A 72,089-nucleotide genomic window follows, 5' to 3' on the forward strand; every position below is an offset into this window, starting at 1 on the left:
CCAGATGGCTCAGATGGTAAAGAATCTGTAAAGGAGATTTTAAAAGGAGACCTGGGTTTGATCCCTGGGTCGGGAAGATCCCCTGGAAGAGGAAATGGTAACTCAATCCAGTATTGTTGCCTGAAGAATGGACAGAGGAGCCTGGTGGGCTACAGTCCATGGGGTCCCATAGAGACAGACTGAGCAACTAACACTTTCACTTTTCACTGCAATAAAAAAAAAAATTAAAAAGAGAGAAGGTAAGGTTGTGGATGAGTTCTAACCAATTTAGTGTGGACGCTGCTGCCCTCTTCTGGAAAGACTGGAGAATTGACCATTACTCTTGATGGTGTAAGTTGGTCAAAAAGACTAGAAACCTGAAACCTGTTGCACCGTGGAAATCAAGACAGAATTTGGTAGGTGTTTCAGAGGAAGGAGAAGCAGGGTGGGAGCAAAAATGGTAATGTAGCATATTTCTCAAAATATACAGAAAAGATTCTACAGTCCTCCAAACTTTAGTAATAATTCACTGTTGTGAAAAAGAGCCCTGCACTAAATTTTGTTCATGAGTAGAAGGTGTTTGTTGAGATGCTAGTTTGTAAAGGAAAGAGCTCAACTTTGGAGGCAGGCCACCATGAATTTAAATCTGGACTCTGCTGCTTGTTCTGTGAGAAGGTGAGCTCAAGCCGATTATTTAACCTCTCAGCCTCAGTTTTTCCTCTGTAAAATGGGGACAGTAACACCTAACCCAGGAAGATGAAGTGAGATGCCATGTTTAAAAGGTCCAATATGTCATAGATTTTCCTTTAAGAAATTTAAGGGGCAAGATGGTGGTGTAAAGGATTAGAAGATACAAACTACTATGTATAAAATAGATAAGCAATAAGGATATATTGTACAGCACAGGCTTCCCTCATGGCTCAGATGGTAAAGAATCCTCCTGTAATGCAGGAGATCCAGGTTCAATCTCTGGGTCAGGAAGATCCCCTGGAGAAGGGAATGGCTACCTACTCCAGTATTCTTGCCTGGAGAATCCCATGGACAGAGGAGGTGGGCTACAGTCCATGGAGTCAGAAAGAGTCAGACACGACTGAGCGAATACCACTTTCACAGGGAAATATAGTTATTATTTTGTAATAACCTTAAATGGAGTATAATCTATAAAAATATTGAATCATCATGTTGTATACTTAAAGATAATTTAATATTGTAAATCAATTATACATTCATCAAAAAAAGGAACAAAAGGAAATTTACTTGAAGAAAATTATAAAATCATCTTGAGAAAAATAAAGAAGTTGAGAAATATATACGAAGTTCAAAAACAGACAAAAACAACTGAAGGGGATAGAAGTCAGAACAGTGTTTATACTTGGGTGCGAGGGTGGGTCGGAGAAGACGATGACACCCCACTCCAGTACTCTTGCCTGGAAAATCCCATGGATGGAGGAGCCTGGTAGGCTGCAGTCCATGGGGTCTCAAAGAGTCGGACACGACTGAGTGACTTCACTTTCACTTTTCACTTTCATGCATTGGAGAAAGAAATGGCAACCCATGCCAGTGTTCTTGCCTGGAGAATCCCAGGGACAGGGGAGCCTGGTGGGCTGCCGTCTATGGGGTCACACAGAGTCGGACACAACTGAAGTGACTTAGCAGCAGCAGCGAGGGTGGGTAATGCTTGAAGAAGGAGAGCCTTCTGGGGTGATGGAAGTGTTCTGTATTTTTATCTGAGTGGTAGTTACACAGTCATACATACATTTATCCAGCATAGGAGAGGGTGTGGACAAAAGGGGACCCTCCTACACTGTTGGTGGGAATGTAAATTGGTACAGCCACTATGGAGAATAGCATGGAAGTTCCTCAAAAAATTGAAAACAGAGTAACAACATAATCCTGCAATCACAATCCTGGGCATATATCTGGACTATAATTCAAAAAGATGCATGCACTCCAGTGTTAGTAGCAGCACCATTTACAATAGCCAAGACATGGAAGCAACCTCAACAGATGAAAGGATAAAAAAGATGGATTACTTAGCTATAAGAAAAAAATGAAAAATCCACAGCAACATGGGTGAACCTAGAGATTATCACACTAAGTCAGTCAGAAAAAGACAAATATTATATGGTAACACTTATATGTGAAATTGAAAATATGACACAAATGGACTTACATACAAAACAGAAACAGATTCTATTCAGACACAGAGAACAGATTTGTGGTTGCCAAGAGGGAGGAGGGGTGAGGAAGGGATGGGTTGTGAGTTTAGGATTAGCAGATGCAAACTATTATGTATAGAATGAATGGACAACAAGGTAGTACTGTATAGCACAGGGAACTATACTCATTATCCTGTAATGAACCATAATGGAAAAGAATATGTGTATGTGTATGTATAAGTGAATCATTTCGCTGTGCACCAGAAACTAATAGAACATTGTAAATCAACTATTATATTTCAAGAACAAATAAATTTAAAAAACAAAGAACAGGAAAAGTTCTCAGGGCTTCCTTAGTGGTCCAGTGGTTAAGAACTCACCTTGCAATGCAGGGGACACCAGTTCAATCCCTGGTCTGGGAAGATCCCACATGCCATGGGGCAATGGAGCCCATGGACCACGACTACCAGATGAAGCCTGTACACCCTAGAGCCCGCGCTCCACAACAAGAGAGGCCACTGCAACAAGATAAGCCTATGCACTGCAACTAGAGAGTAGCCCCCTGCTCGCCACAACTAGAGAAAGCCCATGCACAGCAACAAAGACCCAGAATGACCAAGAATAAATAAATACTTTTTTAAAAATATATACTTCTTCCAGGGCTTCCCAGGTGGCTCAGTGATAAAGAACCCGCATACCATTGCAGGAGATGCAGGTTCAACCCTTGAGTTGGGAAGATATTCTGGAGAAAGAAATGGCAACGCACCCCAGTATACTTGCCTGGGATAAACCATGGACAGAGGAGTCTGGAAGGCTACAGTCTATGGGGCTGCAAAAGAGTCAGACACGACTTAACAACTAAACAACAATAACAAATATTTCTTCCAAGCCCCCAAATACTGATATAAGAAAAAGGAAAAGCTCTCAGAAATAAATAAATAAATTTATCCAGTATACCCTTATTAGTACCTGTAGGGTCAGACCACTCAAGACAGCTGTTCCCTTGCTTTCTGTACATTTCCTTCTGGACCTGTGCCTGCTCCACCTATATCCAACTCCTATGACTGAACTTCTACATACTTATTCCAGACCCCAGCTAGTGATTAAATACACGATGGAATACCACTCAGCCATAAAAAATGAAATTTTACCATTTGTAATGACATGGATAGACCTGGAGGGTATTACACTTAATGAAATAAGTTATATAGGCTAGATAAATACTGTATGGTATCACTTATATGGGAAATCTAAAAAATAAAACAAAGTAGTGAATATAACAAAAAAAAGACAGACTCAGAGATATAGACAACAAACTAGTGGTAACCAGTGGGGAGAGGAAAGGAGGGAGGGGCAATATAGGGGTAAGTGGTTAAGCAGTACAAACTACTATATATAAAATAAACAAGCAACAAGAATATATCATATAGCACAGGGAATTTAGCCAATATTTTATAATAACTATAACTGAAGTATAATCTATAAAACTATTGAATCAGTATGTTGCACATTTGAAACTAATGTAATATTGTATATCAACTATATCTCATTTTTAAAAAACTCGATTAATATTGACAGAGACCACCTTACCCAAGTGATCAAGGTTAAAATTGCCAATAATAAGAGATATTATGTATTCCTTGATGTGATGCATTGGGAAGAGTTGATCATCTCTGTAGTGCATGTCTCAAAAATGCAAAACTTCAATCTAATCATAAGAAGACATCAGAAAAACACAGATTAAAGGATATGATACTAGTGATAAAGGACCCACCTGCCAATGAAGGAGACATCATAACAGACATAGGTTCAATCTCTGGGTTGGGAAGATCCCCCAGAGGAGGGCATGGCAACCCACTCCAGTATTCCTGCCTGGATAATCCCATTGACAGAGGAGCCTGGCAGGCTACAGTTCAAAGACTTCATGATTGATAAAGTGTATTCCTATTTCATTTATTATTATCTCATTTAATCTTCACCACACACAATAATAGTATTGCTATTATTTTCACTTTACAAATAAGGACGTTTCCGTTGTCACATTGCTTCTATGCAGTGGAGTTCTGCCACCAGCTTCGCTGCCCTGTCCCCGGATCCCCAACACTCCACTCTTCCAAGGTTGATCTCAGGTGAGCGCCAGCCCACCTGCACGTTGTCACATCACCCTATTGCACTGCACCTGTACACACAGAGCTTCTTGCTTTCCTGCGAGGATTTGCTCAGCAATCAGTTGTGACATCCACCCTGTCTGGCTCGCCCTTCAACACCCAGAACCATGCAATTCTCTCTTTAAGAATAGTTGTCAGGGGACTTCCCTGGAGGTCTGGTGGTTAAGACTCCACTTCCAGTGCAGGGGGCACACATTCAATCCCTGGCTGAGGAGCTAAAGATCCAGTATTTCACTTGGCACAGCCCAAAATAAATAAAATAAAACTTAAAAAAAAAAAAGAATAGTTGTCAGTTACTGACCTGGACCAAGAGTCTGAGTAGCCAAAACAAGCAAGATTTGACCCAACAACCTCAATCTTCTCCCTTGTGACTTCGGGAGACTGTATATCGACCCAGTTTGGAGGATGAATGCAAACAGACCTTGATCAGACCTCTTGCCTCGGCTTACGCTATGCTCTCCACCCTTCAGAAGAACAAAGAAGAAAGGGGGAAAGGGAAAGAAGAACAGATGGGTGAGGAGGATGGGGAGGAAGAAAAAGAGAAGGAGGAGGAGGAGGAAGGAACATATTCTATTTCCAATAAGCTCCTGAATACAGGAACTCAAGCCTCAAGTCACATTTGTATTTCTGAGGTGCTGCCGGAGCACTGGATGGACTTCTCATCTCTGGCTCAGGCCCTTCACACTGGCCCCGCTCCTGGCACTCACTGAAGATGGCCCCCCAAATAAGCCAGTAGCGAGATGGAACCACAGAAAGCCAGATTTGCAGGATGAGGGCATGCTAGAGCCCAGAGGTGTGAAATGACCCGTCCCAGGACACATAGCTGGCTAGTGGCCAAGCAGGACTAGGATCAGGTCTTGTTTACTCTTGATCTTGTCTTCCTTCTATCACCTTATGACCTCAGCATTCCTCTCTCAAGACCCTCACAGCAAGGGAGGGGGGTGCTGTGCACCAAAGCCACTTGTTTCAGTCCTCCCTTGTTCCAGAGAAAGTTGTGCTCCTCTCAACAACATTGTACACGTGAACTCAGCATGACTAATTGGTGTGACACAATGACCCTGGTGCATCACCCACAAAGCTCAGTCTACAGGTGAAGGACAAACAGGTATTGGAGACGACAGAGACAGATTCAGGCCACCCAGGAATGCTGTGTGGAAGGACTATGTTGCCTTTTCTTCAGGTCAGCCTCAGAGAATTGACTTACATGAGCATTATAGGGTTGCCTCTAGAAACACTTAAATTTTCCTAGAAAAATTATTTTTTTCAGCTGGGGCTATATCTTGGAGTTATGATACTCCATAAAGTAAGACAACCCAGTGGGGGATAATATTCCCCAATATTAACTCTTGCCTTAGCTCTGTAGTGCTTTTATTTTTTTTACTTATTTATTTTTGGCTGCTCTGGGTCTTTGTTGATGTGAAGGGGCTACTCTCCAGTTGTGGTGCACAGGCTTCTCATTGCAGAGTCTTCTCTTGTTTCCGAGCACGGGCTCTAGGCTTGGAGGCTCAGTCACTGGGACTCGGGCCTAGTTGCTTCTCAGCATGTGGGATCTTCCTGGACCGGGAACTGAACAGGTGTCCTCTGCATTGCAAGGCAAACTCTTAACCACTGGACCACCAGAGAAGCCCTCTATAGCGTATTTGAAACAGCCCTTTGTAGAAGTGTTCTGAGACTCAGTGGCCACCCAGACGGGGTCTGTCTTAAGTTTTAGCTATTTTACTTACTGCCCCTTGGGTTTGCCCCCCCAAGAAGAATTTTCCCGTCTCTCTTCACACCGCTCTCCCTGCCACTCATTTATCCTCTTGTGTGCCTCTTTCATATTTTCTCCCACGCCACAGTTACTGCCTTAATTTGTGGAGCTCTGGCTTCCACCCAGTTTTTGTACTTTGGGAATAAAACATCTCCTGATTTGCTTCCAACACTCTGAGAAACCCAGTATTTTTCTGGCCTGTTGGTGATTGAATAGCATCACCGATTCAATGGACATGAATTTAAGCAAACTCTGGGAGATAGTGAAGGACAGGGAAGCCTGGTGTGCTACAGTCCATGGGATTGCAAAGAGTCAGACATGACTTAGTGACTAAACAACAACAAATTGAGCACAATAGTTCGAGTTCCACTGTCTTCTTTGCTGCATCTAATTGGTAGTTTGAACTTCTCACCCTATAAATATGTTTATAGTCTTGGCCTCTGCAGCTCCTCCCTTTCATAAGACTCTCCAACCTTTCCATGGTAGAAGCCATCTAACACTTTATGCTACTTTCACACACACAAAAAAAACACCACCCCAAACCAAAAACCAAACAAAAAGAAACTTCTTATTGCTCATTTTTGCTGGGTTGGTATTTTCATTTTTAGAAGAATTTAGTGTCACCTGTGAATGTGAGCATTTACCATGAATTCTTTTCCTAATATTGTTTGTTAAAGCATTAATTAAGACTAGTTCATTTTCTATTTGTATGCGTTCTCTTTCTTTAAATAATCTTCCATATATAGGCTATGTTTTTTACCTATTTCTGACCTATAATTAAAAACAAAAAGTATCCTGACTTACTTTGCAGTGTTTGGTGCTGACTCTTATCAACATTGTTTTGAAAGGCTGACTAAATTATATCTATCGTTTTTACTTAAGAATGCTTTAAATTGCTAAACGTTAACTGGCAAGTTAAAGATGGATTACTCCTTTAAAAACTCTTCCTATTTCTTTTTATTTCTTCCTATTTCTTTTTTTTTCTTCCTAGCTCTTTAATGTGTGAACAATTTCTGTAACAAGCCTGTCCTCTATTATAAATTGTTCTCCTTGTGGATGTGAGAATCAGCAGTGTATTGTTGTCATGCTTCCCTGGTGGCTCAGATGGAAGAATCTGCTTGAAATCCAGGAGACCTGGGTTCGACCCCTGGGTCCGGAAGATCCCCTGGAGGAGGGCATGGCAACCCACTGCAGTACTCTTGCCTAGAGAATCCCATGGACAGAGGAGTCTGGTGGGCTACAGGCCATGAGGTCACAGAGTTGGACAAGACTGAAGCGACTTAGCACACAGGCACGCACACACCATTGTCAGGGCCCCTGATGCCTCCACACCCTACCCTATCCCACTCCCACCTTGTATAAGAGTCACAGTGGCCACACACTCAGTCCAAATTTGCAGTCTCAGATTCCATGTTTTGACAAATTATTTCCTAATCTTATCTTTGAGCTCCTTCAAAATCTGAGATAATATCATCCTGACTAAATGGTGATATAAGTATGATAATGTAAGTTGGGCTTTGCAAATCAGGTAAGTCTAGTTAAGGCCAACCCCCTAAAAACACATCCATAAATCACATATCCACTGTCCAAGTGGTACGAATTCATTGAGGTTCAGCTGAAATGTGTTCTGATGATTCAGGGCTTGCACTAAACCCACCAAACTCTTGCAGAGGAGTTCCATCATCAGAGCCAGGCCCCATTCCAGAGTAAAGTCTGATCAATCCCAATCTAACATCCAGGAACCCCAAGTCTGTGCCTGTGGGTCTTTCCACTCCATCTCCACCATTATTCTCCACCCAGACCATGAGCATCCCTGCCTCTTTATTTTGGAACATAGAGTATATACAAACTTGCAGCACTGATCATTTTTATTTAGTGTATATCCACTTCGGGGCTTCCCAAGTGGCAGTAGTGGCAAAGAATCTGCCTGTCAATGCAGGAGACAAACACAAGAGATGTGGGCTCGATCCCTGGGTCAGGAGGATCCTGTGGTGGAGAAAAGGCAACCTGCTCCAGTATTCTTGCTTAGGAAATCCCATGGACCGGGGAGACTGGCAGGCTTCAGCCCATGGGGTTGCAAAGATTTGAGCACAACTGAGCGACTGAGCACGCACGCATATATCCAGTTTGCCTAAAGGGATGGGAAGCTACTTCAAGATAACTGCTGTGTCTCCCATCTCTTTGAAATCTTATGTCTTAGCAATTATTTCAAAAAATTTTGCTAAATGTCAAAATATTTATAAGACCTACTGTGTTGCCCCCCACACTCTCCTATCCTATAAAAGCTTACTGTGTCTGCATTAGGGAATAATTTAGTCACTAGCAAATGTGAACAATGCCTCATTATAGTCCTCAATATAGTCCTCATTATAATCCTCAGTATAACCCACGGTTGGAAGGGATTTCAGCACAGCTGCTTTACTTCTTCCCATGAAATCGCATTTTCTCTCTTCTTATATTTATTTCTCAGAATCTAAGAAATTTAAGGTAAGGCAGACAAAGCTCACAGGGGACATCACGAGAATGTCAGTAACTCAAGCATAAGAGAAGTAGACTGTTTCCCGTTCCGCTTGGTAATGCGGAATATAGAAGCCCTCCTGTCACTGAGGACAGACTCATTTCAGCAGCTGTAGGTCTGGCCACAGGGAAAACACTCAGCTTAGAAAAAAAACAGCCAAAGGATGTCCCAAGTTGGCCACATAGCTGTAGTACAAGGTTGAGGATGCTTTAACTCATCTAGGGAAACTCAGGGAGGACCACGTCAAGGAACAGAGAACAAAACTCTTATAGACTGCTGGGAAGTTGCCAGAGAAAATCAGATAACAGATGAAATGAGGTTTGTCAGCCACCCCGCTGGTTTCTGGGAACACAGTGCTCACTGCCGCCTCCGTGAAATGAGTCACTCCTTGCAGAACCCATCACAGCCTTACAGAAGCCGAGGAAGAAGCAGCACTCTGTCCTCCCACCAAAGGTGGGCCAGCCAAGGCATCAAAGCTTAGAGGGAGAGCTGTGAGCGACACAGGTGAGGAGAGAGCCTGGGGACAGTACCCATGGGAGTGGGGGAAAGGGGAAACCAGGGGACATAGAAAGAAGCTTATTGAACAGTCCGTGGTGACCCAGGTCCAGGAACAAAGTGGTCACTGAAGTCTGAGCCTCATGTGACAAGGTCCAGGGGTCGCTTTCCGCAGCTACTCCTCACAGCCAGGCTCCTCATCGCTGTCCTCTCCCAGAGGAAACTGCCGTGTGTGCTTCTCGGCTGCATACATCCGGGTCTCCATGGGGCAGTCCTGGCTCAGAACTGCCTGCAGCAAGAAGCAGGAAGAGAAATCACCGCCCATCTCTCATCAGCTTCCCCTTCCCCCTCTCAAACTAGCTCATCCAAGTCTAGGGCTACTCAGAAAAAACTCAAGGAACCAGCAAAGGACCCTTGTTCTGCTTCATATACGTGCACAGTCCACCCAAAGCACCAAGGTGGAGCCATGCTGGTCAAGACAATCATCTGATATGCTTTTCATTCAGTCCTAATAGCAGTAGTACAGGCTATAGCTGGGAGCCAGCTGAAATGGGCATTACCCCTCATCAGACTTTCCTGTCTTTTTCTGTTCCTTTATGCAGCCTCCACTTCCACACCCTTGGGCTTACCAAGTGGCACTAGTGATAAAGAACCCGCCTGCCAATGCAGGAGACATAAGTAAGAGACACGGGTTCAATCCCTGGGTCAGGAAGATCCCCTGGAGGAGGGGATGGCAACACACTCCAGTATTCTTGCCTGGAGAATCCCATGGTCAGAGGAGCCTGGCAGGCTATAGTCCAAGGGGTTGCAAAGAGTCAGACATGACTGCAGTGACTTAGCATGCAGGACATACATCTGCCCCCAACCTGCCCAGACCCTCAAGGTGCTCCTTCTGCAGTAAGAAGAAAGTATCTATTAACTAAAATAATCTGTTGTGGTTCTCTCCTCTGGGCTGTTGGTACTTTAGGAAAAGACCTGATAAAGGATAATGACCGATGTGAGTGAATGAATGAATGCATGAATGTGCCCAGTGGAATTCTGTCCATGTTGTGGGCATGATTTGGAAATTCACACTTTGCTAGTAAATACTGCAAGTACAGGATGCCTTTGATGGTCCTTGACCCCAGTGCATTACAAGCCTCCCATTTTCCTTCTGTACTTAGGACCCTTCCTAACTGACCAGTGTAAGAGAGAAAGTGGTTGTGTAGAGAAGGAAAAAGTAAGGAAGGGGACAAAGGAAAGATAGAGATGAAAGGGGAATCAGAAAACATGGCAGAGAAGAGAGCCTATCAAAGAGGGAGGAAATAGGAGCACAAGATAGGAATTTCCCAGGTGGTCCAGTGGTTAAGATTCAGTGCTCCCAAAGCAGGAGGCCTGGGTTTAATCCCTGGTCAGGGAACTAGATTCCATATGCCACAACTAAGGTCCCGCATGCCACAACTAATACCTAGCACAGCCACATAAACAAATAAAAACAAATATGTAAAAAAAGAAGCACAAGATAAAAAGGAACGAGAGAGACATGAAAGAAACAAATTATGTTTTCAGCTGTAGTTAGAGCCCCTTACGAGCTTCTCCTCCTTGGCAGGGGGGCTTCTCAAGTAGTAGCAGAGAGGAGCATAGATGATGTCGGTGACCCCAATGATGACCATGAGCCAGGGGAAGCCAATGGCCCGCACAATGGCACCCCCAGTGGATGGACCTGTGAGGAATAAAGCAAATCTGCAAGCATCTATTGATTCTTGATCGCTTGGAGGACACCATGCTAGGGGCTGAAGGTGACCCAGAGGATATCCCAGGGCCAAATATCTCAGAAGCCTAGGAAGATCAGCCTTTTGGCTCCCCTTCCGGCCGGTAAACAGTCCATAAAGGGAGATTTGGGTTACCAGGTCCTGGTATTCTCCTGTCTCTCTGCCAACATACCTATTGCAAAGCCCATGCAAAAAGCCACATCAGCGATGGCATAGACACTGCCATAGACCGGGGCATGGCGCAGGTCCACCAAGTGTCCCATGATGGGCATCATAGAGGAATCCACCATGCCTGTGGTCAGAGCAAGTAGGACACCGCCGTCAGTCCTACCCACAGCCCCCCTCCCTGTCTGTAACATCCCCTTCCTCCCCTCCCTGCTTTACTCCACTGTCTCTGCCTGCTGTCTGTCCTTCCTCATCACTGACACCCATTCCCACCAGGAGTCATGAGCCTGTCTCTCGACACCCCTGCCGGCTGCTCTCCTATTCCCCCTGCCTTTCCATATATCCCCTCTGATCTGACTCCAAGCCAACATTCAGGGGCTTCCAGTCTCCTTTAAGGGTGATTCTTACCTATGGAAATGCCAAGCCCTGCATTGGGGCCAATGAGACCAAAAATATCATGAGCCAGAGGAACCTGCAGGAGGAAAGGAGGAAGAATTATCAGGAATCCGGGGCGGGGGAGGCGGTCAGGTGGGATAGCACAAAAACAAAGGGTTTTCCTACCAAACACATTTATCAAACAGGTACTATGTGCCACATGTGTTACCTCTTTGGATTCTTACACCTCTGATGAAAAAGAATCTTTTCCTCCATTTACAGAGATGAAATCTAAACTGGTGCCATTTGGGTTCAATGTCCCATCAAGAGTTTCAGAACATAAGTAGCGAGATCAAGTGTGAACCTCAGATTTGACTCTGGAGTCACAGCAATGAATGGCCCATGGACTCTCCCTCCTCTTCCTCTACCCCCTCCACCCAGACACACACTTCTGTCCTCATTCTACCTAGAGTGGAGTTTCCTCTCTTTTCTATCTGCAATATCATCCACAGGTGGTGGTGGTGTTATTTTTTTATTTTTTATATCTTTTTTTTAATTGGTGTATAGATGCTTTACAATGTTATGTTAGTTTCTTCTGTACAATGAACTGAGTCAGCCATATGCATACATACATCCTCTCTCTCTTGCACCTCCCTCCCCCCTCCGCCCCATCCCACCCCTCTAGATCATCATAGAGCACCAAGCTGAGCTCCCTGTGCTATACAAGAGCTTCTCACTAGCTAGCTATTTTACACACAGTAGTGAACATATGTCAATTCCAATCTCCTAATTCATCCCACCTTCCCTTCCCCCCATCCCCACCCCTGTCTGTGTCTGCGTCTCTGGATCTAGAGTCTGTCATACAGAGTGAAGTAAGTCAGAAAGAGAAAAACAAATACTGTATATTAACACATATATGTAGAATCTAGAAAAATGGTACAGATGAATCTATTTGCAAGGCAGAAGTAGAGACGCATACAGAGGTTTTAGTAAAACCCTGACTTGAAGCCAGTGGAGCAAGAAGACAAACAGTCACCAACGACCAATTACGCACAAGCTAGAGGGGCAGGTGGCATGTTTGTGTTGCTGCTTCAGCAGCTTATGACATTCATTCTCTTACCCTCCCGATCCCCAACAGAAGTCTTGTTTTCCTTTTTTGCTGGGTCCTTACCTCCCTCCCTGGGCATTTGTTACCCACGCCTGCTACACTAGCATACTCACCCTTGAGAGGTTTTACATACCATTTAGATGTCATTAGCTGAAAACAGGGCCTTAGGAATGAATTAAATTTTTTTTAATTATTTCATTTTAAATTTTATTTATTTATTGATGTGCTAGGTCTTTGTTGCCACGTGGACTTTTTTTTCTCTAGTTACAGTGAGCTGTGGCTACTCTTCATTGCAGCATGTGGGCTTCTCACTGTGGTGGCTTCTGTTATTGTGAAGCACAGGCTCTAAGCATGCGGCTTCAATAGTTGTGGCACATGGGCTTAGTTTCTCTGTAGCATATAGGATCTTCCCAGACCAGGGATAGCACCCACGTCTCCTGCATTGGAGGGGGATTCCTTAACACTGAGCCACCAGGGAAGCCCATGGGGGATATTTCTATTTTATTACTAGTACTAGCTAAGATTCACAGTGGGCTCTCTATGAGCCAGACGCCACTGCAGTTTTGGTCTGGGTAATCCTTTGAGAAGGCATCAGAATCCTCTCTACACAGATTGGATGCTGAGCCAAGGGGGGTGATGTACTGAACTCAGAGTCACATGAGCAGCAAATGCCCAAGCTGAGACTGGACCCAGCCCCCAATCAGGACTTCCTGCCTTTCTTGAGCACTGTACTCAGGGCTTTACGGCCATCTCATTCCCCCTCAAGCCTAGGAGGCAAGGGTGCTTCTGATCTCCATGCTGGAGAGGAGAAAATGTAGGTTTAGAGAGCTTGGAGGGGACTCCTGAAAATGGAAAAGCCCTTCTTGCTTTCTTCCTCTACCAAACACTATGGTGCTAGAGATGGAAGTAAAGATAATGGTTCCTCTGGTGGCTTCTGGGATCCTGTCACTGTGAGGTATGTAAGTGAAGGCATAAAATGCACCATTCTACAGACCCAAGAAATAGATGCCAACATGTATTGCTTCATGTGCGTGCACGCTAAGTCACTTCAGTCATGTCTGACTCTGTGTGACTCTGTGGACTGTAGCCCACCAGGCTCCTCCATCCATGAGATTCTACAGGCAAGAATACTGGAATGGGTTGCCACTTCCTCCTCCAGGAGATCTTCCTGACCCAGGGATCGAACTCCCATCTCTCTCATCTCCTGCATTGGCAGGCAGGTTCTTTACCACTAGAGCCACCTGAGAAGCCCATTGCTTCATGTGGCCATCTGTAAAGCCTCAGATTTCTGTCTTCAGCTGCCCCCACTGCCCTCTCCCTCTCCTTCCCCACCTCCTTTCGTGGGATGGCGTAGCATCTCCCCCAGAGGTAAATTCCTACCTACACAGAAACAGTCTTTCTGACAGCCCTTGCCAAGTCAATCCTCTGCTCATTTCAAGGGAAAGTTGTCTTTAAGTGTCTGACACTCTCCCCACCCTTTGACTCTCCCCAAAAGACCTTATTATACTTACACAAAGCAAGCTGGTACCTACTACCAACATCCCAATCAGGGAGCATAGCCACCTAAAGAAAGAAAAAACAAACAAACAGCATTTTTCAAACAGTGCTAAGGGTTGAGATTCCTTCCACTTGCTACCGCATCACCAACTCACTGGCCAGTCCTACTATCCCTTATTCTAGGAACCCGTTGGGATGTGAGAAGATAAACACCTCTCTACAGGACCAGTTTGTACTCAGGTGAGCCCTTCCCCAGTCCTTTATTCACCCCTCATGTCTTCCCTGGCTCCACACCTCTTCCCATAGCAGAAGCAGACGAGGAACAATGGGACACAGTCTTCCTTCCCTTAGAAGAGGAATCAGTTGACTCAGAAGGTCCTTTCCCCTTGAGGATAATGTTCTAACTTAATGTTGCTGTTGCTCAACTCACCCTATACCTCTCACCGATACACATTCTATCTGGTCTTCAGGGTCTATCTCAAAAACCACAAAACATACCAAACTTCCTTCCTTCTCTGATTTCCTATGGAAATGGTTTTTAAAATTACTTTTCAAATCTTTACATCACCCTCCAAAGGTAAAATTAAAGCTGTTCTCACTGTATTTGGAGGAATGAAACTCAGGCTTATACCTCTTAGTCCCCAACCCGTTTTCCACTTGGTGGCCTCTATAGAGTTCCCCGGGGCTCCATGGAAAACAGTTTCACAACCAACTGCCTCTGGGTACTGTTTTCTCCATACCTGTTCTCTGTGGAGTTATTTTATCTCTTCAACTGGACAACAAACATCTGGAAAGTAAAGGTTGTCCCTCATATATTCACTGCATCTTCCACAGCAACAAGCTCAGAACCAATCCTTTCTCTATACTGCCCTCACCACCTATCCATTCCCACCCTTAGAACAAGCCTCTGCGGGTACTTGTTCTAAATTTTCAACCCCAGACAAGCTATCACCCATCATCCCAGGTGCAGGGAACACCTCAGAAGACTCTCCCACCTGACTTTTCCCAGATCCCCAGGCTACATACCGACCCATCTTGTTGGCCAGCACACCAAAGAGGCTGGTGCCAATGAGGTAGGACACGCTGGCAGGCAAGAAGGCTAGACCTGCAGAAAGACACAGGTCCTCACCTTAGGCTACTCTGAAACACCTTCGGTCTTACAAGACAGTGAAGTCTCCCCATTACCTTCAAGGATCCCAAACCATTGTTTTGTGGGTTAGAGATCCCTGTGCAAACCCAGAGCAGATGACATAGGGCTCCCATGCCTCTTCTGTCCTCAAGAGCAGGGCTTTGTTTAGATTTTCTTGGGCTCCAAAATCACTGCAGACAGTGACTTCAGCCAAGAAATTAAAAGACACTTCCTCCTTGGAAGAAAAGCTATGACAAACCTAGACAGCGTATTAAAAAGCAGAGACATCACTTTGCTGACTAAGGTCCATATAGCCAAAGCTACGGTTTTTTCAGTACTCATGTACAGAAGTGAGAGCTGGACCTCAGAGCTCAGAAGGCTGAGCACTGAAGAATTGATGCTATCAAAATATGGTACTGGAGAAGACTCTTGAGAGTCCCTTGAACTGTAGGGAGATCAAACCAATCAATCCTAGAGGAAATCAACCCCCTGAATATTCATTGGAAGTACTGATGTTGAAAGCTCCAATACTTTGGCCACCTGATGTGAAGAACTGACTCATTGGAAAAAACCCTGATGCTGGGAAAGAATGAGGGCAGGAGGAGAAGAGGATGACAGAGGATGAGATGGTTGGATGGCACCACCAACTCAATGGAGATGAGTTTGAGCAAACTCCGGGAAACAGTGAAGGACAGGGAAGCCTGGCACGCTGCAGTCCATAGGGTTGCAAAGAGTCAAACCAACTTAGCAACTGAATAAACACATTTAACGTCACTTCCCCTTCCAGCTCCTCTCTTAGACTTCCTGACGAATGACTTTTCTGAGCCATTCTCATGTATAAAATACCCATGATTATCAGCATAAGAGCATGAGCTTTAGAGAAAGACATACAGTACATACTTCCTGGGAAGTAAAATTTCTGCCTTATTATTTACCTGCTCTTCTATTGCTCTTATAGTGCCTTTTATTTTTGGCCACACCACACAGCTTGCAGAAACTTAGTTCCCCAACCAAGGATTGAACCCATGCCCTCTGCAGTGGAAGCATGGAGTCCTGGTCCACCAGTGGACTGCCAGGGAATTCCCTCTGATGGTGACTTTGAATAAGTTACTAAACCTTTCTGATCTTTGGTTTCCACATCCAGTAAACACAAAGCTGTGATTCTATCACACCAGATTACATGAAGAAGCAAATTAGATATTAATAAATGTATGTAAAAGAATACTGTAAACTGAAGCCCTTGTCCCATTGTTTTTTGTGAGAATAGAGTCAAGCACCCTGGAGCATGGGCTTTGCTGCTGGGTTCGAACTGTGGCTTAACCACTCTGTGACCATGGGAAATTTACCCTCTCTGAGTCTTATTTTTTCTTTCATTTTTTCAGTATTTTTAATGAGCTTTTACTATGTAGCAGGTATTCCAGGAACCAGGATTAGAAGAGTGAATAAAATAGACAAAATCCTAGCCTCCAGGGAGCTTACATTCCAAGGGAGGGAGATAGACAATAAACAAGTAAATAAATAAATGAAAAAAGATGACTTTGACAGTGATAAGTTCTGTGAAGAAAGTTTAATGTGGTGATATGGAAGAGTGACCAGGAATAAGGGCTAACTTAGATTCAGGGGATTAGGAAAGACTCCTTTGAGGAGGTAGTATTTAAACTGAGAACTGAATAACCAAAACAGAAGGTTTTTTTAGCAAGAAAAACAAACAAAAACACCTAATGCAAATAGGAAGGCTTATTGAATGGACAAGTCTAGAGTTCTGAAGAGAGATCCTAAAGAAAAATAAAAGGGTTCAACTAATTGGTTCATGAATTAGTTTTCTTTTTTTTAATTTTTTAATATTTATTTATTTATTTGTCTGTGTTGGGTCTCAGTTCTGTCGTGGGAAATCTTGGCTGCATTATGCGATATCTTTAGTTGCAGCTTGTGGGATCTAGTTCCCTGCGTTTGTGTATGTGTACTCAGTTGTGTCGGACTCTTTGCAACCCCATGGGCTGTAGCCCTTCAGGGGCCTCTATCGATGGAATTTTCCAGGCAAGAATACTGGAGTGGGTTGCTATTTCCTTCTACAGGGGATCTACCCAACCCAGGAATCTAACCCAAGTCTCTTACATCTCCTGCACTGGCAGGCAAATTCTTTATCACTAGCGCCACCTAAGGCAATGGCACCCCACTCCAGTACTCTTGCCTGGAGAATCCCAGGGACGGCAGAGCCTGGTGGGCTGTCGTCTATGGAGTCGCACGGAGTCATACACGACTGAAGCGACTTAGCAGCAGCAGCAGCAGCGCCACCTGGGAAGCCACCTGACCAGGGATCAAACCTGGGCCGCCTGCATTGGCAGGGTGGAGCCTCAGCCACTGGACCACCAAGGAAGTCCCTACCAATTCGATTCTTAAAGTCAGGGGAATGGCTGGGATGACCCATAAAGGGTCAGAGAGAGAACACCTATCTATGGTCTGAACCTTCAGGAACTCCTTCCTTTAAAAGTTAACAAAAGAAGAGGTGATAGCAAAGGTGATACGTAGCCAATTAAGTAGATGAGAGGAGATGGAATCCAGAAGGAAAAGGAAAAGAAAAGGAAGGAAACTAAAAAAGAAGTTTGGCCTCTGAAGGAGTTGGAACATTTCAACCATACAGAGAAGGCCCTAGATGTGCACATGGGTCCAGGAAAGTAAGTATATCTAGTGATGAGAACATGCAAGGTCCGTTTTTGTTGCTTTTATTTCCTCAATGAATGAACAGGAGTTGAGAATGATGAAGGTGAAGGGATGAGAATGTGGAGGAGGTTTGAATGGAATACGTAAGCCAGTCCTTTCAGAAAGTAGGAAGAATGAAACTTAAAAGAAAGATTATTTATTTTAAGTGTGATACTGTGAAAGTCCACTTTAGATTTATGGCCTTTTTTTTTTGTATCTTTTTTTTTTTTCTTTTTCTTGTCCTTTTAAAAAATTTTTCATTTTTTAAAATTTTTTAATTTATTTTATTTTATTTTTTTAATTTTAGATTTATGGCCATTGATACAAGGTGAGACCAATAGCCAAGTACGTGTTTTCCTATAGCCCAATTTCACTGCTCAGGTACAGGCAAGGAGTGGGCAACCAGACAGGCTTAACCAGACTTAAGGCTTCTTATGTGACAACCCCAAAGGGAGAGTGGGTGGGGCAAAGGCATTAACAATGCTTTCAAAGGAGTGACATTGATGAAGGACGTGGATTCATCATATGAACTCCAAACTGAGTAAAGAAAGAAGTGCAGGGACTTCTCTGGTGGTCTGGAGATTAAGACTCTGTGTTTCTGATGCCAAGGATATGAGTTCGATCCCTAGTTGGAGAACTAAGATCCCACATGCCTCACAGCCAATAAATAAATAAGAAAGAAGTGAACACACAAGTAGTGATGTAAACAGAGAAAGAACTGAATGGACTACTGATCTCAGTGTAGCCAAAATGTGTTAACATAAGGGTATTAGAAGACCTAATACCCTGGTGGTGTTGGAAAAGACTCTTGAGAGTCCCTTGGACTACAAGGAGATCCAACCAGTCCATCCTAAAGGAAATCAGTCCTCAATATTCACTGGAAGGACTGGTGTTGAAGCTGAAACTCCAATACTTTGGCCACCTGATGCAAAGATCTGACTCATTTGAAAAGACCCTGATGCTGGGAAAGATTGAAGGCAGGAAGAAAAGGAGATGACAGAGGATGAGATGGTTGGATGGCATCACCGACTCAATGGACATGAGTTTGAGTAAACTCCGGGAGTTGGTGATGGACAGGGAGGCCTGGCATGCTGCAGTCCATGGGGTCGCAAAGAGTTGGACACAACTGAGCGACTGAACTGATACTGATTAGAAGACCTGAGCAGGGAATATGGAAGGTGATAACCTGGAGTTGACATTTCAGAGGTGTTTCAATTAACGTTGATTGCAAGGTCCATATTACAGAAACGTTTGATTGGTTATGGTGGAGAGGAGAAGATCATTGCAAGGAAGTAGATTAAGGAATAGGCTGAGATGTTGGTAGAGTTATCCACCTGGATACTGAAGTCACCAAAAGTGGTGACAGGAGTAAAGGTGAAAAGAATATGAACCAGGTGTAGGTGGATTTAGTGAATAAGAAGGGATACCTCAGGGATCAGTAGATAATTACAATGAAGAGGGGTGGGGTGGTACAATCTGATGACATGATCTTCAATGGAATCAAGGTCTTTTTTTCTTCGAGGCTGTACCAGGTAACATGAACCAGTGGGATCTTGGTTCCCTGACCAGGGACCTATCTAACCTCTGCCCCATGGCTTTAGAAGCACAAAGTCTTAACCACTGGACCACCAGGGAAGTCCCTGGGAATCAGGGTTGAAGGAAAATGAGGGAGAAATGACTTAGAAGCAGCGAAAGGAAGCCAAGTCTGAAGGAATGTGTGTGTATGTGTGCGCGCGCGTGCACGCTTAGTCACTCAGTTGCATCTGATGATTTGTGACCCCATGGACTGTAACCCACCAGTCTCCTCTCTCCATGGGATTCTCCAGGCAATAATACCGGAGTGGGTTTGCCATTCCCTTCTCCAGGGGATCTTCCTGGGTTTCCTGCATTTCAGCTGGATTCTTTACCATCTAAACCACCAGGGAAGCCCCAGAACTTTCATCAATGTGAGTGTGGGAAAATGGTGTTCTCAGAAAACATTCAGGTCAAGAAGATGAAAGAAGTGTTCAGAGAAGAGGCTGAGGGCATAGGGACATTTGCCTATGGCAGAGACTTCCACAGGGCTCAGGAGTTGGGAGGGCAGTGGAAAATTAGTTCAGATTAAGAAATCTCTGAAATATGGGAATAATAATTCCTACCAGACAGACTAGTTATCAGGCATAAGTGAGCATTAACATAAAACAACCACTTGGCAAGGCTCCTGGCACAGAGTAAGTGTCCCCCTGAGTATCATCCTTAACTAGCACCACCATACCAGTGGGTAGCATGCTCAAGACTTGAACCCAGACCTTCTCCCTCTGACGGCAGGTGCTTCCACCACCCACACCAGCAGTGTGGCAGCACAGATGGCTCTGGCATAAAGAGCTGCATGGTATCAGCAGGATGAGTTTCCTTCAGTCTTACTAACTTCCCTCTGTCTCTCTGTATGGAGAGGAAACAGTGCTATCTAATAGAAACTGTCATGATGATTACAAATAAACTGAAAGTCAATAATTCACCAGTTACTGGCTGATGTCTTGTTTGTTTTTAATATCCTCTTCTATGGGCTAGAGGTGAAACACACCTTAATATATTTGTCTAGTCTATCTGTGCAGGTAGCAATCTGTTTCAGACTGTAACCATGTAACGATGTATTTATGTTTCATTGCTTTAAAAAAAAAAATTAATGGTATAGCTACTCAATTGTTTGAGGCTTTCCAGGTAGCTCAGTGGTAAAGAATCTGCCTGCCAATCCAGGAGATTCGGGTTTGATCCCTGGATCAGGGAGATCCCCTGGAGGAGGAAACAGCAACCCACTCCAGTATTCTTGCCTGGGAAATCCCATAGACAGAGAAGCCTGGTGGGTTACAGTCAGGGGTCACAAAAGAGTCAGACACGACTTAGCAACTAAACAACAACAACCACTCAATTGTTCACCTCATATCTGGAAATGGGCACCAGCAGGAAGACCACAGGCCTGCTAGATCCATCTCCTTGACATCGTTTCAAGTGATGTGGGATTTCCTCAATGAGATTGTCCTCAATCAGCGTGGCTTGTTCTTTAGGATCTGAGTGTAACTTGCAATTCAGTAGCATTTTGTGCAAATGAGATGTTCCATACACATATATATACATACATATAATACAGACATATTATATTTCACAGCACATCTTCAAGGGTTGGGGATTACACATAGCTGTGACTGCTAAAGTGATTTCAACAAGAACAATGATGAAAACAGAAATGAGTTTTATTTCTTGAGTATATACTGTATCCCAAGCGCCGTGCTAATGCCTTCAGAATATGTGTGTGTGCACGCTAAGTCGTGTCCGACTCTTTGCGGCCCCATAACTGTAGCCTTCCAGGCTCCTCGGTCCATGGGATTTTCAAGGCAAGAATACTGGAGCGGGTTGCTGTTTCCTACTCCAGGGGGTCTTCCCGACCCAGGGATGGAGGAATCTCTTGTGTCTCCTGCATTGGCAGGCAGATTCTTTACCACTAGCGCCACCTGGGAAGCCCTTAGAATACATAAGTCTATTTTATCTTGAAAACAACCAGAAAAGTGCCTCCATTTTTACAAATGAAAAAAAAAAGTGGAGTTTGAAGACATTAAGTAACTTATCCAAGGACACATCCAGTAAGTGGTCCAGTCAGGATTTCAACGCAGGTGGGCATATTTCCTTGGAGAAGGCAATGGCAACCCACTCCAGTACTCTTGCCTGGAAAATCCCATGGATGGAGGAGACTGGTAGGCTGCGGTCCATGGGGTCGCTAAGAGTCAGACACGACTGAGTGTCTTTGCTTTCACTTTTCACTTTCATGCATTGGAGAAGGAAATGGCAACCCACTCCAGGGTTCTTGCCTGGAGAATCCCAGGGACAGGGGAGCCTGGTGGGCTGCCGTCTTTGGGGTCACACAGAGTCAGACATGACTGAGTGACTTAGCAGCAGCAGCAGGGCATATTTCCAAAGCCTGAGCTTTTTCCTCCACCGGGTGAGAGTAGTGGGCACACAGCAGGCCACTTGGAGGGTGTTCAGCCACAGGCTACAAATTGTTCCTCCCAACAACTTGGAGAGGGGTCTGCATGGAGAGCAGTCTTTTTCTGTGTGGTCACTGACGCCATGTCAGCATCACCAGGAAACTTACCAGGAATGCAACTTGTTTCTACTGAATTGTTGGAAAGGAACTGCAATCTGAATTTTAATACACTCTCTAGGGGAGAACCTTTGTATTTAGACTTACAGATGCAGAGGGCACTGAAGCAAGTTGTAAGGGATGGTGGAGGACAAGACCTCCTCAGACTCTCACTCACTCTCCTGAGGGCTTTCTACTGCAGCCTTGGCTGCACAAGGCACTGTCTGACATCAAGCCTGTGCACTTCACTGGGTCTCACCAGCCTCTCTCTCTGTTTCTCTGTATCCTGAGTGGAAACAGTGTAGCCTAACAGAAACTGTCAGGGTGATCACAACTAAACCCCAAGTCAGCAATTCACCAATTAGTGACTGATGGCTAGTTTGCTTTTAATATTCCTGTGGGGTGAAGAAGGGCTGGGGAGGGTCCATTCCAAGCTATGGTTGGTGGCCCGTCCGCCCAAGAGCCCAAGCGCCTGGAGTCTTGGGGCAGGGGATGTTTATTTGCATTGAGCACCGACTCAATTAACTGTCATGGTCAGAGGCAGCTGCAGCTTGGAAAAACCCAATTTGGCGCTAGGAGTGCAGCTGGGAGCCTTGCTTAGCATGGTCTCCTAAAAAATTAGATTTAGTGCTTGTCATTGCACATTAAGCTATATCAGGTCCTTATCAGTTCTCCCTCTGGCCACATAAGCTCTCCTCCCGGTAGTGACTGAGCGATTTGCACATAACCTTCTCTGTTGCTTTTCCTTAGGCTTCCTGGAAAGATCCAGGGCCTCCTCCCTCAGATGAGTCATGAGGACATCTGTCCATGGAGCAGAAGAGGCTGGAGGCCCCCCTCACAGTACAGTGTACTCCATTAGCACCTTTCTAGAGGTAAAAAAAATAGCAAAAGGGTAATCTGGGGGACAATGAGTAGGAAAGATGAAACTGTAAGATTGGTCAAAAAGTCCATTTGGGTTTTTCCATAACAGAAAAACCCAAATGAACTTTTTGGCAAGCTCAATATCAATGATGGTGATGGTGGTACTTGCTAATATTCTACAGGTAAAAAGCATTTTCACAGATCATGTCACTTATTCCTCAGTTGTTCAGTCGCTAAGTCATGTCCGACTCTTTGAGACCCCATGGACTGCAGCATGCCAAGCCTCCTTGCCCTTTACTATCTCCTGGAGTTTGCCCAAGTTCATGCCCATTGAGTCAGTGATGCCATCCAACCATCACATCCTCTGCCTCCCTCTTCTCCTTTTGCCTTCAATCTTTCCCAACGTCAGGGTCAGATTTACCCTCTGAACTCTTAGTACTCTGATAGCCATTTTAGTGATAGGAAAGTGAAGCTCAGAAAGCTTATGTGATTTACACAAGTTTGCATAGCAAATTAATGGAGCAGAAAGGAAAAGCCAAGGTCATTTGACAAGCAGTCATTCATCCACACAGCTAGGTGAGTTGCCCCTCCATCACCCCTATCAAGCCCTCCCACTCTATGTACTGGGGATTGCTTCTTGAAGGAACTGCCCACCCAATCAGGCTAGATTCGCAGATGCAGAAAGGAGAGGTAATTTGATGAAGGAAGAACACTGTCCCTCTATGACTCTCAAGATCTGGCCCTGATGATGCTTATTGATGACCTCAGAAAAGGCTCCTGGCCCATACCCCTGCTGAAATTCATGTTGAGGACTGAGGTCACTTACCTAGCTGCCACTCAGGGGCACACATGGTCTGCAGCATCCAGATGGGCAGTGTGGGCTCCAGCATGGCCACCCCCATGTTGGCAAAGCAGATGGATCCTGGGGAAACAGTCCGGTGAGCTCCTGAGGCAGTCCTGAAGCTCAGATCCTCCCTCCCAAAGGGAGGCAATGTCAGCTTACCTGCAGCCACCAGGATATAAGGGTCTCTGAGAAGTGTGAGGAGTGGAGTCCCCTTGGCACTCTGAGAACACAGACAACAAAAAACTTCATCTACACGGTGTATATGCCTCTCCTGTTTCACAGAATCTGAGAGCATGCACACAGGACCTTAGAAACTACCTACATCAGCTCCCTTACTGCAGAGCTCAGCCACCCACAGGTCACAGGAGGAGAAGTGAAGTACCCAGTGTCACAGAGTGAGCTAGTGGCAGCCACATGGCCTCCGTGTGCAAGGCAGTTACAAAGAGTGGGACAACATATTCCAGACGTAAGTCCTGCCTTCAAATGACCACCAACCAGATCAGAATGGGTTGTCAGCAAGGCTGCCACTGGACAACAGGTGTCTGGATGCCTAGCCCCTCCACTCGATCTCCCTAGCACTGACATTTATCCAGGGAGAACCACAGGCAGAGCACTGAGTTCCAGAGGTGACAACTCACAGAACTGCTCAGGCTTTCTGAATGCTTTGTTCTGACAATGTGGAGCCATACTGGGAGGGCATTACCAAAGAAGCCTGAACATATAGATTAAAATGTCAGCCTGAATGTCCAATTATAACACTGCCTGTCCTTCAAAAAACGACATTCCAGCAAAATTTAGTCATCTACCCTCCTTCCAAGCATACCAGCAAGCCCTTGGTCATCATGGTTACCTTTCCCTAAACTCCCTTCCTCCTTTTTCCAATAGGTCCAAACCTCAGGCATTCATCAAAGTCAAGCTTAAATGGCCCCTTCTTATCCACAGTGTTCCCTAACTCAGTAGCTGGAACTTTTCTCTCTTAAACTTCCTAAGCACTATGTCCTAATCCATGGTGTTTACCTCTTTCTATCTTGATTTAGTAGTTTATTTACTCCAGTGTTCATCATAGCACTATTTACAATGGCCAGGACATGGAATCGACCTACATGTCCATCAGCAGAGGAATGGATAAAGAAGATGTGGTACATATATATACAATGGAATATTACTCAGCCATAAAAAGGAATGAAAAGATGCCATTTGCGGCAAATGGATGGACCTAGAGATTATCCGACTAAGCGAAGTTGCAAAGAAAAAGACGAATACCATATGATACCACTTACATGTAGAATCTAAAAAAGGGTATACATGAAGCTATCTACAAAACAGAAATACAGTTACAGATGTAGAAAACAAACTTATGGTTACCAGGGTATAAGGGGTAGGGGAGAAATAAGCTGGGAGATTGAGATTGACACATATACACTACTATATATAAAATAGATAACTAATAAGGACCTACGTATACCACAGAAAAGTCTACCCAATACTCTGTAATGACCTATATGGAAAAACAATCTAAAAAAGAGTGGATATATGTATATGTATAACTGATTCACTTTACTGTACACCTGAAACTAATACAACAGTGTAAATCAACTACATTCCAATAAAAAAATTTTTAAATAGCTTAATGGTTGACTTGATAAATATGTTAAACAGTTTTGATATGATAACCCTCTCTGCATACACACAGGGATGGATTATAATATTCAGAGATACTACAACTAAAAATATCATGCCCCCTCCCAAATATAATTCAAAGTAAGAGGCAGATCTAAATCATAAAATGTACCTAAAGAAGTTCAATAAACATTTTGACTCAATAATCTTACTTTCTGAAATTTACTCTAAAGACTACCTCTAATTTTAGGAAAATGCATATATACGAGATTATTGGGCTTCACTGATAGCTCAGTTGGTAAAGAATCCTCCTTCAATGCAGGAGATCCCAGTTTGATTCCTGGGCTGGGAAGATCCGCTGGAGAAGGGATAGGCTGCCCACTCCAGTATTTTTGGCTTCCCTTGTGGCTCAGCTGGTAAAGAATCTGCCTGCAATGAGGGATACATAGGTTCGATCTCTGAGTTGGGAAGATCTCCTGGAGGAGGGAAAGGCTACCCACTCCAGTATTCTAGCCTGGAGAATTCCATGGACTGTATAGGTCCATGGGTTGCAAAGAGTTAGTTATGACTGAATGACTTTCACTTTCACAAGATTATTAATTACAGCACTATTCATATCTGCAACATACTGGAAATTACTGAAATGCTCAAACATAGAAGACAGCATAAAACATGGTATGCATACAATGGAATCCCAGCCAGAAAAAGAACCACTTTTTATTAATATGTAGAACATTGCCATCCAAAAATCAAAATTATTCAAAAAAGTACTAAAAGGAAATTATTTGTCTAGTCACACTTTTGATACCACAGGGGTGGGGCTTTCACACCAAGGAAATCTTCAGTTCTCTGGACCAACTGAGTGTCCTGACAATTCAATTCAATTCCTACACTAATTACTTGCCTGCAACGCAGGAAACCCAGGTTCAAACCGTGGGTCAAGAAGATCCCTGGAGAAAGGAATGGAAACCCATTCCAGTATTCTTGCCTGGGGAATTCCATGGAGAGAGGACTCCAGCAGCCTACAGTCTAGGGTGTTGCAAAGAGGTGGATATGACTGAGCAACTAACACTTTCACTTTCACGGTGTAGACCCCACAGACTGAACCTCACTTCAGACACCAGTCACAAGTAGTGAGCCCAAAGGATACCAACAGTACTGTCTGACTTGGCTATAAAATCAAGATCTTTAGATCAAACTTTCCCATATTGTCTGTACTTTCTTATCTCTCTTCATGGTCTGATATGAATTTCTCAGAGCCATCTCTGTCTTGAAGTCAGATAAAGACCAACTCTGATATTTAACTGCTACAGAATGACAGTCTGTAAGGCTGCTCTGGGGGGAAATGTTATTTGGATGGCCTCCAAGGTCTTCTTTAGCTCTGAGATGTTAAGATGTTATAACTATGAATACTCAGGTCCCAATGTCATTGTCATCCTGGTTCTGAATTACTATATATGACTCAGTAAGGTTTCTTTGACTCTATATAAGGCCCTTCCTCCATCTTGGTCCAACATCAAGCCAGACTTCCTTCCCCCTCCCCTGCACGATCCTAAACATGACCCTCTTGGGAATCCAGGACAGTTCTAGCTTTCTTCAGCTCCACTCCCCTTTCTCGCTGTGGCTTGATAGGGATGGTCCAGGCAAGCCTCTGTCACTGCACTCAGCCATTCTCTCTCTGTCGGCAATGGAGCTTGGTATTCACTCACCTCAGGAGAGACTTTAGAAGGCTGTAGGATGCAGAGTTGGAGTGCTAAGAAAGGAAGAGGGAGAGAGAACTAGTTCAGTGTGTCCACTTGACACACAGTGTCCAGTGTGTGTACTAAAAGGAAATCATTTCTCTAGTCACACTTTTGATACCACAGGGGTGGGGCTTTCACACCAAGGAAATCTTCAGTTCTCTGGACCAACTGAGTGTCCTGACAATTCAATTCAATTCCTACACTAATTACTTGCCTGCAACGCAGGAAACCCAGGTTCAAACCATGGGTCAAGAAGATCCCTGGAGAAAGGAATGGAAATCCATTCCAGTATGCGTTGGAAGATCCAATGATGGCCATGTTGTCAGCACTCTGCTCCTTACAGATCTAATTCCCTGAGCTGCTTCCCTCTTTCTTACAACGGGGCAGCCCCGGATCCACCCAGACATGTCTACCCGGATACCACAGCATAATCCATTTCCAACCTGACTGGGACTCTCACCTGTCTGGTGCCTCTTATGGTGACTCACCTCCATCCAGAAGAGCCAGGAAGGCCAAGATGAGGAAGGGTACAGTCTTCCCCAAAAACACATATGTCACACTTCCAAAGGGAGCCCCTACTGAAAAGGAAAACAGCCATAGATTCCAGAGGTGAGGACCAGTTCCCAGGGAGCATGACTCATTCATGTTCATCCAGTGAGCACTTCATGAGGGCCTGCAAGGGGCTGAGCGCTGCAGGAGAACATAAGCCCCTGAGGATTCAGAGATGAAGAAGACCTGCTTCCAAGGGGTTCCATTTCTAGTGGAAGAAATGTGTGAGTAGGCATGGGGGGGACCCAAATAGTTAGAACATGATGAAAAGTAAAGGTTCCTTGTAAAGAAATTAACTCCAATAATAAAAATAATGATAATAATAATTAAAAATTTTAAAAGGAGGGAAAAGAAAAGTTTCCATCTGCAAAGTGCTAAGTGATCATAGTGCACGTGTGCTCAGTTGCTTCAGTCGTGTCCGACTCTTTGTGACCCTATGGACTGTAGCCCAACAGCCTCCTCTGCCCATGGGATTCTCCAGGCAAGAACACTGGAATGGGTTGTATTTCCTTCTCCAGGGGATCTTACCAACCCAGGGATCAAATCCACATCTCCTGCATTGGCAGGTGGGTTGTTTACCACCAGCACCACCTGGGAAGCCCATGTAACCACAGTAGAGTGAGTTCAAGTGGCCATAGTGGCTTTGTTAAGTAGTTTTAATACAGGTGGGCATAAAGCATGTATGAAGAACACAGAGGTATCAGAAAAAAGAAGTGTGGATCAAGAAGAAATGTAAGAAAGTCCCTGTTACTAGAATAGGAGTATTTGGGAGACCAGGATAGTGGGAACTTCTGGTGGTTCAGCAGTAAAGAATCCACCTGCCAATGCAGGAGATGTGGGTTCAATGCTTGGGTCAGGAAGATCCCCTGGAGAAGGAAATGCAACCCACTCCAGTATACTTGCCTGGAGAATCCCATGGACAGAGGAGCCTTGTGGGCTACAGTCCATGGGGTCACAAAGCGTCAGACACAACTTAGCAACTAAACAACAACAACCCTGTTAATAAAATAGGAGTGTTTGGGAGACAGGAGAGTGGGGAAGGTTGAGACTGAATAGCCAAGGGCTCCGTGTATGCAGATAAAGCATGTATTTAGTCTTGTGGGCAAGAGAGAAACACCAATGCTTTTCTGGTGGGGGAGGACCACAAGCTCTGGGCATAGGAAGCTTCTTCCGGAGGCACCTTGGAGGAAGGAGGCAACGTACAGATCAGGCAGGCAGGCAGCTGGTACCATGTTCTAAGTGAGACGTGATGAGGAATTGGCCTTGAGCAAGTGGCTGCGGAAGATATAGTGAGCTTATTCATTTGGGAGCGAAAGGTGATAAAGGAGACAAGGAGGCACCCAAGTTTTAGCTTGGGTGTTTGGGGAAGTGGATACTAACACAGAGTAGAACTTTGGTTCCCTGTCCTCGCCATGGGGGTAGAGAGTAGGGCCAGGGGAGAAATGCTTGGTGTCTTCTTCTCAATTAGCTTGCAAACTCTTAGAGGGCAGGAACCACATCTGAGACTTCTGAGCTATATGCCCTTTGTGCTAGCATTGTGCTTGGCGTGTACATAATGCCCTAGGAAAGACTGAGGGCAAGAAAAGGGGTGACAGAAGATGATATGGTTGGATGGTATCACTGACTCAATGGACATGAGTTTGGGTAAACTCAGGGAGATAGCAAAGGACAGGGAAGCCTGGCATGCTGCAGTCCATGGGGTCACAGAGTTGGACACAACTTGGAGACTGAGCAAAAACACAGTGTATATAATATGTACTCAGTAAAAGTGTGTGTCTTATTGGACTAATCGATTAAACTAGATTTCGAATGAACCTCAAAGAAAGCATAACCTTGGGATTTGGAGCTTGGGATTTGAGCCTAGAAAATCTGAGTCTGTATTCTGGCTCTGGCATTTCTTGGCCATGTGACCTTGGATGGCTGTGAACCTTTTTAATCCTCATCTGTGTAATGGGGATAATCATTCCTCCTTCACACTGTGGTGGTGAGGATTTAAAAAAGATTCTGTATATATTTAGCACAAAATCTGGCAAATAGCATGGTCCCCAGTTGAAAGCACTGGCCATGTATGGAAGCAGAGATGAGGCAGAAGCTGCTAACATGTAAAGATTCACTTGCTTGAGCAGACTAGGTGTCTGGACCATTCCCCGCCCCTTATGGGCTATTTAGCTTCTTAAAGGGAAAGAGATTCTGCTTTTCCTGGGCAGAATTTCAGAAGGAATCAAAACATGGTTGGATAGAGAGGGAAGGAAAATACTGTTTTCCAAGACCTTAGAAATACCTGCCTCCTGGAGATATCTCCCAGGTGCCACTCACCCAGCACTCCCAAGGCCAGGCCCCCCAAGGCAATTCCCATGGCCCGCCCTCTCTCATGGTCATCAGTGTAGACACAGGCCAGCATCCCAAGACCTGAAAGAAGAAAGGCAGGCAGAATTAGCATACTGTCTCTGCCACTCTTACTGAGTCCCTGGTCTCGGCCCTATTATATATCCAGGAGTCATCTTAACTAGAGTTTCAATTGGAAGGGTTTTATAGAACCTAACACATAGTATTTTATACATACTATCCCCAAGGGTCCCCCAAATGCCCACATGACTCACCCCTTCTGCTCAGAATATTATTGGAAGTGCAAAAGTCTCTGAATGCAGAATACCATTATCCAATGATCCTGTATTTCATGTCACTTTATCATTTCCTGGTACATTTCCCTGAATCCATGGATAGGGAGTAGGTCAAGGGAAGGAAAACCCACAGACACAGAACACTGCTCTATTTGATGAAGGTGCCCATGGAAGAGTATGAAAGCACCTGGGAGAGAGTGTGGGCTGGGCTCTTACTTCCATTTACTTACATATAAAATGGCATAAAATCTCTTCTTCATAGGATTACATGAAGTCATGTATTTGATAATACTTTGCAAACTGGGATGTTGTTACCAATAGTATCAATATTACTGTTTCTGTAAAACAGTAAGAGGGGGACAGAGAAAAGACCACAGAGTGGCGTTAAATCAAAACCTTGCCGACTGCACCTTTTTGCTTGGGCTTGGTCTGACCTGAGCTAACTCCACCTAAATATTACCAGAGAAAGTTACATCAGGCTTAGGGATTTACAGGCCCTGCTAGCAACTCTATAATTATCTTGTTTTTGAATCACAATTTCTGCATTTTCTGATGATAGTTTCCTTAATTTCTTCATATAAATTTTATAGGGTCTGAAGGTAATAATAGTAAGAGACGGTAAGGAATGTGTGTGTGTTTAAGATGTCAGCATTACCTGCAACAGATGAAAATGAAGATCCAATGCCTTGAAGAGTTCTGGCCACAAAAAGCAGAGTATAGGTACCAGAAAAGGCAAACACTGGGCAAAGAGAATAGCAAGAATTCTCCAGTTAGCAAATGGCCTTTGATGGTCTGGCCACCAGTAGATGGGCTCATGATATTACAGACATGAGCTATTATGCTCATGTTTTAATAAAGAGTGATCACTGCTCTCTGTCTTCAGAGCTGCTTTTCTAATCCTCTCCCTTAATTAGGATTGCATTATAATTGACATGAAGACTGAGAAACCAAAGAAGCATAAACTGATCCACCACATGGTGGACAGAAGGCTGGGTGCCCACATTTCCTGCTTAAAGCCCAACATCCTGCCCACTGGAGTCAGGGCTGAGCATGTAACCTAATGGACTGAGAACTGGTCCCTAGACCCTAATTTTGGATTCTCCATATGCAACAGCCTGATTTGATCTTTGCCATAGCTGGGTCCTATTGGGTCATCTGGAGTGGGAGACAAAAGCTATGTGTACTTGAAGGTCCATGGGTATTGGGAAGAAAAGAATATCTTGTGATTCAATCGGATCCTTCCCCACTTATCGGAAAATCTTTTAGCCAAGTCAGATCAGTGAGTATTTATTAAGTAATACTGACCATGCAGCTATGCTGGACTCTGCAGCAATGTGAAACAAAGAGACCACCCAGTTCATGCCCTTGAAGAGATGCAATCTACTAGAGACTAACAAGCACGCATGAAACTCAGGGCCAAACAGGAGTATATTATCAGAGACTAAATTACAGAGTGTTGGCGGTAAGGTTGGTGAGTCCAGACATGTCTCATCTCAGATTCTAAGACAACACCACAGAAAGGGAGAAGACTTGCTCCCAAAGTGTCTGCATCAGCAATGTTGAACCCCTTTGCCCATTCATTACAATGGCTGTGCTTATAATCTCCCCCCATTACTTCCCCACATGATCACACCATCTCCCAAGCATGCAAATGATCGGCCTTTCCCTGCCAGACTTCCAATGATCTCTCCCAGGCTTTCTGATTTCAATCTGTTCAAGGTCTGCTACCCCTGTGTCCTCTGAGAATAGTTAGACCAATGGATCCCTGTTTGCCCAGGACCTTCATGATTTTATTTTATTTTTATTTATTTATTTTATTGGTGTATAGTTGCTTCCCTACAATGTTGTGCTAGTTTCTGCTGTACAATGAAGTCAATCAGCTATATATATATATATATATATACACATATATTTCCTCCTTCTTGGACCTCCTTTGCACCCACCCATTCCACCCATCTAGGTCAAGAGGCATGTGAAAAGATTATCAACATCACTAGTTATTAAAGAAATGAAGATCTAAACTTCAATGAGGTATCACCTCACACTGGTTAGAATGACCATCATCAAAAAATCTACAAACAATAAAGGCTGGAGAGGGAGTGGAGAAAAAGGAATCCTCTTGCACTGTATGTGGGAATGTAAATTGATGCAGCCACTAGGGACATCAGTATGGAGGTTCTTTAAAAAAATGAAAATAAGACTACTTTATCTTATTTTATTTTTTGACCACACCTCACAATATGTGGGATCTTAGTTCCCCAAGCAGGGAATTGAACCTGTGCCCCTTGCAGTGGCAGCATGGAGTCCTAACCACTGGACCACCAGGGAAGCCTCTAGGACCTTTGAGGTTTTAAAATCAAAAGTCTCACATCCTGGGAAGCCTCTTAATCCCAGGCAAACTGGGTGGTTGGTCTACCCTGTTTAGGAAGACCAAAGTAATTTTGCACCCCTAACACAGGCCACCATTTAACTCCTAATTACATTAAGTTTGTTTTCCAGCTAGGGGCCCTTAGAGAGAGTGATGGGCATCAGCAACCTCATTTAGTATTTAAAAATCCTGAAGGGGACTTCTCTGGAGACACAGTGGATAAGAATCTGCCTGCCAATGCAGGGAACATGGGTTCAGTCCCTAGTCCAGGAAAATTCCACTTGCTGCGGGGCAACTAAGCCAGAGTGCTTCAACTATTGAGCCTATGCTTTAGAGCCTGGGAGCCGAAACTACTGAGCCTGGGCGTCCAGAGCCTGTGCTCCACAGCAGGAGAATCCACAGCAACAAGAAGCCTGAGCACTGCAACGAAGAATAGCCCCTTCACTGCAGCTGGAGAAAAGCCAGTGCAGCAACGAAGACCCAGTCCAGCCAAAAATAAAATAAATTAAAAAAAATTTTTTTAAGAAAAAACCCTGAAGGAACACTACATAGGATCCCCTAAACACCGAATGTTTGCTAGAGTTAGGCCAACTCAGTATAGCAACACTGGTTATGGCATAGAAATAATAATTAGTATTTAATACACACAGTTTGGTAGATAAGAAAGCTTTCAAAACATGAGTTCTTGGCAGAGAATCAGGCAAGGACCTTATGCTAAAAAGTATGGGATCCACTAGGACACCGCATTATCTTATTTTGCTGCGTGTTTGTCGTGTCTCCCAGGCAAGCATCAAATGCCCAGGGAAGCCCCTGGGGTCCAGTGGTTAAGAATCACTTGCCAATGCAGGGGGCATGGATAGGATACCTGGTCCAGAAAGATCCCACATGCTGTGGGGCAACTAAGCCTATGCACCACAATTATTGAAGCCCGTATGCCTAGAGCCTGTGCTCTACAACAAGAGAAGCCACTGCAATGATGAGATTGAGAGAATAGCCCCCGCCCACCAAAACCAGAAAAAGCCCTGCACAGCAATGAAGACCCAGCACAGCCAAAAATAAAGCAAATAAATAAATAAATCATTTTTTAACGGAGTTTATTAAAAAAAAATAAAAAGAATCTGCCTTCCAATGAAGGGGACATGGATTCAATCCTTGTTCAGAGAACTAAGATCCCACATGCCATGGGGCAACTAAACTCGTGTGTGGCAATGACTGAACCCATGCTCCACAACTAGAGAGCCCGTGTGCTGCAAACTACAGAGCCCATGCACTCTGGAGCTTGTGCACCACAGCTAGAGAGAAGCCCACACAACACAACGAAAGATTCTGCTTGCCACAATGAAGACTCAACGTAGCAAAAAATAGATAAGAACTCTTGGAGCTCTTAGAACTCCAAGAACCACAAGAACTCCAAGATGTGTAGAACCACATCTTTTCATTCTTTACATTCCCTCAGTGACTTTTCACCATCAAGGCATCATACATATGCACCACAGAAATGAATTATATCTATCTCATTTGATGAAACAGAGCACCTTATTACTTTTTAATCGGAGAAGGCAATGGCACCCCATTCCAGTACTCTTGCCTGGAAAATCCCATGGACAGAGGAGCCTGGTAGGCTGCAGTCCATGGGGTCGCGAAGAGTCGGACATGACTGAGCGACTTCACTTTCACTTTTCACGTTCATGCATTGGAGAAGGAAATGGCAACCCACTCCAGTGTTCTTGCCTGGAGAATCCCAGGGACGGGAAAGCTTGATGGGCTGCCAGCTATGGGGTTGCACAGAGTCGGACACAACTGAAGCAACTTAGCAGCAGCAGCAGCAGCAGCTTAGCATAGGTTGGGGCTTCCCTGATAGCTCAGTTGGTAAAGAATCCACCTGCAATGCAGGAGACTCCAGTTCAATTCTGGGGTCAGGAAGATCTTCTGGAGAAGGAATAGGCTACCCACCCCAGTATTCTTGGGCTTCCCTTATGACTCAGCTGGTAAATAATCTGCCTGCAATGCAGGAAACCTGGGTTCAATCCATGGGTTGGGGAGATCCCCTGGAGAAGGGAAAGGCTACCCACTCCAGTATTCTGGCCTGGAGAATTCCATGGACTGTATAGTCCATGGGGTCACAAAGAGTTGGATACGACTGAGCAACTTTCACTTTCATCACTTTCAGCAAAGGTTGAGCTTCTAGAAGTTCAATAAAGATTTCCAACTTTAAGTTCTTCATTTTCTGTGACTCAGCTAGAATGTCACAAGTAGGCTGATGTTCTCAGATAGAACTTCACACACGGAGCTCCTGCACTTTGTACCTTCCAGCCCTGAATGAAACAAGTTCCTGTTAATCACTGGTAGAAAGGAGTCAAGTTCTATGCCGGAAGGGATGGAAGCTTCAGGAGGAACAATAGGAAAAGTAGAAAAGTAATAGAAAGGTAATAAGAAAAACAAGAGGGAGGGACTTTCCTGGTGGTCCCACGGTCAAGAATCCGCCTGTCAACTCACGGGACATGAGTTCCACCCCTGGGCCAGGAGGATCCTACATGCCTCAGGGCAGCTAAGCCCTTGCACCAGAACTACTGAGCCCATGCACTCTAGAGCCTGTGCTCTGAAACAAGAGAAGCCACCACAATGAGAAGCCCTCACACTGCAACTAGAAAGTAGCCCCCACTCGCCGCAACTAGAGAAACCCCACACACATCACTAAAGACCCAGCACAGCCACAAATAAATACATAAACAAATAATTTGGATAAGAGAAACAAGAGGGAGAATGGGTGTGTTACTTGGAGGAGAGGCAGCAGAGGCACCAGGCTGCCTTCCCCTTTATTAACCTCTCCCCACCCCCTCACCCTTGCCCCATATTCATTCTTTCTTATTTTTTCAGGATCAATTTCCAGGCGTATTTTATTTCACTTAATATTCTCATTTTATCTCCATTTTATTGGGAACATTTATCTGATGGTGGGTAGACTATTTGTCTTTCTCTTTCTTGTTTCCTTAGCAAATTTATTTTCTAAATCTATAACCTTTAATGGCCTTCCTTGAAGGCAGTAAACTTTTTGGAATTTGCCAGTTGCTATTGACCAATTTAGATTTGTTGTTAGTTGCCCTTTACCCTTGTAAATCAAAATACTATGACCTGTTCTCAAAGATGGGAGGTTTGTACTAAACTCATTCAAGGGATTACTCACATACACACACACACACACACACACACTATATTATACATATTAAAACAGCCTTCACAATTTTCCCCAGCTGAATGAAGTGAACTATTTGTTCTTTTACAGTGTAATGTACAAATGCCGGGTTTGCCAGTTGGCTCAGTGGTAAAGAATCCACCTGCCAATGGAAGGAGATGCAGGAGATTCAGGTTTGATCCCTGGATCGGGAAGATCCCCTAGAGGAGGAAATGGCAACCCACTCCAGTATTCTTGCTGGGATAATCCCAAGGGGTCACAAAGAGTTAGATACAACTGAGCAACTGAGCACAGATACAAATGCCACATAGACTAAGTTGTCTCTACTGCTCTGGTCCCCATAACAACACTGTAAAGCATTTAAATCAGTGTCATAGGGCACTTAGTCAAATGACTAATTAGCTAACTGGACTCTGCTATCTTCCCTGTAATGCATGTGATAAAATCAAAGTTAATCAATGAAGGGAAGAATAGCGGGAACAAATTACTTACTAACTGTGGAGATAAACATGATAACAAAGCCAGCAAACATGGGGATGTGATATCCGATCCTAAAAGGGAATTAAAAAAAAAAGATACAAATCCAATAGCCATCCATATACTTGCACTATATTGTTTCACGTAATTGGGAACAGAAATGTGGTTATTTGAGTGTCTCTGAATGCAGGTATAGAGATGGAATATGATACATGAATACATACAAACAATCAGGCAAATTTACCTGTCAGTCGGGACCCAAATCCTCTTTTCCAGAAAAGATAACCTAAGCAGAGTGCATATCTTTTTGAAACATCAGAATAATCCCAACCATAAAGTACTAAGAGGCCAGCACTCTAGACTGCAATAGGCTTGTCCTATTTCCACCCTTTCCCCATTTAAACCATGTTCCAGAGCACTGAAATAACACCAACAGAATACTTCTGTTCACTGGTTCTCTTCTTGGTACTCAACAGTCATGACGTTACAAAGAAAACCTGAAACCCGTGGCATTACGCCAATATTGTATTATCCTTCCCAAACAGCTGACTGCCTGGGATGCAGACAAGTAATCACCTTTATCCCTTCTAACCACCTTTATGATATCTTAGCCCATCCTCCTATTTCTGAGCCCCTGAGTCCCCTATATGGTAGTGTGCCCATCAAGATACCTGTTGGTAAGAGGTCCCACGAAGGGGTTGACCAGAAGTTGCATCAGAGCCTTGGAAGCAAATAGAACCCCGACCCATATGTTCTCTTCCTTCAGGAATTCGGTGGCTTGAAAGCAGTTGTTTCCATGTGCTGGGATGGCTTCAGTGACTGGAGGGGAGATGGTGCCAGAAATGCCACTTGTCCTTGCTATGCCACTGCGCACACTTTCTTCAATAGCCACAGTGTTGTTTTCAAAGAAGGAGAAGATGGTGGAAAAGGCGGGAGTGAGGGCAGGCTGGGAAGTTGTGGTGGAGCCAAGGTACAGAGAACCGTTGATGTCTTTGAACTCTATGGCATAGAGGTAGGTGGGCACAATGGGCACTGAAAGTGAAGTACAAGTCATGAGGGCTAAGGCCAGATTGTCTTTTGACTGTTAGTCAGCTCAGGGACATTACCACGCAATCCAGATTTACGCTCATGGGGATGTCTAAGTGACATGATCTGAAGTCTACACAAAGGCTGTGCCAGGACTTCCCTGGTGGTCCAGTGGTTAAGGACCCACCTTTCAACTGAGGACACAGGTTCAATCCCTGGTCCAGGAACTTAGATCCCACATGTTGTGGGGCAACTAAACATGTGTACCACAACTACTGAGATCCATGTGCCTTAGAGCCTGTGCTCTGCAACAAGAGAACCCATCGCAATGAGAAGTTCATGTACAACAACTATAGAATAGCCCCTACTCACCACAACTAAAATCAAAGAAGAACCCATGAGCCACAACAAGACCCCAGCACAGCCAAAAAAAAAAAAAGACTATGTCTGCCCAAATTATCCTATTAGCTAGCTCAAGTGCCTGAATTCCAATCATCATACAACTGGTCCTCATTATTCATGGATTCCATATTGGCTCATTCACTCACTGGCTAACATTTATTTGTAATCACCAAAATCTGGTCCTCATTATTCATGGATTCCATATTGGCTCATTCACTCACTGGCTAACATTTATTTGTAATCACCAAAATCAATGCTCACAGAGCCAGTATGGTTTTTCTCAGACATACATGCAGAAAACATTGAGTCATTAGATGCTCAGTTTTGCAGCTGAGGCTGAACAAGGTGGACTCTGCCTTCTTGTTTCACTCTCACGCAGATATGCGGAGCATGAGGTGGGGAGTGGCAGTGCAGGGCAAGAAGGTGCAGCTCTGGGGCCAGTTGGGCAGAGCTTGAATCTACTCGGCACCTGTTAGTGGGGCTGCCTCAGGCAAGTCACTTAACACTTCTGAACCTTGCTGTTTCTTTTGTAAAAAAAAAAAAAAAATACAATCTACCAGGATAGATAACATTTTTTTTTTAGATTTAAGATTACAATCTATATGGGGTATGCGTGTATATGTGTGTATTTTCCCAAGGAGCAATTATTTAATTGCTATTAAAATATTAATTGACTAAATGCATGCATGCATGTGTGTGCACCAAGTCGATTCTGTTGTGTCTATGGACTCTATGAACTCGCCAGACTCCTCCATCCACAGGATTCTCCGGGCAAGAATACTGGAGTGGGTTGTCATGCCCTCCTTCAGGGGTTCTTCTCAACCCAGGGATCGAACCTGAGTCTCCTATGGCTCCTGCATTGCAGGCAACTGACTAAATATTAATTGATTAATAAATCCAGTGCTCAGGGACTTCCCTGGTAGTCCAGTGGCTAGGACTCCATGCTTTCACTGCAGGGTCATGGGTTCGACCCCTGGTCAGGAAACTAAGACCCAGCATGCCCCAAGTGAGGCCATAAATAAATGTGAATATAGATAAATAAACCCAATGTTCACAGAAACTTTATAGAGCATAACTACCACAAATAAGAACTGACTGTACTGGATTTATAGTTTGTCTCGAGAAGATTCTTGTTTAGAAGCATATATTTTACCCATGGGACTTCCCAGTTTGTGCTAGTGGTAAAGAACCGCCTGCCAATGCAGGAGACATAATGAGACACGGCTTCAGTCCCTGGGTGGGGAAGATCCCTTGGAGGAGGGCATGGCAACCCACTCCAGTATTCTTGCCTGGAAAATATCAAGGACAGAGGAGCCTAGTGGGCTATAGTCCAGAGGGTCTCAAAGAGTTGGACACAACTGAAGCAATACAGCATGCATGCATGCATTTTATCCTGGGGGAAATATGTTGGCACCCATTTATATACCAGCATAACTAAATGTAAAAATTAATATACTACCAACTAAAAAAGAACTGGGCTGGAATGAGCCACAGGAAAGTAAGATTCGGATAAGGAGTTGGAAATCCACATAGAATGTGTTGGGCTTCCCTGGCAGCTCAGCTGGTAAAGAATCTGCCTGCAATTCTGCAATGCAGGAGACCCGGGTTCAATTCCTGGATCAGGAAGATCCCCTGGAGAAGGGCATGGCAACCCACTCCAGTATTCTTGCCTGGAGAATCCCCATGGACAGAGGAGCCTGGCGGACTACAGTCCAAGGGGTAGCAAAGAATCACATGACTGAGCAACTAAGCACAGCATAGAGTGTGTTATTCTGACAGAACGGACAAAAGCAACACAGTGAGAAGATACTCACTATCCCAGAGGCCTTTGGAATAATTAGCACCCTGGAAAGGAGTAGGGGGAGGAAGAAAAGGATTTCCAGTTCTGGCTCCAGGTCAGCCTCTTTGATTCGGTCAGATGCTCTCTGAACCGCCTACCCTTTGAACCTCTGGGGTCTTTCAGCAAAGGTTGGCAAGTTTCAGACTCCATTTCCTGCTGTTTCCTCCAATCCCAAGCAATCTTAGTGTCTTCAAGCACAAAAGGAAAAAGTCTCCAGTTCATTCACTGCAGAGTTCTAACAGGGCAGATGCTGCCCCCTGGGGCCCAGAGCGAATTAACCCCCAGCACCAAGACCCCCAAACGTACCCACCACAGTGAGCAGCATGTTGTCCAGGAGCAGAGCAACAAACACCACCAGCAGCACCAGCTGCCGGGACTCTCTCCCCTTCTTCAGTAACCGCTGAGGAGCGTCCAAGACTGTCCTGAGCATGCTGAGGGCTGGGCCAGGGCAACTTCTGCACTGAGTTCTCAGGGACGATCCTGTTACAGTTACAGGTCTTTGCAGAAAGAAGGGAGAAATTCTGTCCAGAAAAGTGAAACTCGTGATTAAAAGGAGAAGCACAAAGAGTTGCAAGTGACAGGATGGTCTTTGTTTGGTTTATTTTTTTTCATTTTTTAAAAATATTTTCTTGAAGTATAGTTGATTTACAAAGTTGGGTTAACTTCTGCTGTACAGCAAGGTGATTCAGTTATACCTAAGTATATATTCTTTTTCATATTCTTTTCCATTATGATTTATCACAGGATACTGAATATAGTTCCCTGGCCTTGCTGTTTATCCATCCAATATATAATAGTTTGCATCGGCTGATCCCAAACTCTCAAAGATCGGATGGTATTTGAACTTTTCCGTGCTTGCATCTCTGTTCACTTCTTATATATCTCCATAACTCTATCCCATTCCCGGAATGCCTTCCAAGAAAGCACTGCTTATCAGCTTTTTGTATCTGGAACTTTACCCTGCACGTTAAGCAGGCTTTATAGAGTATCATGGAGTTCTGTGTTTCTCAAACATCAGACATTTGCCCACCACCTTGGTAGTTTATGGCATATCTGAGGACTACTTGTATTGTTATTTACTTAATCTTTTCCTCTAAAGCCACTCTTTTTAAAAGCTGAAACACTACTGTTTAAAAACATAACTTTATGTGCTATGTCAAAAAAATAATATTCTACGTCTACGTACCACCCCAAAGTAGCCCATGTGCCGCAGTGTTATTAAAACTTTAGCTGCCAGTGAGAAACACTGACCTCAACCAGGCTTGCAGCCTGGTGGGCTGCCGTCTATGGGGTCGCACAGAGTCGGACACGACTGAAGCGACTTAGCAGCAGCAGCAGCAACCAGCCTTTTCATCTCACAGATGAGAAATCTGATATTCAAGAAGCCAAGAGGTTTGTCTCAGGTCACACAATTAGTGACAAACTAGAACAAAATCCCAAGTTTTTTTTTAACTTGCAGAAAAGTACCCCACCACCTTTCCTTGTTCTGTGGTACTAGAAACAGTCCTATTTTTTTGTTTAAGCTTACAAACTCCTGCTCAGAAATGTGTGCTACTCTGTAAGTAAAATCCTAGCTTTCATGATTCATTTTCCACTTAGGACATCACTTCATTAGTCAGCAAGAAGTCACAGCACTTTGTTAAACTTCAGGTAATAACAGTTGCTGGGAAGAATTCCATTTTCTTTTATGTTGTTTCTGTTGTAGCATCAACAGTTCCAATTTTATAATGTTTGAAATAGATTACTGTCAAGAAACATATCAGGCTCAAAAAATTGTGCTCCCCTTAATTTGAAACCTATCTTAAGAAAATAATCAGAAATACAGTCAAATATTTTTAAAGTAAATAATTAAATGTTTAAAATAAATAATCCTATTTACGTTAGTGAAGAAATGATACATTTTGATGGTAGAATATAAACAGCTCTCAAAAATAATGTTTTCAAATAATTTTGATGATTTAGAAAATACTGTTACTATGTTAAGAAAAAAAGGATAGTAGATTGTATTTATAGCCTGACCTCAATTATATAAAAAATACAGATGCACCATTTTAAAAGAATAGAAAGATACACACACAAAAGCCACACAAGAGTTATTATAATCAATGACAAATTATCTTCTTTTTGAGTTATTCTGTAACTTATTATTCTACAATTAACTAATTCTGTAATATAAGAAATAAATAATTTTAAATGATTATCATTGGGGTTCAATAATCAACTTCACATGTTGGAAACATCCAAGCAATGAGCTACTCTGTTCTAAGGCAAGGGCTAGAGGAAAAATATCGTCCACACTACAGATCCAAGTGACTGAGGAGTGCCCATGGAACCAAATTTTCAGATCAGGAATTAAGAAATAACCAGAAAATGCCTGCAAATCATTTAAGAAACTTCATTTCTCTGAATATAAGGAAAAGCTATTTCTAAATACAAATTGACTTAAGATATATAAGAAATGCATACATAAGAAAATAAGAAAAGACTAAAAGAAAAACAATGGGAAACTAAAAGATATAAAATGGAATAAAATAAGTACTCTGAGAACAGACCAAAAATATACAAGTGATCAAAACCAAACAGAACAACAAACCAAACAAAACTAGGAATTTGTCAACAATTTGGTAGTAAATTTTAAAGTCATAATTCTCTATTCAGAGACACAAATTATAAAGAAGGATTAAATGTGGCCAGAGAGAGAAACATCTTACCTTAGAGTTCACCTGGTGTGAGGTACTCAGTGAGGTATTGCCAGCTGTTAACAGTTCAGCACGGACTTTTCTCATAAAGTGTGCCTGCTGGTGGATTTATTGCCACAGGTTATCTGAGGAGGCCATGTGTGCCCTTTGTCCACAAAGATTTAATTGGAACCTTAGCTCCCTGCGTCACAGGGAGGAAAGCAGCACTGAAGAGCACAAAGAGAGGGGAGAAATTATCCTAAACAAAGATGCACTGGGCTACACTGTTTTCCATCCATGCTTATCTATCATCAAACACATTAACTTTTGTCTGGGTCTGAATACAAATTGGAAGACACGACGGAACCCGGGTACGGAGCCTGTCCCTTGTTACTTAGTCGAAGAGCTCCACATATCCAGTTGCTTTCTGGAAATAAATATTAGAACACCCGCAGGACCAATTAAAAAAAAAGACAAAAATAGGCAAAAAAACTGCAAATTGTTCTCAAGTATAAAAATCCAACTCCCGTGGCCTCTTTGGAGGCATTGATTGTGCACTTCCATTTTTATATCCCAATGCTAGCTCAACGCCTAGCACATAGTAGCCTCCAGTAAATATTTCTTGTATTGATGACTGGATGGATGGGTTACATGACAAAGTAGGGCTCATTATGGAAGCCTGAAGTGGTCCTATGGGTCTATACTTTTATGACATTAAAGAGTCATCAGCAGAGCAAAGAACATGCATGCTAATTCACTTCAGTCGTGTCCGACTCTATGCGACCCCACAGATTATAGCCCACCAGGCTCCTCTGTCCGTGGGATTCTGTAGGCAAGAATAATAGAGTAGATTGCCATTTCCTTCTCCAGGGGATCTTCCTGACCCAGGGATCGAACTCTTGTGACTCTTACTTAGACAGGCGGGTTCTTTACCACTAGCACCACTTGGGAAGCCCATGTCAAGAATATAAATAATTTATAAAAGAGCAAATACAACTTTTGAGCAGAGTAGCAGCAGAGTTTTCCTAATTGTGCAAGTTGTAGCCCGTCCTAATTGTTTTAATTAACTGGGGAACTTTCAACTTAGTGCTTAAAAAAAAGAGATTTAAAGAAAAACTGGAAAAAGAAATAGGACGGAAGCAATACAAACAGGAGGAGGGGAGTATATGAGTTTGCTATTGCTGATGAACAAATTACCACACACTTATTGGCTTATAACAACACAAACATATTATCTTAGAGTTCTGGAGATCAGAAGTCCAATATAGGTCTTATTGGGCTAAAACTCAAGGAGTTGGCAAGGTTACAATTATATATTTTCAGTTAACTGTAGTGATACTAGTACTTACACACTAGCCAAGTTTGGAGTGTTCTCATAAATGCTCATCACTGTTAATAATCAGAGCATTGTCTATCAAACAGAGGTGAGTTCTTATCTTTCTCCTATTTAAATTTCTGAAGTTAGGGGAAAAAAAGCTGGTGTGAGTATATGCCAGACTCTTCTGTCTATGGAATTTTCTAGGCAAGAATTCTGGAGTGGGTTTCCTACTCCAGGGGATCTTCCCAACCCAGGGATCGAACCCTTGACTCCTGCATTGGCAGGAGGATTCTTTACCACTGAACCATATGGGACGCTTAGTATGAATATAGGGAAATATAAATTCGTATACACTATTAGTGTGCAAATAGATACAGTTCTTTTAATAAGCAATTTGGTTTTCTATCTCTTGTCTTTTTTCATTTTCTGCTTTGGAATAATTTTTTAAATTGATGTATAGTTAATTGACAAAGTTGTGTTAGTTCCAAGTTTCAAATGACTCAGTTATATATTAATATGTATATATAATTTTTTCAGACTCTTTTCCATTATAGGTTATTATTGAGTACAGTTCCCTGTGCCATACAATAGGTCCTTACTATTTACTGATTTTATATACAGTAGTGTGTATATATTAATCCCACACTCCTAATTTATCTCCCCCATCTCTTATCTTTCAAATCATAAAATATCCATATTCTTTAAGCTAGTAATTTCACTTTTTAAGAATCTATTCTAAGAAAATAAGCTAAAATATAGGGGAAATATCACAGGTACAAAATTTTTCTCAGCAGCGAGGGAAAAGTTAGAAACATTTCAATGTCCAACTGTAGAAAAAGATTTAAGTGTATGGATTTTAAGGACTGACATGTTGATGCTAAAACAAGGAAAAAAAAGTTTATCATGAAGGCTATATGTCAACCTGGAAAAATATATATATATTTATACCTAAATATTACAGTGGGAAGTAAGAAAGTAGAGTATAAAACTTCACGTAAATTCACAGCAGTGTTGTGCACAGTTGCCAAAAGGTGAAAGCAAACCAAGTGTTCACTGATGAATGAACAGATAAACAAAATGTGATATTTGCATACAGTGGAATATTATTCAGCCTTAAAGATGAAGAACATTCTGACACATGCCACATGAATAAACCTGGAGGACATTAAGCTAAGTTTAATAATCCAGTCACAAGAAGACAAATACTGTTTGATTTCACTTATTTGAGCTAACTAGAGTAGTGAAATTCATAGAATCAGAAAGTAAAAGGGATCTGGAGGGAGGAGGAAGTAAGTTTTTGCTTTGCAAGCTGAAGAACTTCCAGAGATTGGTTGGTTGCACAACAATATGAATATACTTAATGCTACTGAACTGTCACTTTAAAATGGCTAGGATGATAATTTTTTATTATGTGAATTTTATTATAATCAATATTAAATTTTATGTGCATTGCAATTTTTTATCTATAAAAATTCCATACACATAAGACAAATGCAGGCATTCGTGCTCAGTTGCTTCAGTCGTGTGCAACCCCAAGGCCTGTAGCCCACCAGGCTTCTCTGTTCATGGGATTCTCCAGGCAAGAATACTGGAGTCGGTTGCCATGCCGTTCTCCAACATAAGACGAATACACCTAAGTTATATTAGTGGTTATGCTAAATGGCATAACAGTCCCATCATCTAAATGCTAAATGGAATCTGGTCCCATCACTTCATGGTAAATAGATGGGGAAACAATGGAAACAGCGAGAGACTTTATTTGAGGGGGCTTCAAAATCACTGCAAATGGTGACTGTCGCCATGAAATTAAAAGATGCTTGCTCTTTGGAAGAAAAGTTATGTCAAACCTAGACAGCATATTAAAAAGCAGAGACACTACTTTACCTACAAAGGTCTGTCTAGTCAAAACTATGGTTCTTCCAGTAATCATGTATGGGTGTGAGAGTTGGACTATAAAGAAAGCTGAGCACCAAAGAATTGACGCTTTTGAACTGTGGTGTTGGAGAAGACTCTTGAAAGTTCCTTGGGCTGCAAAGAGATCCAACCAGTCCACCCTAAAGGAAATCAGTCCTGAATAGTCAGTCATTGAAAGGACTAATGCTAAAGCTGAAGCTCCAATAATTTGGCCACCTGATGGGAAGAACTGACTCATTGGAAAAGACTCTGATGCTGGGAAAGATTGAAGGCAAAAGGAGAAGGCAAGAACAGAGGATGAGATGGTTGGATGGCATCACCGACTCAATAGACATGAGTCTGGGTAACCTCCAGGAGTTGGTGATGGACAGGGAGGCCTGGTGTGCTGCAGTCCACGGGGCTGCAAAGAGTCGGACACGACCGAGCGACTGAACTGAACTGACTGATGCTAAATGGCAAAAACTATAGATTTTTTATTATGCAAATTATGTTGAAAACATTTAAAAATAAAAAGTCACCAGTAAAAGAAAGAGCTCAGTCTGTGTGTCATTAGACTTGTAGATGCTGAGTCCTCAGGACAAATCCATTTGTAGCCAGAGCAGCCTGTTGAGAATAATCTAGAACTGAAATAGAACTTAGAGGCTCTTTGACAGTGGTTCTGTTATCACTCCCGTTAACGTGGCTGGAACACAGCATCATCAGACAGACAGCTTTTTTCTTCAAACCAAAGAACATGTATAACCCAATTACACTTATATTTGGCTGCAGTCAATGTGGTCTGCCAGAGTAGATGGTCCTGTGACTGCGACATAGAGGGTGCTTTTGTTTCTCATTACTTCCTCTTTCTCTTGCTGTTCAGACATTTAACAATCAGTCCCACTTCCTCTTATATCAAGTATAGGTCAGCGTTCCAGCTTCAGACTAGAGAGGTTTGGTTCTTCTCAGAGGCTTCTGAAAAGGCAGCCAGCGGATTGTTGCGTTAATGGCTGCGATCTACATGGCACTGTGTGTGCATGCTCAGCCACTCAGTCATGCCCAACTCTTTTTGACCGCACCTGTAGGCCACCAGGCTCCTCTGTCCATGCAATTTTCCAGGCAAGCATGCTGGAGTGGGTTGCCGTTTCTTCCTCCTGGGGATCTTCCTGATTCAGGGATCAAATCTGTGTCTCCTGCGTCTCCTGCATTCGCAGGCAGATTCTTTACCACTGCGCCACTTTTGGGCCCTGCAAATGGGGTCCATGTCCCCAAACCTGGGAATGTCTTTGTCTTGTAAACTGGGCGAAGAGCCTGTTTCAGATAAACGGAAAAAAGATGTTTAAAAAACCAAACTCAAAATAAGCTGGAACCTCATTGAATGTATTATAGAGAACTGGTGGTAAACAGCAATAAATAAGTAGACTGAGGATGGGGACATTCAACTACCTCCCCACGTGCCCACTAGCATGATTTTTCCCTCAGTGCTCTTAAGGAGAAAGCCTTGCCTATGGAGGCAGCAGACTCTGAGAAACTAGCTCCCTTATCCCTGCAGCCAGGTCCCTTCAGACTCAGTCTGGATTTCCTTTGGCCAGTGCCACCAAGGGGACCCTGCAGCTGTACTATTACAGTGGAGAATATGGTAGGAGAATGCCCTGGTAGGACTTGTCCGTGGTGGGTGCTTCCGCCTGTTGCTTCTCATCTGCTTCTTGCTGTTGCCCAGTCAGTAAGTCGTGTCTGACTCTATGAGACCCCATGAACTACAGCCTGCCAGGCTTCCTTGTCCTTCACCATCTCCCAGAGGTTGTTCAGACTCCTGTGCATTGAGTCAGTGATGCCATCCAACCATCTCATCCTCTGTCGCCCTCTTCTTCTCCTGTCCTCAATCTTTCCCAGCATTGGGATCTTTTCCAATGAGTTGACTATCTCACTCTTTTTTCTTTGATTCTTCAGTACAGTCCTAAGCCTCATGTCTGTACTCTTGGCTATCTGGAACTCTCTACCTACTATCAATACCCTTTCATCTTCTCTTCCCTAGTCAGGGCCCTCCTTTCTAATTCTTTACTGCCTCTCATTATGTCATTTCGAAGTCCTCCCTTAACCTGGCATCTTCCCCTGGTCATCAGGGGGTACAAACTCTGCCTAATTTGACTCAAGCCTGCTCTGCTCAGGACACACAGCCCCAGCTACACCTTACCAGTCAGTGTTTCCACCTCCTTTCCTTTAGTACCCATTGTATCTATGCAGGAGTTGGCTAAGAACAAAACTGGCCAACATAGGGAGAGGGAAGGATTATTATGAGATCATATGAAATTACTTGTGTGCAATTTTTAAAAATTGTAAGAAAGAAAGAAAGCAAAGTGTTCAGTTGTGTCCGACTCTTTGTGACCCTATGGACTGTAGCCTGCACCAGGCTTCTCCGTCCATGGGATTTTTTAGGCAAGAATCCTGGAGTGGGTTGCCATTTCCTCCTCCAGGAATCTTCCCAGCCCAGAGATCGAACCTGGGGCCTCCTGCATTGCAGGCAGACGCTTTACCCTCTGAGCCATCAGGTAAGCTATCCCCCAAATTGTAAAGCACTATAGAATTTTAATTATTTTATTTTCTTGGGCTCTAAAATCACTGTGGACAGTGACTGCATCCATGAGATTAAAAGACACTTGCTCCTTGGAAGAAAAGCTATGACAAAACTAGACAGCATATTAAAAAGCAGACATCACTTTGATGACAAAGGCTGGGATAGTCAAAGCTACGGTCTTTCTAGTAGTCATGTACAGATGTGAGAGTTAGACCCTAAAGAAGGCTGAGAGCCAAAGAATTGATGTTTCTGAACTGCAGTGCTGGAGATGACTCTTGGGAGTCCCTTGGACAGCAAGGGGATCAAGTCAGTGAATCCTAAAGGAAATCGACCCTGAATATTCGTTGGAAGGACTAATGCTGAAATTGAAGCTCCAATAATTTGGCCACCTGATGCAAAGAACTGACTCATTAGAAAAGACCCTGATGCTGGGAAAGATTGAAGGCAAGAGGAGAAGGGGATGACAGAGGATGAGATGGTTGGATGATATCACTGACTTGATGGACATGAGTTTGAGCAAACTCTGGAAGATTGTGAAGGACAGGAAATCCTGGCATGCTGCATTCCATGGAGTTGTAAAGAGTTGGACATGACTTAGCTACTGAACAACAATAGGACTTCCCTGGTGGCCCAGTGGTAAAGAGTCTACTTTATAATATAGGGGAAGTAGGTTCAATCTCTGATGAGGGAACTAAGACCCTACATGTCCTAAGCTTCACGCCACAGCTAGAGAGCCTGTGCACCACAACAAGAGAAGCCCGTGGAGCGCAACTAGAGAAAGCCTGAGCATGCAGTGAAGAACCCAAAGTCCACAGTAAAGACCCCGCAGAACCAAAATTAAAACAAAAATTTTTTTAATATTTCTCCCAATAAATAAAAATAAAATGTAAAAAAACCTCCAAACAAAACAAACAAAAAAGAATAAGGCTGACCAAAAGCTAAATGCAGAGATATAATATTTTATTACCTTTGTGACATTTTTCATTGAATTAAGTTATCTGTTTCTAGACTATAAGCTACCTAAGCACAGTTTCTTTTCTTTTTAATCTTAGTCAACTTTGTATTCCACACAGCACCTGACATCTTGCCCGGTAGAGATGTTCTGTAACTATTTATTACCATTGTCCATGATGTCTATGAACATTCTTGCCTCTCTAAGCATAAAAGTGGTTGAGATATTGGAAGCCCTGAAGGAGTTTTGTTGTTTCCCAGAGCCTCACTGCTTAAAAATGAGAATGAGGAAATGCAACCTTCCATTCAGAATTCAGCTACCAAATGTACCCCTACTTGACAATGTGAGCAGAATTCCACAACCAGGACTGAGGGTTTTAAAATCCACTGCTAACCCTTAGAATCAGAGCCTCAGTCATGGCCCCTTATTAACTTTATTTAAAAAAAAAAAATTTTTTTTTTTAACCTCACTGCGAGGTACGTGGAATCTTAGTTCCCCAATTAGAAGTCGAACCCATACCCCCTGCTTTGGAATCACAAGGTCTTAACCACTGGACCACCAGGGAATTCCCTCCTTATTAACTTTAATTTGTAGACCAGAGTTGGAAGAGCTACCATCCTACAAACCATTGATCAGAGGGCCTGTGGAAATGTCCATGACTTCAGTGGGGGTATGAAAGGCCAATGGTAATTTCTCATAGGAACAAAAACCATGCTTTCTATAAATATCTTTCTACAAATACCAGGAAACAGAGAAGAAGCACCTAGATTAGCAGAGTTTGGGTCTTACTTATGCCATTTATTAGCTGTGAGACTTTGGAGAAACTATCAAATTTTTCTGTGCCTCAACTTGGAGAGTTTTTGCTAACTTTGCTAATTTATAGTGCTTTGTTAATTTATTGAGTTCCTGTGAAGATTCAGTGAGTAAATCAACAGCAAGCACTTAGAAGAACACCTGTCACATGGAAGGTACATATTAGATCCTACACACTTATCAGAAAAATGATAACACATTGACTCTGCTCTGACTGAATTCCTCTATTTGTTGGGGGAATTTCCCAACTCTAAGTTCCCTAAAATCAATTCCTCTTCAAAATGCACTGCCCACCATGAACTGCTTCAGAGCTATTACATCTTGCTAACCATGAGAATTTATGTGACCTTACTCAACAATCACATGAGACATGAAATATTACTCCCTAATTCAAGTTAGCCCCAAATTCTAACCAAAAAGATCTGCCTTCCTGTGGAGACTAATCTGACCTCAGTAAGTCCTAGATGACCTTTCTGTTGCCAGTTAGGCAATCCAGCAAGTCACCCCATACTCTTTTACATGTTCTCTCTGTCAAATCATATGTGTTACTCTTGTCTCTACAATTTAGCCTTTAGCTCCTTAGAAACAGGGCTTCCCTTGCGGCTCAGCTGGTAAAGAGTCTGCCTGCAATGCAGAAAACCTGGGCTCAATCCCTGGGTTGGGAAGATCCTCTGGAGAAGGAAAAGGCTGCCCACTCCAGTATTCTGGCCTGGAGAATTCCATGGACTGTATACTCCTTGGGGTTGCAAAGAGTTGGACATGACTGAGAGACTTTCACTTCACCTCACTTCCTTAGAAACATTCCTTATAGTAAGGTTTGTTATTGTTTAGTCGCTAAGTTGTGTCTGTCTCTTTGTGATCCCGTGGACTGTAGCCTGCCAGGCTACTCTGTCCATGAGATTTCCCAAGCAAGAATACTGGAGTGAGTTGCCATTTCCTCCTCCAAGGGATCTTCTCAACCCAGAGATTGAACCCAGGTCTCCTGTACTGGCAGGCAGATTCTTTACCACTGAGCCACCAGGGAAGCCCCATAGTAAGGTTACCTTCGCTTTAAAGATGTGACACAGCGTACAGCAGAAACTAATGTTAACATTGTGAAGCAATTACACTTCAATTTTAAAAAAACAGATGTGACACAGGGTCAGAAATTCTGTCTGCCTGAGGTCACAGAGCTTAGCCCACTGTTTTCTAGTTTCTTGGAGGCTTTCCAGCGCTTAGTATGATGCTGAGCGCCTTATCAGTGCTCACTCAATGTGCATGCATGCATGCTCAGTCACTTCAGTTGTGTCCAACTCTATGCAACCCTATGGACTGTACCTCACCAGGCCCCTCTGTCCACGGAATTTTCCAGGCAAGAATACTGGGGTGGGTTGCCATGCCTTCCTCCAGGGGATCTTCCCAACCCAAGGATTGAACCTGCATCTCCTACATCTCCAGCATTGCAGGCAGGTTCTTTATGCACTGAGACACCTGGGAAGCCTCATTCGATATGCATTGCTTGCTAAAAAATGTCACTCAAGCTCTCAGCCTTAGTGCCATCTTTTGAGAAACCTCTGTGATATGAGAGCAAAGTGGAGGAAGAAGCGAATGTGCAGGCTAAAGCACAAAAGAAGAAAGATGAGCAGAGGTCCAAGTGAACTTGTACACCCAAGGAAGCAACAGGAACAAGGGAAGCCAGAGGCCAGGGACACTGGTACTAACTGTTGGACTGCATCCCTACAATCTAGAACTTGTCTCAGTGGATCTGGAATATCTATGGCCATTCTGATTACCTCAACCACCTTTGTGAGACCCACCTTGCTCATATCAAAGTGGTCCCTTTTGGTCCTTTTCCCTGGACCTGTGATATTATGGACTAGTTCTCTTCTCAGTTGTGGCTGAATGTAAAATTCGTACAGTAAATCATTTCTTGTTCTGTCTTAGCTAAAGAAGAAACAATGTCACTCAAGCTTTCACTGCACCTCCCATCATACATCATAGGTAAGCCAGGAAATAAGGCCTTTTTCTGGCAACTGTAAGACTCTGATGTTGAGACAGTACATGCACATTGCCATGACAACTGATGGAAAAGCGGAAATGATCCAAATTAGAATAAACCCCTAGAATTTTTCCTGAGAATCCCAGATGTTCCAAGTCTAGCTTGTCTCCAGGTCATGTTTGCAAGCAAAGAAGGGGCTTCAGACAGACAGTAGGTCAGAGCTTGGTCTGGAAATCTCATTTCAGATCATCAGAAGCCCCCACCTGTCTTAGAAATAATTTGGCCTTCCAAAGTTCCCCTACAAGGAGATAGAGCAGCCCATCTAGAATTAGCTTGCATCAGAGGGAATCTTCCAGATTTATCCAAAAGCATAATAGGGGACAGAGCAAGAATTGGGCAACTATAGACGCTATAGAGCGAAAAAAAAAAAATAGCATTGTCCAAAGTCTAGGAAGGTTAGGACTTCCCTGGTGGTCCAGTGGTTAACAGTCTTCCTGCCAAGGCTGGGGACATGGTTTCAATTCCTGGTCCCAGAATACCCCACATACTGTAGAGCAACTGAGCCCATGTGCCACAATTATTCAGCCCTTGTGCTGCAACTATTGAAGTCTGTGCACCATAGAGCCTGTGCTCCAAAACAAGAGAAGCCACTGCAATGAAAAGCCTGAGCACCACAATGAAGAATAGCCCCCGCTCTTTGAAACTAGAGGAAGCCCACACACATCAACAAATACCCAGAACAACCATAAATAAAATAAAATAAAATAAAATAAAATAAATAATTAAAAAAATAAAAATAAAATCTAGGAAAGTTAGATTGTATTCCTAGCCTGCCAGTACCTTGCTTCTGGAACTTGGGATATCACCTTACTTCCCTGAACTTCAGTTTTCTCATCTGTAAATTGGAGAGGTCAGGTCTAGCTGGTTCCAAAGCAGGAGATGCAAGAGACATGAGTGCTATCCTTGGGTCAGGAAGATCCCCTGCAGTAGGAAATGGCACCCCACTCCAATATTTTTGCCTGGAAAATTCCATGGGCAGAGGAGCCTGGTGGGCTACAGTCCAAGGGGCCGCAAAGAATCGGACATGATTGAGCAACTAAACACATACACACACAAGGTCTACAGTTCTAACAATCGAATTAGTCTCAGAGGTAAAACAATGAGCTCCCATCAAATGTTGAGTCTATGTTGCCCTTCACCACTTTCTTTGTCCCAAATTCCTTCCAGATCTCTGCAATACAGAACTTTTAATTTGCTTGATCACATGCTTATTTTATCACTAGTTGAAACTGCTGCCTATTAAAATGAAAACTGTAATATTCTAAACAGGTGTACCTTAATATTCCTAATTTTATTTCTGATTAAAAAGTATAAGGTAAGATTATATCAATAAAAATGACAATTATAAAGAATGCAAATATCCCATAACTCAGAGATAGTCACTGTTAACATCTATCTATATATATATATATTTATTTATATTTCTTTTCAATATTTTCTCAAAAGGTGCATGTACATCTATAGATAATAGAGATTTTACTGTGTATGACATTTCCTATAGAATTTCTACTTAACACTGATTTGTGAAGAATTTTCCCATGTTTAAGATATTTTTCAATCTGTCCAAGAGTCTGAATAATATTTCATTAAACAGATACATCAGCATTTACCCAAATGATTCATTTTGTCTGAAACATTTGGGGTGAGAAACGGCTGTCTCTGATCTGGCAATAAAAGGAAGTGTTTGATACAGGGCACCTAGAGTTTCAAGGACACTTTTTCCCATGACCATATCATGATAAGGCCAACATCTCATTGCATAAAACTTGGTGGAATATATTTAAACACTGGTCACTCTTAAGTAGCCATGTTCTTATCATAGGGGGCCCCCTGCTATCTCCATCCTTTCCACAACACAACAGTGACCCTAGTGACAATGAAAGTAACATGAAATAGAACCACAGATCTCAGTTTTCAGAAGGCCAAAGTACAGTTTCCAGCCTATAAAGCTCACTCTGCATCTGATAGTCAGAATTAGAAAATACCCAACACAGAAAGAAAATACATATATATATATATATGTATACATATATATACACACACACAAATATATATATACATGAGTATATACATATATATGTGTATATATATATAAAATATGTAAGTATCTATCAGTTCAGTTCAGTTCAGCCGCTCAGTCATGTCCGACTCTTTGCAACCCCATAGACTGCAGCACGCCAGGCCTCCCTGTCCATCACCAACTTCCGGAGCCTACTCAAACTCATGTCCATCACGTCGGTGATGCCATCCAACCATCTCATCCTCTGTCATCCCCTATTCCTCCTGCCCTCAGTCTTGCCCAGCCTCAAGGTCTTTTCCAATGAGTCTGCTCTTCAAATCAGGTGGCCAAAGTATTGGATCTTCAGCTTCAGCATCAGTTCAGTTCAGTTCAGTCGCTCAGTCGTGTCTGACTCTTTGTGACCCCCATGGACTGCAGCACGCCAGGGCTCCCTGTTCATCACCTTGTCCCAGAGTTTGCTCAAACTCACGTCCATTGAGTTGGTGATGCCATCCAACCATCTCATCCTCTGTCGTCCCCTTCTCCTCCCGCCTTCAATTCTTCCCAGCATCAAGGTCTTTTCCAATGAGTCAATTCTTTGCATCAGGTGGCCAAAGTATTGGAGTTTCACCTCCAACATCAGTTCTTCCAATGAACACTCAGGACTGATCTCCTTTAGGATGGACTGGTTGGATCTCCTTGTAGTCCAAGGGATTCTCAAGAGTCTTCTCCAACACCACACTTCAAAAGCATCAATTCTTTGGCGCTCAGCTTTCTTCATAGTTCAACTCTCACACCCATACATGACTACTAGAAAAACCATAGCCTTGACTAGACAGACCTTTGTTGGCAAAGTAATGTCTCTGCTTTTTAATATGCTGTCTAGGTTGGTCATAACTTTTCTTCCAAGGAGCAAGCGTTTTTTAATTTCATGGCTGCAGTCACCATCTGCAGTGATTTTGGAGCCCCCCAAAATAAAGTCTGTTACTGTTTCCGCTGTTTCCTCATCCATTTGCCATGAATATATATATAAATATATGTAAATATATATTAATTAGCTTCTTCTCCCATCTCAGGCTGAAAATTTCATATTGATGATCTTATTCTTGTTTATGCCTTGTTACATGGAAATGTACAGACCTAGTGATTTGATTTGCTGTGATTTGTCTTCATTATGTTTTCCTTGACCTGGATTTTCCATCTAAAAGAGACACATGTTATATGGGGAAAATTAGGTCACTGGCATGAGCTTTTCTTCCCCTGCCCTTCTATTAATATAATTTTCTTCCTCTTAATCGTTTGTGAAAAAGAGTAAGTTACATTTACATTTACAGTAAGTTTACGTTTCTGTTTGCAATGTTGATTTCTGGAAGTCGTCTTTTAAATCCTTGAAAACAATGACATGAAATCTTCCCAACTGATACTCAGAGGAGTATCAGAGGATACTCAGAGACTCAGAGACAAAAGGCATTGAGGACTGGTCCAGGGTCACACTGTTCACAAGGGGACAGTCAGCACTGAGACGGGAGCTGGTGACTCTGAGTCCCATATTCCAACCACATTCCCTGCTGCAGAGATCCACTGGTCTTGCCTTCCTTGGGGTAAAATAAGGATAGGATTTCAACAAACAACAAGAGGATAGTAACCAGCATACAATCTGACAGGGTGACTGTTTCTTAGGAAAAACCCTTCATTTAGAAGTATAATGTTAGTGGAGAACTGTTCACCCTTAGGAAAGGAGAAACTCATTTGCATTCATCTGCTAGATATTTTGGAGAAGGAAATGGCAACCCACTCCAGTATTCTTGCTGAGCGTAATCCCATGGACAGAGAAGCCTTGTGGGCTATGGTCCAAAGAGTCGCAAAGAGTCAGACATGACTGAAGTGATGTAGCATGCACGTACTAGATATTTATTATGTTTATGTGCAAGTTATCTTGCACTAGGTACTACAGATGACTACTACAGATAATACCTACAGATATCTAGGTACTACAGATAGAATACATAAGATATTTATAAGATGTGTGTGTGTGCGTGCGTGCAGGCACATGTGGTAAACCACTACAGTTGTGTCTGACCCTTTTCGACACTATGGATTGTAACCCACCAGGCTCCTCTGCCCATGAGATTCTCCAGGCAAGAATACTGGAGTTGGTAGCCATGCCCTCCTCCAAGGAATCTTACTGACCCAGGGACTGAATCCACGTCTCTTAAGTCTCCTGCATTGGCAAGCAGGTTCTTTACCACTAGGGCCACCTGGGAAGCTCAATTATAAGATACAGTCCCTGCTTAATACAAACTAGTCAGGAAGATGGGCCATTTATCAATCTATGAGAAAAGATCCTGAGACAAAGTAATTAATATGCACATGATTGATCAAAATATATGATAATAATGCTACTTAAAACATATTTAGCACTTGCTATTTGCCAAACACTTTGCAGTAATCTCTTCTAAGGCTTACAACAAGTTTATGAAGATGGTAGCATTATGATCTTCAGTTTGCATATGGGACCTAGAGACAGTAAATAAGCAAATGAATTTTTGTTCAAGATCATAGAACTAAGGAAACTAGGACTTCAACTAAGCTGTCTGGGTCCAGAACCTGTTAAACATAATACTGTATTCCACCCTCTCCCCCAGGTGATTCTCTGTGTGTGAGTGTATGTGACTTTGAATATTTAACATTCATTTTAGAACAGAAATATAGACCTCTGCAATTATCAATTATTTATATCACTGCACTATGTCTTCTGACTTTTAGCAGTGTACAAAAGTGTTTTACATTATTGCAATTGGTCAATATCTGTGTTTCAGTTCAGTTCAGTCACTCAGTCGTGTCTGACTCTTTGCGACCCCATGAATCGCAGCATGCCAGGCCTCCCTGTCCATCACCAACACCTGGAGTCCACCCAAACCCATGCCCATTGAGTTGGTGATGCCATCCAACCATCTCATCCTCTGTCGTTCCCTTCTCCTCCTGCCCTCAATCTTTCCCAGCATCAGGGTCTTTTCAAATGAGTCAGCTCTTCGCATTAGGTGGCCAAAGTATTGGAGTTTCAGCTTCAACATCAGTCCTTCCAAGGAACACCCAGGACTGATCTCCTTTAGGATAGACTGGTTGGATATCCTTGCAGTCCAGGGGACTTTCAAGAGTCTTCTCCAACACCATAGTTCAAAAGCATCAATTCTTCAGTGCTCAGCTTTCTTTATAGTTCAACTCTCACATCCATACATGACCACTGGAAAAACCATAGCCTTGACTAGATGGACCTTTGTTGGCAAAGTAATGTCTCTGCTTTTCAATATGCTCTCTAGGTTGGTCATAACTTTCCTTCCAAGGAGTAAGCATATTTTAATTTCATGGCTGCAGTCACCATCTGCAGTGACTTTGGAGCCCATAAAAATAAAGTTTGGATCTGTTTCCACTGTTTCCCCATCTGTTTGTCACGAAGTGATGGGACCAGATGCCATGATCTTATTTTTCTGAATGTTGAGTTTTAATCTAACTTTTTCACTCTCCTCTCTCACTTTCATCAAGAGGCTTTTTAGTTCCTCTTCACTTTCTGCCATAAGGGTGGTGTCATCTGCATATCTGAGGTTATTGATATTTCTCCTGGCAATCTTGATTCCAGCTTGTGCTTCCTCCAGCCCAGCGTTTCTCATGATGTACTCTGCATATAAGTTAAATAAGCAGGGTGACAATATACAGTCTTGACGTACTCCTTTTCCTATTTGGAACCAGTCTGTTGTTCCATGTTTAGCTCACTATTATTTTATATAAATAGTTCCATATACTTAAATTCCACTAGCTTATACATCATATGCATGCCACTAAATATAGAATCCTTGTCTAGATCACTGTTGCTATGTAGGTTACTACTTCATTTTCTCTATGAGTACTCATTTTGCCATAACAAGCTATAAACATATTCCTTTGGTTAATAATCCCATTACTGAGATTGCTAAAACAAATGATTGGATCAAACACCATGAACAGTTTTACGATCCCCAACCCATACCAGGTTGCTCTCCAGAAGGACTGGCCAATTTACAAAGCCAGGAGCAATGTGTTGGTGCCCTTCTTATTCCCTAATTCTGCCAGTGCTTAAAAAAGAATCACTGGGTTAGTTTTGCTAACTTAACAAATACGGTAGAAACTCATGATATTCCAGCTTGAGTTTCTTCATTATTAGGAAAGCTAAGATTTTCCCCATGATTTCCTATCTATATTTTTCTATGTGTAAAATTTTGTTTCACCATTTCTCTTTCTTATATGTTAAGGAAATACTTCAAAAAAGTGAGGAATAGTGTTCAAATATTAATGCTCTAATAACTGGGAAATTCTCATATTAATTCACTTGACTAAGATTTTTTTAATTGTACAACACAGATATCATCATAAGACTCTAAGAAATTGCAAAATAAAAATAATTGTAATAGTTTAAAAGTTGGAGATGGGACTTCCCTGGTGGTCCAGTAGGGAAGATTCCATGCTCCCAATGCAAGTTTGATCCCTGGTCAGGGAACTAGATCCCACATGCCACAATTAAAGACCCAGTGCAGCCGAATAAATAAATAAATACTGATTATTTTTTATTTTATTTAAAATCCTTTATTTTATTTTAAAATAAATTTTAAAAGTTGGAGATGGTGCCAAGTAATACCAGATATCTAATGCTACCATTCAGAAATATGATTCTATAAATGGAAATACCACTTTTTCAATTAATGACACTTAGTTATTTTGTTTTCTTTAAGAGTTTCAGACTTGTCCGAGATTCTGACAAAAACCTATGGGTCATCTCCATGAAAGATACCCATATGCATACATTTTTCACAAGGTCTCATAGATTTCCATGGGTCCCCAGTTAATGAGTCCTGTTTCAGCAGTATTATTTGTATCATTTTTTTTCCTTCAAAATGTTTCTCCTAACCACCCTCTTCACTATATCCCATTGCTGATCCCCCTGGTTTGTATCTGGGGTTACAGAGAGGAACAGCATGGGAGAAAAGTATAAATGGACACTAACCCTAATGCTGTCATGACAGCGATGAGTTCTGTAATGGAGATAAGGCCAGTGTGCAGTGGAGGTGTGCTGAAGGAGAGTCATCAGTCTAGTTTGACTCACCACTGCTCACTCCAGACAATTTAATAGCTTCCTAAGTTATGTCTTGATTTCTTCTTTGCCTTCTGCACCAATTCACTTTTTGCTTACTAGAACAAAATGTCTTCTTAAAGCCTAACCAGATCACATAATCCCTTTGTAAAACTCTCTAATCACACTAAGAATAAAATTCAAACCCTTATCCATAGCTTCCAAGGCTCTACCTCATCTGGCCCAGTCCTCTCTTTTACTACTCTTTGCTAAGTTGAATCCACCCTAGTGCCACTTCCCTTTCGCCTAATGACTTTTGCACTTCTTTCCCTACCTGATTCACACATCTCCTGGAGCTTCCATGACTTTCTTCCTCTCTTCATTTAGATCTCAGGTGGCTGAGAGGTGCATTCCGTGACCACACTGTATAAAATCTTCTCTCAGGACATCCTTGGTGGTCCAGTGGTCAAGACTGCACATTCCCAATGCAGGGGCTGCAGGTTGGACCCCTGGTCAGGGAACTAGATCCCACATGCAGCAACTAAGACCCAGAACAGCCAAAGAAAGAAAGAAAGAAATATTTTAAAAAACTAAAATAAAATCTTCTCTCCACCCTGATCATTCTTTTACTGTTCACTCTGTTTATAATTTTTTATCATACTTGTCATTACCAGGCACTTTATTAATATGTGGTTTGGTTTCTGATTTTTCACTCATAAATGCCATGAGTACAGGGACTTTGTTTCGGTACTGGTGTAACCGTACCTAACAGTGCCTGCCCAGTACATATAATGCTGCTGCTGCTGCTAAGTCGCTTCAGTCACGTCCAACTCTGTGCGACCCCATAGATGGCAGCCCACCAGGCTCCTCCATCCCTGGGATTCTCCAGACAAGAACACTGGAGTGGGTTGCCATTTCCTTCTCCAATGCATGAAAGTGAAAAGTGAAAGTGAAGTCGCTCAGTCGTGTCCGACTCTTCACCACCCCATGGACTGCAGCCTACCAGGCTCCTCCGTCCATGGGATTTTCCAGGCAAGAGTACTGGAGTGGGTTGCCATTGCCTTCTCTGAGTACATATAATAAGTTGTTCCAATATTTGTTAAATAAATGTTGGGATTCATGATTTGCTTATGCACTACAGATCATAACTATTTTCTGTTTACAGAGTACAAAGTTAAAGAAAACTTTTAAAAGTTAAAAATCTTCAACTACTATAGAAGGATAAAAGGTGTAATGATAGTTAGCAGTCTAGTATTAGTATCTTAAATGTACCTACTATTGTGAAAAATTAGCATGAGAAGACCAGATTTGTAATTTTTATAAAAAATAAAACTGTCTATAAAAAGGAATGCATTTCAGTTCTAATGAGATGGATGAACCTAAAGCCTGTTATACAGAGTGAAGTAAGTCAGAAAGAGAAAGACAAATATCGTATATTAATGCATATATATGGAATCTAGAAGGATGGTACTGACTATCCTATGTGCGGGGCAGCAAAGGAGACACAGATATAAAGAACAGACTTTTGGACACAGTAGGGGAAGGAGAGGGTGGGATGATTTGAGAGAATAGCATTGAAACATATACATTACCAAATGTAAAACAGATAGCCAGTGGGAGTTTGAAGTATGACACAGGAAACCCAAAGCCAGTGCACTCTGACCACCTAGAAGATGTGACGGGGAGGGAAACGGGATGGGGGGAGGGGTTCAAGAAGGAGGGGGATTCAAGAGGGAGGAGACACATGTATGCCTGTGGCTGATTCATGTTGATGTATGGCAAAAGCCATCACAATATTGCAAAGTAATTATCCTCTAATTAAAAACAAATAAATAATAAATCATACACTGTATTTGAAAAAATTCAGTGTAAACACATATTAAAGAGTTGAAACTATATAGAAAGTTTATTTAATTAAAAGTAGAATTCTCTCCTATTCATATTCAAATATCTGTGTGTGCACCAAGTTGCTTTAGTTCTGTCCAACTCTTTGTGACCCTGTGGACTGTTGCCTGCCAGTCTCCTCTGTCCAAGGGATTCTTTAGGCAAGAATACTGGAGTGGGTTGCCATAACCCCCTCCAGGTGATCTTCCTGACCCAGTGATGCAACCCACATCTCTTATATCTCCTCACTGGCAGGTGGGTTCTTTACCACTAGTGCCACCTGGGAAGCCTTCATACACACACACACACACACACACACACACACACACACACATATATACTTAAAATGTATACAAATTACATACCATGTTTCAATTCCTTTTAAAAGTCCTGAATTTATCTTGGAGGATTTTTACGATTTCAACACTTAAGGCTACACTAAGGACTTCCCTGATGGTCCAGTGTCTAAGCCTCCATGTTCCCAATGCAGGGGTCCTGGGTTTGATCCCTGGTCAGGGAACTAGATCCCCCGTGCTACAACTAAGAGTCTGCATGTCTCTAAGAGCTCATATGCCACAACTAAATATTCCACATGCTGCAACTAAAAATCCCACATGCCAAAACTAAGACCCTGGGGCTGCCAAATGAATAAATAAATAAATAAATATTAAATAAAAAAAAAAAAAGGCTACACTAATTCTTCAAAGGCTGGGGAATACATTTGACTAAACAGGTCATAACTTATGAATGGGCATTTAATTTAGATTAATTCTACAATTTCGCTATTTCTAAAATGGTTCAATAGATGTCTCTGTATGCATGCTCAGTCACTGAGTCGTGTTTAACTCTTGGTGACTCCATGGACTGTAGCCCACCAGGCTCTTCTGTCCACGAGATTCTCCAGGCAAGAATACTGGAATGGGTTGCCATTTCCTTCTCCAGTCTCTGTATAGATACATGTAATAAATATAGATTAATAGGGATCATATATATATATAATATGTGATATTTAATATATCATATATAATTGAAAAAATTTGTCATATATTATATAATTTTACTGAGGATAAAGAAAGTTCCTGAAAATAAAATATTTGAATTTGATACCATCAAATTGCTCTTCTAGATATCAATTATTCTTTAAGAAATAAAATGTGGAAATTCTTATTTTCTTATACTCTTGACAACCTTGGACATTAATTAAAAATTACAGTCAGTTACATGAATTAAAACCAAATTGCTTTGCCTTTTTTTAAAAATTATGCTGCTAAATCGCTTCAGTCGTGTCCGACTCTGTGCGACCCCATAGACGGCAGCCCACCAGGCTCCCCCGTCCCTGGGGTTCTCCAGGCAAGAATACTGGAGTGGGTTGCCATTTCCTTCTGCAATGCATGAAAGTGAAAAGTGAAAGTGAAGTCGCTCAGTCGTTTCTGACTCTTAGCGACCCCATGGTCTGCAGCCTACCAGGCTCCTCCATCCATGGGAGTTTCCAGGCAAGAGTACTGGAGTGGGGTGCCATTGCCTTCTCCATTAAAAATTATAAGACACATTAAATGATGCTCAATATGACTCAAAATTATGGAGTACTTGCTTCAGTGATTGGGTTCAAAAAGGTTATGAATATTTATGTCAAAAGGAAAACAGCCTTTAAATAACTTAAGTAATGATCACTTCATTTGTAATATAACACCATCACATTCAGTTCAACTCCTACAATTTCCACCTACTTAAAAAAGTCTATTATTATCCATTAAGCACCCATCTTTCCATTATACTACTGTGGTCTTCTAAAGGTCAAATACAAGGGGTACTAGTACTACTCTTATTATTTGCCTTCTCTTCAGTTTTTGGCATTAATAGTACAATAACCCCTCAAAATTTTCTCTTCTTTTTTGCTTCTAGGACATGTGCTCTGGGTCCTCTTTAACTCCTATATCATTCCAGGTTTGATTACAGCATATTCTTCTTTGGTACATCCCCTAGTCTTAGGGATCTCTTAAAAATTGGTCTTTGGCATCTTCACAATACACACACAATCTGGCTTACCTCTTATATTTTCATATTACCAACATGGTGCTAAGTTATAAATTTTGAGCTCAGTTCAGCCCAGATATCTTCTCCTAGGATATTCACCTATTTAGTCCAATAGAAATCTCATTCTGAACATTCCAAAAGAAGCTTAAAACTGAACAGATCCTCAGACAATTAGCTTTTCTCTTTTCTTTCTCCACGACCAGCAATGTTCCTCACTTCCTTCTCTCTGTTCCACACAGTAAATAGCACCACAATCAACCAATCACTCAGGCAACAAGCCTTCACAGATGCCTTCCACAACCAACTACTCATTCCCGCATTAGTGCTATTGTTACCCAGTCCAAGCTTGCTCTGCTTGCCCATAGGATAGGCCAATGAATCCAAGAGAGGAAGTGTTGAGACAAGGAAGAAACTTTAATTGGGAAACTGGCAGACCAAGAAGATGCCAGGCTGGCATCTCAAAATAACCATCTAATTGGGGTCTTGATGCCAGGTTCTTTTATAGATCAGAGAGAAAGAAGCAGTGAGTAACTAAAGTCAAAAGGCAGAAGAGAGAGGGAGATGCAGTGATGAAGTAAAGCGAAAGCGTCTTCAGTGTTGCAAAACATCTTCAAGGGAATGGCCAGCCTTTGGAAGGGGTGTGTTAATCTCTTCTATTCACAGATGGGCAGGGGATAAACTCTCTGCACGCTGAACAAAGGCAGTTTAGTTTATAGTCAAGCAGAGGGGCAGGTCCTCCAGGCTAGCCATTGAATATGACTGTAATAATAAAAGCAAATCAAAGCAACAGTTTGCAACATGGAGTCAGAATTGGCTTCCTCCCTGCAACACTATCCTTTAAATAGTTTCCAAATACATGACAGCTTGTCTTTCACACCCTGAAACAGTCCAATATGCTTTCTGAATGGTTAAATGAGTGAAAACATTGGAAAGGAAGATAAGGGAGAGAAATGATGGCACATAGTGCCCTCATCCAATGGAATAGGTTTTATATTGTTTTTCAAAGTGGGTTTTTTTTTTTGAAATTGAGGTCTCTTCATTCAGCGTTATGAAATGCCTGTTGACTTTTTGTTGTACGAAGTTGCCTTTCTTCCCTCTCCCTCCTTTCTTCTCTTTGTCCCTTAAGTCTTGCCTTGCTTTGGGTCCCTCGCGCTGTCCGGGAGCCCTCCTCCCAGCACGCTGGTCAGCTCCTCTCCCAACTCGCGGGTTTAGCCCCGCCCACGCGTAGTCCAAGTCACGAGGCCGCGGGCGGGGCGCAGCAAAGGGGGCGGGGGCTCCACAGCGCGCATGGGCGGAGCGGGGAGCGGGCCGCCCCAGCTATATCTGCGCCTGCGCGGTGCCGCTGCGGGGCCAGTCGGGACGGAGGAGACAAGATGGCGCTGCGGGCGATGCGGGGCATCGTGAACGGGGCCGCGCCTGAGCTACCAGTACCCACCAGCGGGCCCCTGGCGGGGTCTCGAGAGCAGGCGCTGGCAGTTAGTCGGAACTACCTCTCCCAGCCTCGTCTCAGTAAGTATCAGAGAGCAAGACGAATCCTGTCTTTGCTCTTAGCCCCTTGCTCCCACTCACCTGTTTAACCAGAGGGGTGGGGTGGGGTGGGGAGGGTTGTTTTTCGGTCTCGCGACCCTCTACCCCGATCTCTGCGTCTCTCTCTAGAAGGAGATTTTCAGTGTCTTATTTCCGTGCCAGCGGCGGGCTAAGGGGAAGAGCACCATCGGGAACTTTTTCCTGGGTTGTGGGCTCCGGGCTGTTGCCCTACTCTGTGCAGCTTCCCGAGGCTGGAGCGTGCTCAGGCGCTTGCTTTCTGTCCTAGAGGCAAGGCCGCTCCTTGCAGCTCTCATCCTGATCTTCTGCTGGCCTCATTTGGATCTGCAAGGGTCGAGGGAACGCCCCTCCCCATCCCTTTGCCTCCGGTGTGGACCTCAGGGCAGGTTCTGAGCTCCTGCCGAGGGAGACGGTGTAGTGTCACCGCTGACGTGGTCAGGCTTTTCTCGGATGGAGGTCAGGCCCGCAGCCAGAGGGAGATGTTGTTCGGTGGAGAGGCAGCCCCGCAGGAGGACACCTAGATACCAGCGAAAGCCAGAGCTGAAAAGTACCCCGCAGGTCATCCCAGTCTAACCCTCTCATTTTACAGCGAGAAGCCTAAGATTCTGAGAGAGACAGGACTTGCCAGGCTTTAGACACCTAATTACTGACAGAGCAGGAGAATTCCATCTTTCTTCATTCCTGCGGGGCCTTTTTCCTACCATTAACTTGAGTGCAAGGTTGTCTTAGGGAAGACAAGCAGTTTTGCCTGTGTATGTAGAATATATGCAAAACAAATGCAGAGGCATGTTTAAATGTTATTATTGTGAAAAAAAATCCTGATAACCAGGCTTCAGTGCTCAGCAGTTCCAAAAGAAATGGTTCTTGATTACTACACAGTACCATTGTGTAGCATCAGACCTTCTTTAGCCATTGGGGATGAGCCCTGAAAGTAGACTTTACAATTTAGGAAAGCACCTGATGTTTCCCAACACTAGTTAATTGCCAGAGTGCCTATTTGTGGGTAGCTCTTAGGTTAAAAAGAATTTCAGATGAAAGGTTTCAGTCTGGGCGCTCTCCTCCTGACTAATCCCATCCTGATCAGTCATTGGGTCATGTGACAGCACTGCAGTGTGAAGGAGGAAAGACTTGATCATAGGGTTTGCTGAGATGTGCTCTTTTTTTCTTTTTTGAGATATAGTTGATCTATACCATTGTGTTAGTTTCAGGTGTGCAGCAAAGTGATTCAATTATATGTATGTGTATATATATATGTGTGTGTGTGTGTGTGTTTGTATTCTTTTTTAGATTCTTTTCCATTATAGGTTATTACAAGATTCAGTAAAGTTTCCTGTGCTGTACAGTATGTCCTATTGGCTAGTAGTGTATATATTTTAATCCCAAACTCCTAATTTATCCTGCCCCCAAACCATGTGCTTTTTATAATGGGAATTATTTGCATTAGGGGATGCCTTTTGGGAGTTTTAGGAGCTGAAGTAGATATTTCAAGAAATTGACAGAAGTTGCATTCATAAGAATACACTTGTGCCTAACAAATACAGATACTCTCACGAATTGCATTTGTATGCTTTGATTTTCTTTGGGTAGAATGATAGACATTAGTGGTGCTTCTAGGAAAAGATTAGAAGAAGCAGTAGTCATTTTTCCATGAAATTATCCACTCAATTTCAATTCAGAGTATCAACTGAAACATAGCTGAAAGTACTCCATGAGTAAGGTTGTGAGCTCTTAAGAGAGGTGAGTGTGATTTCTGGACATTCTGTGTGCGCTCAGCCCCTGTGGCTGAAGAACTTCAGGAGATGAGATTCCTCCTGACAAGATACAAGATTGCAACACAGTGCTTAAAACTGAAACTTTGTGGTTCAAGAATCCTTTTTGTAACCTCAGTGCCTAATCCAGTGCTCACACAAAAGAGGCATTCTGTTTTGTAATTGTTATGTAGCTTGCCTTAAAACCCCTTATTCTAATAGTTTAGTATTTGAATCCTTACTGTGGATGGAACCGGAGTAGGGAGTTGGGGTACTTGGTTGAAGTTTTCCTTCTGTGTCTGGATTGTTCTAAAAAGCACAGATGATACCATACTTATGCTAACAGCTAACAGCATTTGAATGTCATCTTTTTCTTACATTGCCACATTCTTGGTTCTGGTTAACACTTTAATCACTTCTGAATAAATATTGATTAACCTCGTCACTTTTCTAATTAAAGATTGATGTTACCATCCTAAGTGAAAAGTTATAGTTATTTAATGTGTGCTTTTTGAATAAAGGAATGGAACATTGACAGTTCCACTGTACAAATAGGATGCTGGTTTTGAACAAATTCGGGATTATGGGGCTGTTAACAAGGTCTGGAAACTGAGATCTGCAGGCTTGAAATAATCTTGAGCACATTGGTTGAATTTCTAAAGTCACAAGGAAAGAAAACTTCATTTCCTTTTACACTTTGAGCAAGATTCAATAATACACTTAGAGCTTTTGGATGTTAAACATTTTGAATTAATCTCATGTTTCTTGAGATCCTAGGTCCGTCTGTCTTACAGTTCTTACGTCATAAAGCAGACCTAACCTCAGTGAAAAGTCCAGTAAAGGAATCATTGGCCTGCCCTTTTTCTAGAACCTCTCTCTTCTTGCTTCCTGCAAGGTGTGGGTCCCTACTTTTCTTGCACAATAGAAGATGATTGTTCTGGTTCTGGTTTTGTTTTGCTAATAAGGTAGAGGCTGAAGGACTAGATCTCTTATTGTGCAATGGTTGTTGAATTTTCTCTTTGAAAGTTTCACAATCATTAAGTAGTGTTCTATTGAACAGTCTCATATCCTGTAGGAGAAAGAGGATGTCATCTGACCAAGTACGTGCTTCTTAAAACCTTTGTAGATTTGGGGTTTAAAATGCTGTTGTCTAAATATTTATCGCCTCCATAAATACTCAGGATCAAAGATGTAACCATGTCTGCTTTGTTGTCAGAAGTTCTAATCGTTTCCTGCAGACCCAAGTTCTTGTTTGTTTGGAATTTTCAAGAGAAGAGTCGTCATTGTTATTGTCAAACAGGCGTATTTATGTAATTTGTAAATGGATTTTGATATTTTGAAGAATAGCTTAATGTCTTTGGCGGCTTTATTCTATAAACAGTTGTCTCTGCTTTGGGCTGCTAATAGTGATGGTGGGGTGTGCGTGCTTGCTCAGTCACTTCACTTATCTGACTCATTGCAGCCCCATGGGGTGTAGCCCACCAGGCTTCTCTGTACATTGGGATTCTCCAGGCAAGAATACTGGAGTGAGTTGCTGTGCCCTCCTCCGGGGAATCTTCCTGACCCAGGAATCGAACCTGCATCCCTTATGTTTCCTGCATTGGCAGGCAAGTTCTTTACCACTAGTGCCACCTGGGAAGACCCAATAATGATGAGGAAAGCTGGGCAAATGTTGAGAGATAAAAGGTGGTATTTGATATTGTTTTCTCTGCTTGTCCACCCACCCCCCCCACACACACACAGTTTTATTATTATGGAAAGGAGCTATAGTTTGTATATAAACTGTCTTCTCCCTGTTTGTAGGCCAATGCTAGGAACTGTGTTATCTCCATATTTTTAAGTTGTACTGGAGACTAAGGGTTATAGAGTACAAACTTAGAATTAGGAGAAGGGGGCACAAACAAACAAAAATAACCCTCTGTCTTTGATTTAGTAACAGATTTCTCAGAGATGTAGTTTAAGTGTGGAATGTGTGTGTCAGCCTTGCCTACCTCCCAGTGTGTTGTTGTGAACTGAAACAAGGTAGCCTATCTGAAGATGCTCTGTAAAGTGTGAAGCAGTTTGTTTTGGTAATATGTTTTGTTTAGTTTGGATTATACCACGTATTAGTTTCTTTTGTATCCAACTTTAATGTAAATCAGGCATGTTGATTAAACTCTGCTTTTTATCTGAAGTGGTCTCCTGGTGCTTACCAGTGAGAGAAAACAGGCTGAAGCGTCTCCATCAGTTTCTCCCTTTTCTGCTTTAACTTTTCTAACGCCTGCACTCCATTGGAGAAAGGTTATTTTTCAGTAATGATACAAGGGTGTCCCAGACCACGTAAAAGGGCCAGTTCAGTTTTAGAATTTAAGCTGTAGCACAGACTTAAAGAAAAAGTGACTGGAGGTGGACTGTGTAGGTTTGGATCCTTAGGGAAGTTACTTAATTTCTGGAAAAAAAAACCCAAAAAACTTGGAATAATATTCATTAACTCATAGACGTGTTATGGAGATTAAAAAAGAATTCCTGACAAGTACTAATTAAATATTATTGGTGGTTTTGGTATTAATCAATTTGAATGGTTCTTGGCTTTTTTGAAGGCTACGTACATTGTTTTAAATTTTGAGACTGTGATGAAGTAGAATCTTGTCTTATATAGTAGCAATCAGCTTGATTCACTATTTCCAGGAAAAGCAATCACTAGTGGTTTTTTTTTTTCTTGGTCATGGTTTTGTCTTGTGACTGGCAAACTTCATAGTTTTGAATGACCTTCAATTTAAAGATGAGATTTTAAAGGATCATTGTTGAAGAGGTTAAAAGTTCAAAGAAGTTGCAAATCTTGTCCAGAAAGTAAAGAGAATTTCAGGACCTGAAGCATTTTACTGATGTTACAGTCAGCAGTTGCCTATAAATCTCAAAGCTTAATTCCCCTACCCTCACTGGCCCACTCTCTCCTCCTGTTCCCAACTGTTAAGGTTTTTGAAAAAGTCAGTGTTTTAAAAGCGGGGTGCTAAGAAAACATGTTTCTAATGTAGTTCACTTTGCATATCCACATAGCAATTTTAGAAAGGCATTGAAAATCAATATTTGGACTCTTAAAATGAGAAGGAAATGGCAACCCACTCCAGTGTTCTTGCCTGGAGAATCCCAGGGACAGAGAGAGGAGCCTGGTGGGCTGCCGTCTATGGGGTCGCGCAGAGTTGGACACGACTGACGCGACTTAGCAGCAGCAAAATGAGAACAATGAGGAAAAGAATCTAAAAAGAGTAACTGTGTGTATGTGTGTAACTGATTCACTTTGCAGTACATCTGAAACTAACACATTGTAAATCAACTATACTCCAATAAAAAAATTTTCAAAATGTATATATAAAAGTATTCTTAAAAAATGAGAAAACGCAGGGAATTCCCTGATGGTCCAGTGGTTAGGACTCTGCACTTTTAACTCCCTGGTCTGGGTTCAGTCCTCAGTCAGGGAACTAAGATCCCTCAAGCCAGGTGACACTCCCAAAAATAAAATAAGAACAAGGAAGAAATTGTTTCAGGGCAGGAATTATTTTTAAAGAGTATTAGGTTGTTTTAAAACAGTAGGGAAGATGTATCAGTAGTATGTTAACTGTCTTTCAGGTTGATGGCAGTCAGTTATAACGTGTACTATTCTCTACCTGGTCTGTAGCTGTAACTGTGATGTACAGGCAAAGCAAAAATTAAAAAAAGAGCTTATGAAAACAGATAATGCAATGATATTAGGATATGCACTTTTGTATTTTTATTCTTATATAAAGTTATTTGCTGGTTGTTGGCCTCTAGTTCAGTCTGTGTTATTTAAAATCTAATATATGAATTATATGGATTGAAGTCATGTTCAGGGCCACGTTGTTGTATGTATGAATGTACAGCCTTGAATGTGAATAATTATTGTAAACTATATTTTGCGACTTTTTTTTTCTGGCTTTATTACATAAATTTTCTATTTGGTCGATTTAATCATATCATAATTTAATGAATCTGTTTATCCTTTTTTTTCCTCCAGATATCTGTGCTTTAGATGTATTTAAATGGATGATGAATTTTCCACATATGCTCGGTAGTCTTGTAATAAAAAAATTAAAATTAAAAAAAAAACACAGTAGGGAAGATTACTATAAAAGTAGTAGAAAATATAACAATTGAGATCTTTCTAATAATCTTGAATTGCTTGCTTGCATGGGTGCGCAGTCATATCTTACCTACTCTTTGTAACCCCATGAATTGTAGCCCACCAGCCTCCTCTGTCCATGGTATTTCCCAGGCAAGAACACTGGAGTGGATTGCTGTTTCCTCCTCCAGGGGATCTTCCTGACCCAAGGATCAAACCCACATCTCCTGTGTGTCTTGCATTTCAGGCGTATTCTTGACTGCTTGAGCCATTGGGGAAAATCTTGGAGGCATGATTAATTTGTTTACATGGCCATCCATTCAGGTTGTGACTTCCTTTTTTCTAAGGTTGAAAAAAAAGAAAAAAGAGTAGTTAGGGACTTCTGTGGATCATTACAGTTATAAATGTATTCAAGCAAATGTTTGGTGTCAGGAGGTAAATGTCCTCAGAATGAAAGACACGGGTTCCTGACAGTGCTTGCCTGCTCTCTCTGTGTGTTTGTAACAGAGCACTTGCTTCCTGGCTAAAGAAATTGTGTTTTTAAATTCGGAAGCTCCTGAGTGATCAGACTGGTTGTTTAAATGGTTTCCTCTTTCTTGGGCATCTACATTCATGCAGAAATTTCTGTCTAAGATCTCATAAGAAATCACACAAGTGAAAATTTCCCAACTGATTGACAGCTTCTTATAAATTATTTATTTTTTCAGCTTTTCTTATTATGAAATTTAGTTAATTCTGACATTGTTGGAATTGCTCTCCTGAGTGGTCTGATTTATACATGATTACTGTTAATTATACTTGGCATGTATGGAGTTGTGTTGTGGTTCAACGATGGCTACATCTTTACTAAAATGAGGGATTTGGGTAGCTTGTTGCTATGGCATAATTTGCAGTAGAAAATATAAGCTCCTACAATGACTGACGTTTGACCTTTTTTTTTAAAGGATACTTGTATGTTCTCTGGCCTTTTATCCCCCTTCATAAACACTTTTTTCACAGTTTTTATGGTACCATTTAATGATGGCTTTTTATCTTAATAGACTACATTTTCTCAGATTTCTTTCATGAGTTTTGTCACTTTTGCTTAAAAAGGGTTCCCTTCCCCTTCTCTGTCTACTTTGCTAAGTGCCACCTTTTCTATAAAACCGTCTCTCTTCTAAATAAGAACAGCTGCACTGTCTTCCCCATGCTCCACAGATCCTCTGAACACCTCTGTTAGAACCCTTAACTCCCCTCCTCCTTAGAAAATTGTGGACTCTTAGGAACTCACTCTCTTTGCCTTTGTTTTTGTAGCCTGGGTCTTTGAAGCAGTTTGATTTATAGTAAGAATGCAACATTGTTTGGGTTGAATGAAGGGGAATTATGAAAAGTTGTACAGATGGGGGCTTATTTTATGAATTCAGTGAAAACTTTCATACTGTTTGAGTGCTGCATATAATAATGGGTGTGACAAAGTGGAGGATTTTTGGTAATACCAGAGAGGTAATGGAGACTGTTGTCCTATTTGACTAGCACTGACTGCTTCTGTTTCTTTCCAGCATACAAGACAGTATCAGGAGTTAATGGTCCACTAGTGATCTTAGATCATGTTAAGGTAATACCACTGTCATTATCGTCTAATCATTTATGCAGTTAAAAGCATAGTAATAAAAACTGTAATTTTTTGTAATTAAAAATTACAAATTTTAAGCCATTCCTTGGTCTGAATGTCATTGCTACGTAGGAGATAAGAATTTTAGAGCAGAAGTCAGAAGATAGGATTCTAGTACTGGATCTATTGTGGATTCTGTTTGTGGCCTTGAGTCCCTTATCTGTAAAATTTTAATTTTAATTTTTGTAAAATAAATTTTAAATAAAATTATTTAATTAAAATTTTAATAAAATTTTAATTTTTAATTATTTTTTAATTTAAAAATTTGATTCTACTTCACAGGTTTATTAGGGAA

At 42.4% G+C, this 72,089-nt stretch overlaps 2 protein-coding genes across 2 annotated transcripts in view; one reads left to right on the top strand and one right to left on the bottom strand.

Moving 5' to 3' along the window:
• Positions 1-9,244: 9,244 nt before the first annotated feature.
• Positions 9,245-59,356, bottom strand: SLC18A1 (solute carrier family 18 member A1). Its single transcript, XM_081570878.1, has 18 exons — positions 59,150-59,356; positions 45,880-46,648; positions 42,163-42,356; positions 39,758-39,972; positions 36,855-37,215; positions 36,199-36,257; positions 30,801-30,884; positions 29,841-29,933; positions 27,464-27,553; positions 26,943-26,986; positions 23,773-23,833; positions 23,596-23,691; positions 14,992-15,070; positions 13,980-14,031; positions 11,394-11,457; positions 10,993-11,112; positions 10,638-10,771; positions 9,245-9,358 (listed from the first exon to the last, which is right to left on the bottom strand). Exons 4-18 carry the CDS (start codon positions 39,879-39,881, stop codon positions 9,245-9,247), a joined length of 1,575 nt encoding a protein of 524 aa, XP_081427004.1. The 5' UTR covers positions 39,882-39,972; positions 42,163-42,356; positions 45,880-46,648; positions 59,150-59,356.
• Positions 59,357-64,079: 4,723 nt separating this feature from the next.
• The window catches only part of ATP6V1B2 (ATPase H+ transporting V1 subunit B2), a 24,046-nt gene continuing 16,036 nt past the window's right edge, over positions 64,080-72,089 (top strand). The window contains exons 1-2 of the mRNA XM_081570896.1: positions 64,080-64,242; positions 71,682-71,737. Of these exons, the coding sequence (XP_081427022.1) occupies positions 64,107-64,242; positions 71,682-71,737 (192 nt within the window). The 5' untranslated portion in view covers positions 64,080-64,106. The remainder of the gene's footprint in view (positions 64,243-71,681; positions 71,738-72,089) is intronic.

The sequence above is a fragment of the Giraffa tippelskirchi genome, chromosome 1 (genome assembly GCF_054371585.1).
Source record: "Giraffa tippelskirchi isolate mGirTip1 chromosome 1, T2T-mGirTip1v1.2.pri, whole genome shotgun sequence".
NCBI lineage: Eukaryota > Metazoa > Chordata > Mammalia > Artiodactyla > Giraffidae > Giraffa > Giraffa tippelskirchi.

Coding starts and splice junctions, on each gene's coding strand:
- SLC18A1 (XM_081570878.1), bottom strand. CDS start 39,881: ATGCTCAGGACAGTCTTGGACGCTCCTCAGCGGTTACTGAAGAAGGGG. Junction 30,885..36,198: donor CATGTTTATCTCCACAGTTA/GTAAGTAATTTG, acceptor CTCTTTGCCCAG/TGTTTGCCTTTTCTGGTACC. Junction 23,834..26,942: donor CTTCTAAAGTCTCTCCTGAG/GTGAGTGAATAC, acceptor CTGTGTTCTCAG/AGTGCCAAGGGGACTCCACT.